At 34.3% G+C, this 62,882-nt stretch overlaps 1 protein-coding gene, 1 non-coding gene and 1 pseudogene across 2 annotated transcripts; 2 read left to right on the forward strand and 1 right to left on the reverse strand.

Moving 5' to 3' along the window:
• Positions 1 to 2,186: 2,186 nt before the first annotated feature.
• On the reverse strand, positions 2,187 to 2,293 carry LOC131172257 (small nucleolar RNA R71). The gene has a single exon (XR_009142740.1). It is a non-coding gene; the product is annotated as a small nucleolar RNA R71 (small nucleolar RNA).
• Positions 2,294 to 10,935: 8,642 nt separating this feature from the next.
• Positions 10,936 to 39,655, forward strand: LOC110650635 (C-type lectin receptor-like tyrosine-protein kinase At1g52310; annotated as a pseudogene).
• Positions 39,656 to 47,609: 7,954 nt separating this feature from the next.
• Positions 47,610 to 50,127, forward strand: LOC131171853 (subtilisin-like protease SBT1.8). Its single transcript, XM_058131900.1, has 2 exons — positions 47,610 to 49,242; positions 49,347 to 50,127. Exons 1-2 carry the CDS (start codon positions 47,646 to 47,648, stop codon positions 50,003 to 50,005), a joined length of 2,256 nt encoding a protein of 751 aa, XP_057987883.1. The 5' UTR covers positions 47,610 to 47,645; the 3' UTR covers positions 50,006 to 50,127.
• Positions 50,128 to 62,882: the final 12,755 nt, after the last annotated feature.

Below are 62,882 nucleotides of genomic sequence, written 5' to 3' on the forward strand. Positions count from 1 at the left end.
AATGAAGCAAGGCTAAGCCCAATTGAACCTTAAGAGCCACCTCTACAACTTCAATGGAGGGCTGGATGCGAGATGAGGCCATTTTAATTGTCAAAAATGGCAATAAAGTCGTCACAATGGGCTAGACCATCTGACTGAATCAGTCCCAGTTTTTCGGCCATAACTTGGGCTGTAGACCTCGAATTTGGGTCCATGAGTACCCGTTGGAAAGCTAAGAAATAGGGCTACAACTTTCCTAAAGAGGGTAGAGACAGATTTGGAAAGAAAGTTGCTGAAAATCTACCTTGATTCCAAAAACTTGAATACAGGCTGAAAATCTGCATCTTGAATTTCAAAACATTTCCTAGTTTGGTTTGGTTCCTATCTTTGGGATTAGGTTTTTTTAGTATAAATACGTCGTTGGGCAGCAACTAAGAGCATCCCAATTTAGACATTCATTGTCCATTTGAAGGCTTTCATTCTCCATTCTCTTTTTAGATTTCTTCTTTATTTTTCTTTATTTTTCTGTAAGCCATGAACATGAGTGGCTAACTTTTTAATTTAGTTCAAGGGATTCAAGTTCTTATGTATGATTTATGAGATCAGGTTCTTAATTTAATTTATATCTTTTTGAATATCTATTGTTTTCTGATTTAATCATTTTTGATCTGTTGAATGATTTGCTAAAAAGGTCTATTAGTTAATTGTTTGATTTGATCAATTGCTAGTTCATCTTCATAATCCGTAATTGTTGTGTAAGATTGAACACGAATGGCAATTAGTTTTTATTGATTATGATCAAAGTTTTCGATAATAACCTAAGGAAACAATAGAGTGGATTAAATGATTTATGCTTCATAAATTGTTGTTCAGCTTAACTACTTCCTTTTCTTAAAGCAGTTATTAATTTGATGAGGATTGCTTAATACCAACTCAATTAATAATTAGAGTCAATAAGAGTGCTGGGCTCGAATTGAAGAGTATAGGGAAGTCAAGGGTTTACCTCGCTGTTTGGTAAATCTAAGTTAAATATTCAATAAGATATAATTATATTTCTCTTGTCTATGATCGAATCAATGCATTAGAATGAGAATTACCTTGGACTGAAGTTTGTTTAATTTGAGAATTTCTTATTTAATTTTAGATCTTCATTTCTTATTTCTTCTTTGGATTGCGAATTACACCCCCCCCCCCAACCTTTGTTTCTTTTTCTATTACACAAGTGCACGAAATTTAATAATTCAGTCTCTAGGGTTCAACCTGGACTTACCGCTTATTGTAGAAAATATTTCACAACTGATAATTTCAGTTAATTTAATTTCTGGTGGATTCGACACCCATCAAGAATTTTGGCGCCATTGCCGGGGACTGCAGTTTATTTGATTTCGTGTTTTTAGTGTTAAGAGTATTTTGTTATTAATTTTGTTTGTGAAGTGTTGTTATTTTTATGTTTTTGGAAAAAAAAATTATGGTATTACTATTCATCGATAGATTTTTGGTTGAATTTGGAGGATGGCCTATACCTATTTTGAAGGAAACGACGCTCTGATCAAGACCAATGAATCTATAAAATTTTTTGGCCCTATCCTCTTGAGACCAAATTCGATTGTTTTCTAGGGTTTTGAGGCATTTTTCTGTTTTTAATTTGATTTCTTTTTGTTTATGACAAGAATTTCTCAATCTAGTGAGTTGATCTTTGATCCAGAAGTAGAAAAAATAGCTAAACAGTTGAGAAAATTAGCTAAGCAAGCTAGGCAGATTCCAAGTACATCTGAAGGAGTCCAATCTCCAAAGGAACTAAGTTCGGATTCGGATTCAGAGTTAAGTTCCGAAAATGAAACCATGGCTGCTGTTAGGACTTTGAAAGAGTTGGCTGCTCCTGATCTAATCCAACAGCCTTTGTGTATCCAATACCCTGCTTTAAATGTTGCTTTTGAGTTGAAATCTGGACTAATCCATTTGTTGCCTAAATTTCATGGTTTTGCAGGTGAGGATCCACATAAGCATCTAAAAGAATTTCATGTTGTGTGTTCCAGCATGAAACCTCAAGGAGTTTCAGAGGATTAAATCAAGCTTCGAGCTTTCCCTTTCTCACTGGAGGGCAAAGCTAAGGATTTGTTGTATTACCTTCCTTCTGGATCTGTCAACTCATGGAATGGAATGAAACATATATTTTTGGAGAAGTATTTTCCTGCTCCCGTGCTACCAATATAAGAAAAGAAATTTGTGGCATCCGACAGTACAATGGAGAGAGCTTGTATGAGTATTGGGAGAGATTTAAGAAGCTGTGTGCAAGCTGTCCCCATCATCAAATAAGTGAGCAGCTTTTGATTCAGTATTTCTATGAGGGACTTCTACCAATGGATTGCAGTATGATAGATGCTGCCAGTGGAGGAGCTTTGGTTGACAAGACATCAGATGAAGCAAGGAGGTTGACTGCTAACATGGCAGCAAACTCTCAGCAGTTTGGAATGAGAATGGATCACGCGCCTAAGAAGGTTAATGAGGTAAATACATCTAACCTTGAGAAACAAATTTTTGATTTAACTTCTTTGGTGAGGCAATTGGCTGTAGGAAAAATGCAAACTATTAAGGTATGTGAAATTTGTTCGGGTTCGGGTCATGCTACTGATATGTGTCCTGCGTTACAAGAGGATGAATCAATGCAACATGTTAATGCAGTAGGAAATTATGGACAGCCAAAACACAGGTATGATCCCTTTTCCAATACTTGTAATCCAGGATGGCGAGATCATCCCAATCTGAGTTATGGGAATCAACCGGTGCAAAACTGATATCAGCAGCAGAGACAAGTGAATCAACCACCTCCGCCTCCCTCAAATCAAGGTATGTCACTTGATGAAATTTTTAAGGCTTTGGCTAACCATACCCAACAGTTTCAATAGGAGACCAGAAATAACATTCAAAACAAAGAGAGGTAGATTGGTTAGTTAGCCTCATCTGCGAGCAAGCTTGAAGCTCAAGGTTCTAGAAAGTTTCCATCACAAACAGTCATGAACCCCAGAGAAAATGCAAGTGCGATACTATTGCGAAGTGGGAAAGAAGTTGATAATCAGACTCCACATGAGCCAATAAAAAAGAAAAATAAAGGAGCAAAAGAGTCTGAAGTTCCTGAAGTTGAGGTAAATACTGAACCTAACTTGAATAAGGTTGATAATTCTGTTCTTCCTCTATTCCCATGCAGGTTGGCTAAAAATAAGAAAGAAGAACAAGAGAAAAAATTTTTTGGAGACTTTTAAAAAGGTGGAAGTGAATATACATTTACTTGATGCAATCAAACAAATCCCCAGGTATACTAAATTCCGTAAAGAATTATATACTACAAAGCGCAAGTTGAGGAATAATGAGAAGATCAGTGTGGGGGAAAATGTGTCAGCATTAATTCAGCAAAAATTACCCCCTAAGTGTAAGAATCCAGGTTCATTTTCTATTCCCTGCAGAATAGGTGATTCTAAATTTGAAAGTGCAATGGCAGATTTAGAAGCATCTATTAATGTTATGTCAAATTCAGTTTTCCAAACTTTGAATTTGGGTCCTTTGAAAGAAACCAGTGTCATTATTCAGTTAGTTGATCATTCTAATGCTTACCCATTGAGAGTAGTTGAGGATGTGTTAGTGCAGGTTGGAGGATTGATTTTTCCTGTAGATTTTTACATTCTGGATATGGAGCATAATAGTGCTCTCTCATCAAATTTAGCTTTGATTTTGTTTGGAAGACCTTTCTTAAAAACTGCCAAGACAAAAATTGATGTGGATGAGGGTACCTTAACTATGAAATTTGATGGAGAAACTGTCAAATTTAATATCTTTGATGCTATGAAATATCCTGCTGATAATCATTCTATCTTTTCTATTGATATTGTTGATACATTTGTGTAGAATAATTTTGAGTTAAGCATGTAGGATGAGTTAGAAAGAAAATCAGATTTGCATGAATTAGAGGAAATTCGCCTTAAGGCTTATGAGAATTCTAGGATCTATATAAAAAAAAAAAAACAAAGGCATTCCATGATAAACTAAGGAAGCAGTTTATGATTGGGCAAAAAGTTTTATTGTATAATTCTAGATTGAAGTTGATGATTGGTAAGTTGTGTTCTCGTTGGATTGGACCCTTTGTCGTTACTAATGTGTTTTCTTATGGTGCAGTTGAAATTCAAAGTTTAGGAACTAACAAAGTGTTTAAGGTCAACGATCATGAACTCAAGCCATTTTATGAGGGGTTTCAGGAGAATTCAGTGGATGAAGGTGCTTTGCCATGTCGAGCTAACGATGATAAACAAAGACGCTTCTTGGGAGGCAACCCATGGGTGGCTTGTTAGCCACAATCAGATTTATTTTCTTTTCCTTATTTTATATTATTTTTCCATTCTTTTCTTTTGCATTTGGGCTTTACATTGGGGACAATATAAGTTTTAAGTGTGGGGGAGGAGAAATTTGTTGCTGCAATTTTTTTTTATTAAAAAAATAAAAAAAATAATAAAAAAATATGTATAAAAAATAAAAATAAAAATAAAAATAAAATAAAATTTATTCTCATAAGCTTGATTCATGATTCTTTATTAACTCTAGGAGAGAAGTGCTTTGTCCTTGAAATGACTTTTCTATTTTAGATTGAATTGTTAAGATTTTAGGCAAGGTAATAGTAACTTTAATAATGGATTTTCCCTCTTCTCCATACCATAGAATAATTTTTTCCTTCTTAAATCATTTAGGCTTGATTTAATAGTGAAATGATTAGTTATATGTGCTTTAAACTAGTGTCATGCATATTTCAGAACTTTTTTTAATCTATCAGGATACTTTATAATATGTATATGCATAAATTGGGAGAAATAAAAGGTTGAACTTGAAAATTGCTCCACTATTTTAGTTAAGCAAACTAACCAGGGGTCTTCATGAACCCCATGTCGATTCTCAGGCCAAAAGCTAGTTAGGATATGAGCAAGGTACTTTTCTGAAGGTGACGGTTGAAATAAAAAAAAAAGAGTAACTGTGACAAGAGAGAAGTACCAATTTCAAATATATATGAATAAAAAAAAAGGCATTTTTATCTCCCCTAAGATTTGCAAAGAGCTATAATGGTTGTGCCTTGATAAATTAGCCTTGTGTTTTAGTGTGTATTGACTTAAAATTTTATGGAACTTTAATTGTGTGAGCTTAATTGATTTCAAGCCTTTTATTTTATGTTGGAAAAATTGTTGATATATTGGTATGGTGTTGATGGAAGTTGTTGTGATGGTTATTACTTTAATTGCCTCTTCTTTCAAACTTTTAATATTTTGTTAGAGAATGTTGTGATAGGGTGAAGTTAAGGAACTTCTAAGTGGAGTTGATTGAGAGTTTAAGTCATGCTTGAGGATAAGCATGGAATAAGTGTGGGGGAATTTGATAAGTGCATAATTTATTAATTTTACTCCTATCACATTTAGTGTTTTTAGTGTGTTTTTATGTTTAATTCAGTTGGTTAAAATATATTTATCATTTAGACATATTTTTAGATAGTTGTGGAATAATTGTGTTAAATGGAGAAATTTTCAGTGTTTGACCTTTGCTATATTTTTCAGGTGTTTCTAAAGTTGTGGGTCTCCAAATTAATTGCTGTTTAATCTATTGAAAAGCTAAGATAGAGCACTTCAAATGATAAAGAGGGACCAAAGCCCACATCAGTCTCCAAGGTTGACAAAATGAGCTATGGATCTATTGCAAAAACCTAGACTCGATGGGTCACGATCAGTTTCAGTATTTATTTTGTATCTGAAGTTTCAGATGTCCAAATGAAGCAAGGACAAGCCCAATTGAACCTTAAGAGCCATCTCTACAACTTCTATGAAGGGCTGGATGCGAGATGAAGCCATTTTAATTGTCAAAAATGGCAATGAAGTCGTCACAATGGGCTGGACCATCTGACTGAACCAGTCCCAGTTTTTGGACCATAACTTGGGCTGTAGACCTTGGATTTGGGTCCATGAGTACCCGTTGGAAAGCTAAGAAATAGGGCTACAACTTTCCTGAAGAGGGCAGAGGCAGATTCGGAAAGAAAGTTGCTGAAAATCTGCCTTGATTCTAGAAACGTGAATGCAGGCTGAAAATCTGCATCTTGAATTTCAAAACTTTTCCTAGTTTGGTTTGGTTACTATCTTTGGGATTAGTTTTTTTTCGTATAAATATGTCTTTGGGCAGCAGCTAAGAGCATCCCAATTCAGACCTTTGTTCTCCATTTGAAGGCTTTCATTCTCCATTCTCTTTTTATATTTCTTCTTTATTTTTCCTTATTTTTCTGTAAGCCATGAACATGAGTGGCTAAGTTTTTAATTCAGTTCAAGGGATTCAAGTTCTTATGTATGATTTGTGAGACCAGATTCTTAATTTAATTTATGTTTTTTTAAATATCTATTGTTTTCCGATTTAATTATTTTTGATCTGTTGAATGATTTGCTAAAAAGGCCTATTAATTAATTGTTTGATTTGATCAATTGCTAGTTCATCTTTATAATCCGTAATTGTTGTGTAAGATTGAACATGAGTAGCAATTATGTTTTATTGATTATGATCCAAGTTTTCGATAATAATCTAAGGAAACAATAGGGTGGATTAAATGATTTATGCTTCATAAATTGTTGTTCAGCTTAACTACCTTTTCTTAAAGCAGTTATTAATTTGATGAGGATTGCTTAATACCAACTCAGTTAAGAATTAGAGTCAATAAGAGTGCTAGCTCGAATTGATGAGTATAGGGAAGTCAGGGGTTTACCTTGCTGTATGGTAAATCTACATTAAGTATTTAATAAGATATAATTGTATTTCTCTTGTCTATAATCGAATCAATGCATTAGAATGAGAATTACCTTAGACTGAAATTTGTTTAATTTGAGAATTTCTTATTTAATTTTAGATTTTCATTTTTTATTTCTTCTTTGGATTGCGAATTACACCCCCCAACCTTTGTTTCTTTTTCCATTACACAAGTGCACGAAATTTAATAATTCAGTCTTTAGGGTTCGACCTGGACTTACCGCTTATTGCAGAAAATATTTTATAACTGGTAATTTCAGTTAATTTAATTTCTGGTAGATTCGACACCCATCAACATGAAAGATACAACAAAGACAGAAAATGAACAAAAGTTAATACAATTTTTATTGAATTTCAATTTTTTCCACAACTTTTTTTCCTGGTTTGATTTATCAGCTTCTTTTGCCTTCTTCTATTTCTAACGTGGTATGCTCATTGGATTACCTATATATATATATATATATATATATATATATATTTTTTTTTTTTTTTAAGCAAGATAATTTTTTTATAAGAAAAATCTATGAAAAACTTAGTATGAACATGCACAAATAATATATGCTCACTGAATTATGTATATGTACACTTTTTTTCTTTTTTTATTCATTAGACTCCGACTGATAATTTAACAATTAGTATTATAGTGAATCAGATTCGTTCAAAGCCTTTGAGTTTTAAAAGCAGCACTTTGAATCATAACTAAAAGAAATTATGCAAAAGGAATTCAGGGCAATTACCTGTCCTGTAAAACAAATCCTCCAATGTCTGCAACTTCTCTAAGAGCTGCTCGCCATCCCTCCACCCTATATTTCATCTCCTGTATGAAGAACTGTTCATGTGCAGCAAATGCTTCACCAAATCTTCCATTCTGTTGAGAGACTTCTGTTGGATCCACATCGTCGAAAACTGGCACCACAGTGTGCTCAACAGTTCTGCTACGTTCCATGATCATCACAAGTTCATCTAGGCACCATCTGGAAGAGGCATAGCCATTGGAGAAAACAATTATTGATAATCTTGATTCTTGTATAGCTTTCTTGGTACCTATCTCAATGTTTTCACCCTTCTTAAGTTCATCATCATCTCTGAACGTGTGAATTCCTGCTTGAATCAAAGCTGTGTAGAGGTGATCAGTAAATTTCTTACGAGTATCCTCGCCTCTAAAACTCAAGAACACATCATAATTGCATTTGCATCTAGATGTGCAGGATGAAGCTTGCTGTGCCTTTGATTTAGCCATTGAATAAGGAAATTAGAACTCTCAAGCTATGCAGACAAGTTGAATGCATGAAACATTTCTACAGTATATATGTGCCTTTCCTTTATTTGTTTCACTTTCCGAACTTTCCCTTTGGTTGAGAAAGTTTAATTGACTTTCAGTAATAATGCATTCAAATAAGCCCCATTTAAACTTTTCGTGCAAATAAATCATATGACTTTCAAATTAAGAACAATTAAATCAAATATCTGAAAAAAGAAGTTCATTGTCCCGATTAATTTGGATTCGTGTCGGACATACTCACAAAGGGGAGCAAAGCACTCCCTCCCAATAGTGATAATAAATTAAAAATATTATAGCATTACAAAATTATATATATATATATATATATATATATATATATATATATATATATATATTTTAAACCATTTATATGTGAAAAATGAAAATAATTAAATAGTTTTATGATAAATTATAAATAATAATTTTTATTTAATATATATACATATAAATTTTATTTATTAATAATATTATAAAAATTTTAATAATAAAATAAATTATATCCACAGCATCGTGCGGGTATTACTTCCGGTGCTTCAAAGCAACTGCCCGAAGCTTCCATTAACCAAGTCTAACTGTAGACTAGCTTCAGCTATTGCCTTCAGCAAAGGTAGTATTGTTCCTCCACCTGGCGTAATGTGTCTGAATAGATGCAAATATCTTTTAAAGAATAATTAAAATTATAAATAAATATATTATTATTATTATTATTATTATTATTATATGCTAAACCAGAATCAACACCCGCCCTTCTTTCTAAATGCCAATTATTTTTCAATTTATAAATTATTTTTTAGCCAAAAAATGTTAACTATAAAAATTATTTATAAATGCAATAGCATTTCAATCTTATAATTATAAAAATTAAATTTAAATTTTAATAATTAATCTTAGACTTTATAAAGAATTAAAAAAAATAAAAATGAGATGGATATATATATATTGATTACACCAAAATAATTAATTAATTTATTAATTATTTTTAGACTTAAAAATTGATTAAATTAATTTTTCATAAAATTTATTTAATAATCTAAGATAATTATTATATAAATATCTAAAAAGTTATCTAGTGATTAATTAAGATAAATGAGATTATAAGTAGTTTTAAAGAGTTATAAGAAAGTGAGTTGCTAACAAACGCAAAATATGACAGTGGATATTCCAGAATTTTTGAGATACTTGCAAAAAGAACTGTAAATGTCATTAATAATAACATAAAAAACTTCAACAACTCAATCAAACAGTATAAATCAGACTCTAATAGTCTGTTTATCTTTTATTTTTCTCATTCAGGTAATATATTCAGTATCTAGCACGCTCGTAAACTGTAAACTGTGAGATAGCCGAAATTGTTTTCCAAAGAAAACACACACATATATATTTCGCATGCAATTATTTAATTTATCATTAAATTTTAATGTCACCAATTGGTTTTAATTTATTATGAAAAAATTATCTAATTTTTTTATGTGAGTTATTGTCTTTTTTAATGGAAAATGGTAAGATTAATATATGTGGAAGATAAATATGAGATTTTATTAAGTGGTGAGAAGGTAGTTCCAGTGTAGTGTTGCAAACACATTAATGAATGCGGTGTCTGATTAGGTGTCTAAAGTTAAATGATGTTGTTAAAGAATTAGTAAATTTCAGTGTTAGTGAAAGCACCTTTCGCTTATAGAAGATGAGGATATGAATGAAGAGATAGAAAAGTAGATGAAGATAATGAAGATGAGGGATATGAAATTGAAGGTGAATAACTTTCTGATATGATGATGATGATGATTTAGAATTGTAAAACCAAGAGAAAACATAAGAAAGTTAAAACTAGGAACTAGTCGAGTAAAGGATTCTGTTGTTGATGGTGGCAAAAAGAGTCTAAGGGTAAAGGGAAAGATACTTTTAATTAAAAAAAAAAAAAAAGGCAAGAAAATGGTAAGGGTAAGAGACAAGCATAAGTGGATAAAATTTAATATATAATGTATTCCCCAAACCATTTGTGAACTATGACAATAAGCAATTGGCCACCGCTCACCCATATCAACAAGTGGACTTCTTCAATATTTTACTTAATATTATAATCTGAAATTCTTAGTTGCTTTGGCCAACTATAAAGAACCTTCATATCATAAAATCAATATAGCTATACTGCCCAATATCACCCACCAAAATGAAAGCATATGAACGAATAATGTGAAATGACCCTCGACAAATGGAAGAAAGAATTTAATTCAATTTGAATTTTAATTGATCCTTAACTGAGTTACACTTACCCAAATAACACATTATAGGTTTTCACCATCGAAATATGGAAATTGCAGGATTTAGAGCTACTCACTACTATTCATGCACGTACAAATTTCACTTTTGGCGTGTGAGTCACCCTCGCTGGTGATGGATCGGCCAGTTAGAGCATGCAACATGGAGTCGAGGTCTCGATGGTCACCGTGGCAGCCACCACATTAAAAAATGGTGATTGGGCTGGTGAATTAGCTAGAAATCGCAAATTCTAGAAGTTCAAAACCTCGGTTCCTTTCCTTCATCCATTGTCAGCTGGGAAAAGGTGTTGGGGTAAGAACTAATGTGGATGGAGGATGTGAGGAAGATCACATTGAGCTTAAACAGTAATAGAATTGCCGGAAATGGCATTTGGAACCAAGGTAGCAGCAAGTCCTTCATTTCTCCTCTTAAATAACAACCTAGGGTGAAAGGAACCGTGAATGCAAGGCTTGATTCAATGAAATGTATGGGTTGAGGGGATTTTGTGGTGTGGTTTGATTCTGTTGTTGATGGTGGGCAAAGATTATAAAAAATATTAGGGAATATATGAGAATGAGGTGCAAAAGACTTAATTGTCCATGTATATGTCGGATTCTCTTGACAGTAAAAGCAAAGCACGTCAAGTGATAAGGTTGGTTGATGAGCACAAGTCCAATGTGGCACTCAAGAATAGTAAGCTACTTACAAGTGGATTGCTAAATTTATAATGGAAAAATTTTCACTTTTAGAACTTAATTATAAAATCATGTATGCTTTTAGGACTCATAATATTGTTATCGTATTTAAATTTAAGAAAATTTTTATTTAAAAATTTTAAGATAAATTATTATTTAGTCTTTAAGATTAAATAAAATTTATAATTTAATTTATTAAATTTTAGATACTAAATTATAATTTTTTTAAAATTTATATATAAAATACGTAAAATTTACATTATATATCTATCTATAATAAATCATATTTAAATAAATTATTTTCGTACATTTATACTAACTAGTATTTTTGAAGCACGTGCATCAAATGCCCATAACTTGATATTTATTTATATATTATATAACTATATGATAAATAATTATTTTATTCATTAAAATACACTTAAAATATAAATAAAATAAAAATACAATTTTTAATAAATTTTAAATTTATGTGAATTACCGCTGTTTATTTTTTTTAAAATATTAATTAATTATAATTTTCTAAAAAATAATTAATTCTAATTAATGAATTTCACTTTTTTTTATTGATTGATCTTCGTAAATATAACCATATCTTTTTCATTTATATATATATATAATATTGAAATATTAGATAAACACAGTTACATTCACAGCTTTTTTAAAAATGTTAATTATTATTTAATATATACTCCAAATACAATGTATTGCCACGAAATCTAGCATCAATATAAATTTAATGAACATAATTAATTTATTAATATTGAAGAAAAAATTATGAAGACCCCAACTGCGACGATCAGAACTCGCGGGCCGAATCGGCACTAGGACTTTGGCCAGCATAAGGCCCCCGAAGCTCGTAGTAAGCCCAATTATCTTTCAACCCAAACTTAAACCCATATTTGGCCCAATTTCAAGTAAACAACCGGATAGAGTCCGGCCATAATATGGACTATCCAACATAGAGTTTTTTGCTCACCCGACTTGTAAACACAAAAATCCAATCCGTTGGGGAGCTCAACTCACCCTCACAATGATCCACAAATCACAATAAGATCAAATGGAAGCTCAGCTCCCTCAAACCAAGCCATATACCCAGTCCATTCAACATCACATGCATCATAAGAAGTTCATAAATTTTCAAAAGAAAAGAGACATAATCTTTTATAGCCCAAATCAAATTAAATAACCCTTACACATGCGGAGTTCTAAAACTTCCCTTGATTACATAAATTATACAAAATGAACATAAGTGGACCTGTGAGGAAGGGAACAAGTCATTTACTGTAACACCCCTATTTGCATAGCCAGGTAAATTATACTGTTCCGGTGACTGGTGTCGATCCGGACAATTAAGAGGACTAGAACTATATTTTAAGACATATAGAAAAGTCCTGATCGAAAATAAATAGTGATTATGTCACACCTACCCCTCTGTAAGGCATAACATGATCCCGTAGTATACCTAATGAATTACTAAACTTCATCTACTGATAACCCATTAAATACACTACAAGGGATTTTAAACATTTTCTTATTTCTTTTTACAGTGGTGAGCACTTTTGACAAGTGTTAAAATTTTTTTTTACTGAAGTGAAACCAAATAACACATATGAAGTATCAGTAATTTCTGTAAAAATTTTGGCAGAATGTCATCTATATTTTGAATAAAACAGTTTTTCAAAAACCTGTAAAAAGCACTTCCAATATATCTCTTCAATCCCAAACTCCCATAATAGTTTAACACAATAAATTTCTCAACATTTGTCAACTCAATTCAACATAATTTTCAGTGGTTCCAAAAGCTGAGAATAAAGAAACATATCATAATATTTTTACAGGTTAAAATAATTTACAATTTTAGTTTACAACTGCTCAAAACAAGTACAATATATATATATACAGTACACATACATTACAACAAAAATTACAAAAATATGGTATACTCAATATACCCGGCGAAATCTCAAAATGTAGCACAAGTAGCCTACTCTGCTGCTCTGCCCATCTGTCTACCTGCGACAGCAATGAAAAAACTATCGCTGAGCCTATGTCTCAGTGGTGCACAATATTAAGAAAATGCAATTTAAAACCATAAACCATAAATCATATAAACTGTGGATACTTAAATTCATAGTTAAATTCAAAAGACAGAGAATGTCATAAAGAATTAAACTCCATTTCATAATATCACAATAAATATCAATAAATCACACATACAGTTTAATCATGTTTCCAAAGTTCAATTCGTTCCAAAAGCTGATGGCTAGTGAGGAATAACATAGCTAGCTAACAATAATATGAGTACTCATCCTATTTATCCTCAACAGGCACACACCTCAACACTTCAGCTAGAGAGGGAATTCAAAGTCAATTCGTCCTACTAGATAAGCTAGCGAGAAATTCAATCAATATACATGATAGCTGTGGTTTCAAACCATTTGCAATATTTTTCAAGCAATAAGTATCTATCAAATTTCCATTCAAACAATTTTCCACAATTTAAAACAATAACATATAAATTGTCATAATTTATTTCAATTGAAAAATTCAAAAGAAATACTGTTGTGCACAAACCTCTGAAGTGTAACCTCTTGGCCCTGACTCAGTGTTTCTTTCCCCTTCCCTGAGTCTTTGCTAACTGAAACACACAATTTAAAGTGTTTCAGTACTCATTTAAACTGTCTCTAATAATAAGGTTCAATAATTAATTTATTTAATACTATTGCTTTCCTTAGTCAACCTATAATGTTGACCTTTGATGCACTCTAGGTGAATTAATTTTAATGTTACCAATATGTCACATTTTATGATCCTGTAGTGTTGGTATAAGTTACTAATTCCATTTTTAAGTATATTGCATTTTATTGCAATTTATCGGATTTCAGTATGCTGTTTTGACCTAGCCGGACGACCTAGTTCCCTCGGTTTTCGGTTTTTGGTCCGACTTACAAACTTGTAGGTCTATGTCATAGTGAACTTTTGCCACAAATTTTAGGTCATTTGGAGTTTACTAGACCAAGTTATGGTCATTTTACTATTACTGGTCAGATTGCACTAAAATGGCAAACTTAGGTCATTTTTAGGTCATTTCAGGTTTTGGTAGTTTTTATACCCGAAATTGTGCAAGCATTTTGACTTACTTATGGTCATTTCTGAGTTTTGGTATCTTCATAAGAGTTGTAGCTCTATGTCTAATCTATCCATGGTAAAAATTTCAGGTCATTTGGACCTGTTTTGAGTGAGTTATGGCCAAAAAACTAACTGCTGTCCAAATGGTCAATTTTCAGGTTTTCAAGTCACTAATCCAGATTTGGTCAATTCTCAAGTCACTTTCTGGACAGAATTTAGGTAAGCTTTCTTCATGAAAGTTGGCACATTTTGTGCCTAGTTTCACCTCTAATTGGCCTCATACCAATTGGAGTCACACACTTAGGGTTATAGGCTCATTTGCACACTGCCCTCTACATGCCTTTCAAACACCAAACCAAACACATATTTACCAACTACATCCTCACTTCTCCAAACCATTCTGCATTTGGCACTAACTATAATCATTCATTACTTTATATTATAGGTCAACTTGGACAGAATATAATAATTTCACAATGCACCAAATGCAATCATAATTCACAAGGTCCAAACCCTACAATGTATACACATAAACACTCCTAATTATTACACATTTATTCTCTACTCAACCATACACATAAGCTGCCACTTTTGGTACCATAATTCAACAACATTTTCATGAATTTAAACACTTTAATCTTCATCATGAGGCTGCCAAAAAAAATACACATACATATCAAACTTTCATTTTCACTTTTCAAGCTTACCATTCAAACTTTATAAATGGAAATGAACTTCAATACATTTAAACACTTAAATCAATATCCCAAATCATCCAATACATGAAGAAAACAAGTCAACATATTGGACTTCCATGGCTGCCGAAATGGAGCTCAACCTAACTCATCAAAACTTCAACTTTTCTTCCATAAATCAACTCCCCACAACCTTAGTTACAATTTTAATGAAACAAGAAATGAAAACAACCACTTACCTCTTTTGAAGCTTCTTAAAAACTTACCAAAACCTATCTTTCTTGCTCCCTAATTTCTGCCCAAGTTGTATAGAACAACTTTAGCGAAGAAACTTAGAAGAATTGATGGATTGATGATGGTGGATTGCCCATTGCATGGTGGACTGCCATGGGAGACTTTGGAGAAAGCTTGGTTCGGCAATGGAGAAGAAAGAATGAAGAAGAAGGTTGTTTAGTGGAGGTGGCTGTCCAAAGCTTGGATATGTGTCAAACATCACAAGTTAGTGGAGCACTAATGAAAATTATAATAGTTGTTTATTCAAAGTTTCCAAATTTTGCAAGTTTGCCTCATTACTTCCACTATTTACATTATGTACTATATTTTTATTTTTCATGATATTTTCAAAGTTTAATATCATTTATTTTTAATGGATATTTAGGTCAAAAGGCAACTCGGGGTGTCAAATGATCACAATGCCCCTATTCGGGTTGTATTCCTGATTTTTCGGTAACACCGAGTTTTGTCAGTTTCTCGATTTCTCATTTTTCTTTGTACTAATTACTTAATTTTTCTTTGACATTTCTAATGTCATTTATACTTCAATAGATGTTTATTTAAGTCTTAAAAATATTTTCCAGGGTTCCTCGTCGTCCAGGGTTAGTCAAAGGTCCACGTCACAACTTCCCAGTGCGGTCACCCATCGCTACGGTTTTTGACTCGTTTAATTTGATTACATTTCATTGCTATTATTTTTCCTTTGTTTTTTTCTTGTATTTCCCTCTATTTTATTTCATTATTTTATGTCTTCTCACTAACATCTAAGTGTAGTTCCAGGTATTCTAGTTGTCCGGACAGACACTGGTCACCAGAATAGTAGAACGCACTACCGAACATAGGGGTGTTACAGATTACCAGATGGAAAAGTAAAAATAAGAAAAACAAAGCATAAAAAGTTAAATGAGCCGAGGGTCACAGCGATAGGTGACCTTACCGGGAAGTGACTACGAAGTCAGTCCTAACCCAAATTTTGAACTGGAAAATGTGACGCCACGGTCCTTAGGACTATTGCGAATACAGTAGAAAAGAGAAAATCACATAAAAGAATTTTTAAGCATGTCAAATAATTAGGTCAGGGATCCATAAGAAATATCGAATAACTTATAAACCGAATTAGACCGACGAGGGGCAATTTGGTTAATTTACCCCTAGAGGTGATTCCTGACCTAACTGTCCAATAAAATCGGAGAAATAAAAATTTCAAAATTGAGAATTAAATTAAAGAACAAATAAAAAATTAAGAAAAATTGAAAAAGAAATGAAAGCCTTTAATTACATCGTGCCTACCTCATATTATGACATCATAAGTCCAATATAATTTTCCTACAAATTTTGACCAAGTCAAAATCTATTATTAAAGACTTAAAATAACCAAAAATTAAAAAAGAAAACTTCATCTTCCTCTCCAAATTTTCGGTAGCCCATATTCTCTCTTCTCTCCACCATTGATCACCTTCTTTAAAGCTTATGTTAAGCTTTAAAACTCCCACTTAACCCTACTTTGTCCCCAAATTAATCCATAAAAACTTGTTAACTTCACTTGAGCAAGCATTTGAAGAAGAAAAGAAAAGGAAAAAGGGAGTGAAATTGAAGAATTGGAATTCAAGTGAAGGTAAGCAATTTAATTTGAAATTTTAATTTTGATGCACATGTATTAAGTTAATTTAACTTAGATTTTAACCTAAAAATCAAAGAAAACAATTGTTGGGAGACTTTTAGGGAATTCTGCCAGCATTAGAGGGAGATGGAATTAAATGAATTTAATGCGTTTGAATGGTTGTTTAGGTTGCATAGGCATGTAGATCATGGATATATACTTTGATTTAGATATTAAATTTATGTAATTAGGGTTTTTGAGCATGTGAAAAATTGAGAAAAATTTGGAGAATTGGTCAATTGGTGCCATTGACCTTAGTTGAGTTGAGAAATGGTGAATTGTGACTATTTGTGGTGTGTGTGAATTGGTAGAACCAAGTTGTAATTTGGATTGGGTAGTGTACAGATTCTGGCAGCTTGACCTAGGTCCCTTTCAGGGAGTAAAATTGAAATTTTACCAACTCAATTGGTGTGAGACCAATTGGGAATGAAATTAGACACATAAAGACACAATTTTCATTTAGAAATCATGCCTAGAAAATAACCATAGCCTAGTGAACAATTAGGTCAAACTCGGGTGTAGTGCACTACCACTATACCAAAATGATTAAATAAACAGTGTTTGTTCAGTTGGTCATAACTGGAGCTATACAGGTCCAAATGGCTTGATTTTTGTGGCATTGGAAATGTATGACATAGCAATACAACTTTCATGAAGAATAACAACCCAAATTCTGCCCATAACCCAGTCATTTTGCCACCTAAATTTAGTGATTCAAATTTGCCAGAATCAAATTAGGTGCCTAGAAATTCATGGTAGACCAATCCGACCAGTCATGTTCAAATGGCCATAACTTGGGCTACAAAACTCCAAATGAGTGATTCAAAAGGGGAATTAAAATTAAAAAAATAAGGAACAAGTTTTATGAAGAACACTTTGCCAAATTCTAATAGCAACATGACCAATGGAACAGTATAAAATAGGACACCAAATTTGGAAAATTATGAAATTGTACCTAAGAGACCTAGAATTAAAGAAACAATCAAAACCAATAAATTAGGTAATGAAAATGTTGTAACACCCCCATTTGTATAGCCTGGTATATTTTACTATTTCGGTGACCGGAGTCAGACCAGACAATTAAGGAGATTAGAACCACACTTAAGACAACTAGATAAGCTATAAACACAAATAATTAGTAATTGCCAATTGGTTAAGTATAAATAAGAAGAATAGAACATAAGAAGTTAAACGAGCCGAGAGTCACAGCAATGGGTGACCTTCTCGGGAACGACTGCGAAGTCGATTTAAACTCAAATTTCGAACCGTAAAATGTGACGCTATGGTCCTTAGGACTATTATGAACACAGTGGAAAAGAGAAAATCACGAAAAAAGGTTGTTAAGCCAGTCAAATAATTAGGTCAGGAAGCCAGAAGAAATATTGAATTATTTACAAACCGGGTTGAACCGGCGAGGGGCAATTTGGTCAATTGACCCCGAGAGCTGACTCCTGATCTAACTGTCAAATAAAATCGATGAAAAAAAAATTTTGGAATAGCAAATTAAATTAAAGAACCATTGAAAAATAAAGGAAAAAGAAAAAAGAAAAGAAAATTGCCTTATGACATCATGTGTGTGACATCACACATGACCTCATAATTAAATTCTAATTACTTGAAATTTTGACTAAATCAAAAAGAAGGATAATTATACATAAAAACAAAATTAAAAAGCTATTTTTCTATCATCTTCTCCATGTTTGCCGTGAACACTCACTTCTCTCATTTCTCTCCCTAAGTTCCTCCATGAGAGCTTAAATTTAAGCTTTCAAAACTCTAAATTTCACCATAAATTTCCTAGTTCCTCAAGTTAAACCTTGATTTTGAGTATTGAAAAGAAGTGTAGAAGAAAGAAATTAGAGAAAAATTGAGGAATTAAGAAGATTGGAAAGCTCAAGTGAGGTAAGAATTTAAATTGAAATTTTTAGTTTAAAACATATGTTTTGAGTTAATTTAACTTAGATTTTAACTTAAATTCAAAAGAAAATAATTGTGAAGGACAAAGTTGAATTTTGGCCAACTAAGGTTTTGATGTATGTATGCATGAATTTGGTGGATTTGAAAGTGTATGTGAGCTTAATTGTGTTCAACAATTATGATTAAATGCTTAAATGTGGTTAAATGCAACAAGTTAGTAAGTTAGGGTTTTGGGACACTTAGGGTTAGAGACAAAAATGTGAGAAATGTGTAAATAATGTCTTTGACCCAATGTGAAGTGAGAAATGGTCATTTGTGACCTAATTAAGTGTGTTAGAAGTGTTTGAATCAAAGCCAAATTCGGATTGAGTATGGTCATGCTGCTGGCAGCATGACCAAGATACCTTTGAGGGACCAAAAATGAAATTTTACAAGTCCAATTGGTATGAGACTAATTGGGAATGAAAATAGACACTAAATGACACAATTTTCATTTAGGAAGCATGCCCAAAAAGTGACCAAAACCTAGTGAACAAATTGACCAAACTTAGAAAATTGCAGGCTGCCCTGTACAAACTGACCAAATGAATAGTATTTGTTCATTTGGTCATAACTTGAGCTAGGCAGGTCAAAATGATCTGAAATTTTACCAGTCGTTAGATGAGATATAGACCTAAAACTTTCATGAAGAACACAAACCTAAATTATGCCATTAACCAAGTCATTTGGCCACCCCAAATTGGTGACCCAAAACTGCCAGCACCAAAAATTGCCCAGAATTCTGGGTTGAATCCAATCCGGCAGCCATGGTTCAAATGGCCATAACTTGAGCTAAAAAACTCCAATTGTGGTGATTCAAAAAGGAGAATAAACTTAAGACATTAGGGAACATTTTCTATGAAGAAAGTTTTGTCAAATTCCAACAGTAAAATGACCAATGGAACAGTGCAACTTAGGACTCCAAAACTGAAAATTGGCAATTTTGCCTAAAAGACCTAAGTTTTGAGAAAACAACCAAAACCAACAAGTTTGGTGACCAAAATGTGGTATGTGGGTGAAGTTGGAATTCCCATAACTACTAAGCCTTAGAAAGTCAACAAATTGACTTGAATAGTGTAGTGAATAGTAACCCCAAAACACAAAATTTAAAGAACGTCGAGTTTAACAGATATAAACTAGATAAAAGTGAATTTGAATTTATTTTGGATTTATGCTAAGTTATGGTACTGAAACACTGTGAAACTGTGTGTTTCAGCTGAAAAAGACTTAGAAGGTCTGAGAGACTGAGTCAAGGACTAGAGGCGACTCACGTCAGGTTTGTGCACAATAAACCTTAATTGGGCATTTTGTCATTGAAAAATTGATTTAGTATAATTTATGAAAAATTGATATTAATCATGAATTGTGTTGCCACCTTGTGAATGAAATTATGACTTTGGAAATTTATCGGATTTCTCATGAATTATTTGAATAAAATATTTGAAATGGATTTTTGATTCACACTTAGCATGACAGTGCCTTGTTACTCCTCCTCCATTCATGGGGTGAAATCGATTATTTTTCCTCCCTCTCTGGTTTACCAATTGAGGTTGTAGATCGGATGAGTACTCATTAGCTAGCTAGCCACCTCCCTCATTGATTTTGATTAGTGGGGTTGTAGATTGCTTTGTCGTGGTGTACAACACGGCATTGATCAGAAATTTTGTGTCATTGCTTAAGTTGTGTATGATTTGGCAACACTATGTTTATTAAATTATTTGATCAAATTGTGTTATTATGAGTTTTGATAATTTGTGAAATGTAATTGAGAAATATTTAAATTGTGTTTTGTCAATAAATGATTTATGTATTGTATTTTAAATTTTTATTGTGCACCACTGAGTATTTTTATACTCAGCGATAGCTTATTTTGCTGTCTCAGATAAGAGCAAGGAGAAGGCAGCAGAGTAAGCTGCTACTGATATTGAGGACTACACTGATATTTTTGTATGGGTATTATTTTATACCCTTGTAGTTATTTTGATGTAAATATTGTAATGTTTTATGTATCAATGTAAAGTTGAGCAGTTATATAATAAATTGTAATAATATTATTTTTGGAACTTCTTTTCGTAAATTAAGATTTGTATTTGTGAATTTCATACTTTATGCATTATGAATGAAGTTATGAAAAATTTTGAGATGATAAACTTTGATTGGATTGTGGAATTATTTTGAAGTGGATTGAATTGAGTTGACTTGAGATTATTTGGAGGTTGGGAGTTGTGGAAAATTTATTGGAAGTGTTTTTCTCAGGTATTTGAAGAACTGTTTTCTCAAAATACAGACGAAACTCTGTCAAAACTTTTATAAAATTTACGGAAAAATAAAAATGGACAAAAATTTTTACTAGTTTTTAAGCTTTGAATAAATAATTTTAATTTATACCAAAATGCTCACCACTTCCAAAATGTAAGAAAATAGTTTTAAAATCCCTTGTAGTGTACTTAATGAATTATCGGTAGGTGAAGTTCGGTAGTTCATTAGTTATTCTACGGGATCATGTTATGCCTTACAGAGGGGTAAGGTGTGACATATTTTAGTGGTATCAGAGCATGGTTTTCCAATAAATTTTGACTATGTGTGTGAATATTTCTTTGACAAGTACAATTGCTCAAGTGTCTTTAATTGATACATATAACATATTTACATCATGAATATGCACTAACGGAGGTCAACCTCCTTGTGTTTGATCTCAGGAAGTAGAAAATTTGGGAAAACGGAATGGAAGAAGGAGATCATTCCGTAGAACAATCTGTTGAGGCTAAGGTTCACGGGGAAGCCCCAGCACTCTAGAACGTGAGTGGGTCAGCCACTCCAGCTCCTAGTCCAGCACCGCAGTTTCCTACTCAGTTTGCACAGCAGATGGCTACGTTTTTCTAGCAAATGGAGGGAAATGTGCCACTCCAAGCTCAGATGCAAGCACCTATAGCACACCCACAGCCCTCAGTTCGGCAATATGAAAAATTGATGAAATTTGGGGCCACCGAGTTTAAAGGCACTGTGGATCCACTGGAGGCAGAACAGTGGTTAGAGCGAATAGAGCGGGTTTTCAGGAAGCTGCAGTGTGCACAAGAGGTAAAGTTCGAGTATTATGTTTCCTTGTTGCAAGGGGATGCATATGAATGGTGGAAGACCATTCCCCACAGCCTGGTAGAACCTCCAGTCCTTACTTGGTCAGACTTTTTGTGGGAGTTTCGACAGAAGTGGGTCCCCGATGCATATGTGGATATGAAGTTACAAGAATTTTTGAGTTTGAAACAAGGGGACAGAACCATAGCAGAATATGAGAGAGACTTCTCTCGACTGAGCCACTACGCTGGAAGTTTAGTCTCCACCCCAAGAGACAGATGTAAGAGGTTTGAGTCTGGGTTAAGGCCGAATCTGAGGATGCAAGTTGTAGGATTCAGACACCAGAATTTTTCTGAGTTGATCTCACAGGCCCTGGAATTGGAAAGGATAGAATCAGAAGGGGCAGTGAAGAAGGGTACACAAGAGAAAGAGAAGACTGAAAAGACTACTGGTCAAGCACCTGAAAGTAGTTCTGGGAAGAGGAAGCGATGCGGGGATCTAGCTCGTAGATCCGCAGAGGCGATTCTCCGGCCAAAGACCACCCGATGCAGTCAGCAGACCCAGCAAGCACCCTGAGGAGCTCTATCAGTACGACAGTGTGAAACTTGTGGTAGAACACACGGTGGGATTTGTTTTAAGGCCACCGGTGCATGTTTTAACTATGGAGGGAGCAGACATTTTGCTAAGGATTGCACTAGTCTGCGCCGGTCTGGACCTTCTGCTATATCTGAAGGATCAGCATAAGTCTCTGCACCTAGAGGGTCACAGTCAGCTAGTAGAGGTAGAGGCAGAGATAGGGGTCCTGGTAACACTCCTGGAAGTCAAAGCAATCATTAACGGCCAAGATCGATGGCGCACTATCGGAGTGTATACCATGCGTCAGAGGGAGGAGGCTGAAATATCAGACGTAGTAGCTGGTATTTTCTCCATCCTTGACCAAGATGTACATGTGTTATTTGATCTTGGCTCCACACATTCGTATGTTAGTGCTAGTGTGATGTGTTCTATTGCTATTCAGTGTGTACCAATGGACTATGATATGCTAGTAACTAGTCCATTAGGCCAGGAGGTCAGGGTAAATAGACTATATAGGGACTATCCTTTGGTGATCCAAGGATGCACTTTTCTGTCTGATTTGATTGAAATGCCCTTCAGAGATTATGACATTATCTTGGGCATGGATTGGTTAGCCAGGCATCATGCGATGATTGACTGTAGACTGAAGACAGTCACTTTTGGTCTCCCTCAGTATGGTGATGTAGTAATACATGGGGAGAGGCAGTTATTGCCTTCAAACATCATTTTAGCTACACTGGCCAGAAGGATGATCAGAAAGGGGTGTGAAGCATATTTGGCACATGTGATAGACACCCAAGTAGGGAGTCCAACACTAAGAGACATTCCTACTGTATGTGACTTTCCAGATGTGTTTCCTGATGAATTGCCAGGCTTACCTCCAGAAAGAGAGGTGCAGTTTGAGATTGATGTTATGCCTGGTGTGGACCCAATCTCCATAACGCCATACAGAATGGCACCAGCAGAACTAAAAGAATTGAAAGTGCAATTACAAGAGTTGCTTGACAAGGGCTTTATCCTCCCTAGTGTGTCACCTTGGGGAGCGCCAGTGCTGTTTGTTAAGAAGAAAGATGGCACTCTCCGCTTGTGTATTGATTATCGGCAGTTAAATAAGGTGACAATAAAGAATAGATATCCATTGCCCCGCATTGATGACTTGTTTGATCAGTTGAGGGGTGCAGCTGTGCTCTCCAAAATTGACCTGAGATCAGGTTATTATCAGCTGAAAGTACAAGAGCAGAGCATTGCTAAAACTGCCTTCAGAACCTGCAATGGCCATTATGAGTTCTTAGTCATGCCATTCGGGTTAACTAATGCTCCGGCTGCTTTTATGGATCTGATGAACACTATCTTCAGACCATACCTTGATCAGTTTGTTGTAGTATTCATTGATGATATATTGGTCTATTCCAGGAGTGCAGAAGAGCATGATAGACATCTGCGCATTGTACTGCAAACTTTGAGAGAGAAACAGCTATATGCCAAATTATCGAAATGTGAATTTTGGCTGAAGGAAATATCTTTCTTGGGGCATGTAGTATCAAAAGAGGGCATCGAGGTAGATCCAAGTAAGATTGAAGCTGTCCTTAATTGGAGGCCACCCAGAAATGTCACAGAGATTCTCAGTTTTCTGGGTTTAGCTGGATACTACCATCGGTTTGTGAAGGAAATCTCCATGTTGGCATCTCCATTAACCAAGCTGCTTAGAAAAGATGTGAAATTTTAGTGGACGGATAAATGCCAACAGAGTTTTGATGAATTGAAGAAATGTTTGACTGAAGCTCCAGTCCTGACTTTATCTACCCCGGGTAAAGAATACACGATTCTGATGATGCTTCTCACAATGGGTTAGGCTGTGTATTGATGCAAGATCGAAATGTCATTGCCTATGCATCGCGCCAGCTAAAACCGCATGAGAGGAATTATCCGACACATGACTTGGAGCTTGTAGCCATTGTGTTCGCTCTTAAGATCTGGAGACACTATTTGTATGGGGAAAAGTGTTACATTTACACAGATCATAAGAGTTTGACGTATTTGGGCACCCAGAAAGAGTTGAATTTGAGACAGAGGAGGTGGTTAGAGTTGATAAAAGACTATGACTGTCTGATAGACTATCAGCTAGGGAAAGCTAATGTTGTGGCTGATGCCTTAAGTCGCAAGACTATGGCAAGTCTACGGGTTACTCCTTTGTCTTTGGTGCATGAGTTAAGATCATTGCATGCCAGCTTAGAGATTAATGATGATGGGCAGACAGCAGTTGCATGGTATGTACAGCCAGTATTGATTGATTAGATCAGAATGGCTGCTCAGAATGATGAAAGGTATCAGAAGTTATTAGAAGAAGTTCGGCAGGGTAAGAAACCAGAATTCTTAATTAGAGATGACGGTCTATTGCTACACCAGGGCAGAATGTGTGTTCCGAATGATGTTGATTTGAGGCAGATCATTTTGAAGGAAGCACATGAGTCTCCTTTTGCCATGCACCCTAGTGGTACAAAAATGTATAGAGAGCTAAAGGAGCATTACTGGTGGATGGGTATGAAAAGAGATGTGGCAGAGATTGTTTCTAAATGCCTAACTTGTCAGCAAGTGAAGGCAGAACACCAAGTACCAACTGGGTTATTACATCCACTACCAGTGCCAGAACGGAAATGGGAGAGAATAATGATGGATTTTGTGATGGGACTTCCGAGGACACAGAAGAGTCATGATGCAGTATGGGTCATTGTTGACAGACTGACCAAGTCTGCTCATTTTCTGTCAGTTCGGATGGACTACAGTTTAGAAAGATTGGCTAGGTTGTACATTTATGAGATTGTGAGACTACATGGAGTGCCAGTATCCATTGTATCAGACAGATATCCTAGGTTCACTTCTAGATTATGGGGTAGTCTTCAGAGAGCCCTAGGAACTAGATTGAACTTCAGTATTGGATTCCACCCATTGACAGATGGCCAGTCTGAAAGGATAATTCAGATCTTGGAGGACATGCTACGGGCTTGTGTGATTGAGTTTGAGGGCAGTTGGGACACACACTTGCCTTTGATTGAGTTTGCTTATAACAACAGCTATCAATCAAGCATTGGGATGCCTCCATATGAAGCTTTGTATGGCAGAAAATGTAGAACCCCGTTGTGTTGGGATGACGTGGGGTGAAAGAAAGATGATTGGACCCGAAATTATTCAGCAGACTGAAGAGAAAATCAGGGTGATCAGAGATCGACTTAAGACTGCATCAAACCGTCAGAAGTCCTACATTGATTTGAAGAGAAGGGTTATTGAGTATGCAGTGGGTGAGAAAGTTTTTCTCAAAGTTTCTCCTTGGAAGAGAATTATGAGATTGGCAAGAAAGGGGAAACTAAGTCCTCGTTTCATTTGGCCATATGAGGTTCTGGAAAGAGTGGGTCCTTTGGCATATCGGTTGGCACTACCTCCAGAGTTAGAGAAGATACATAATGTCTTCCATGTGTCTATGTTGAGAAGGTATCGATCAGACCCATCTCATGTACTACCAGTGGAAGAAATTGAAGTGAATCCAGACCTCACATATGAGGAAGAACCCATAGTGATTCTGGCTTATAAGGTTAAGCAGCTACGGAACAAGCAGATACCCTTGGTAAAAGTGTTGTGGAGCCATCATTCGGGCCAGGAGGCTACTTGGGAACGAGAGGAGGACATGAGGAGATAGCACCCACAGCTGTTTAGAGATTGATACTAGGTAAAATTTTGAGACAAAATTTATTTTAAGGGGAGGGAAGAATTGTAACACCCCCATTTGTAGAGCCTGGTATATTTCACTATTCCGGTGACCGGAGTCGGACCGGACAATTAAGGGGATTAGAATCACACTTAAGACAACTAGATAAGCTATAAACACAAATAATTAGTAATTGCCAATTGGTTAAGTATAAATAAGAAGAACAGAACATAAGAAGTTAAACGAGCCGAGAGTCACAGCGATGGGTGACCTTCTCGGGAATGATTGCGAAGTCAATTTAAACTCAAATTTCGAACTGTAAAATGTGACGCTGCTGTCCTTAGGACTATTACGAACACAGTGGAAAAGAGAAAATCATGAAAAAAGGTTGTTAAGCCAGTCAAATAATTAGGTCAGAGAGTCGGAAGAAATATTGAATTATTTACAAACCGGGTTGAACCAGCGAGGGGCAATTTGGTCAATTGACCCCGAGAGCTGACTCCTGACCTAACTGTCAAATAAAATTGGAGAAAAAAAATTTTGGAATAACAAATTAAATTAAAGAACCATTGAAAAATAAAGGAAAAAGAAAAAAGAAAAGAAAATTGCCTTATGACATCATGTGTGTCACATCACACATGACCTCATAATTAAATTCTAATTACTTGAAATTTTGACTAAGTCAAAAAGAAGGATAATTATACATAAAAAAAAAATTAAAAAGCTATTTTTCTATCATCTTCTCCATGTTTGCCGTGAACACTCACATCTCTCATTTCTCTCCCTAAGTTCCTCCATGAGAGCTTAAATTTAAGCTTTCAAAACTCTAAATTTCACCATAAATTTCCTAGTTCCTCAAGTTAAACCTTGATTTTGAGTATTGAAAAGAAGTGTAGAAGAAAGAAATTAGAGAAAAATTGGGGAATTAAGAAGATTGGAAAGCTCAAGTGAGGTAAGAATTTAAATTGAAATTTTTAGTTTAAAATATATGTTTTAAGTTAATTTAACTTAGATTTTAACTTAAATTCAAAAGAAAATAATTGTGAAGGACAAAGTTGAATTTTGGCCAACTAGGGTTTTGATATATGTATGCATGAATTTGGTGGATTTGAAAGTGTATGTGAGCTTAATTGTGTTCAATAATTATGATTAAATGCTTAAATGTGGTTAAATGCAACAAGTTAGTAAGTTAGGGTTTTGGGACACTTAGGGTTAGAGACAAAAATGTGAGAAATGTGTAAATAATGTCTTTGACCCAATGTGAAGTGAGAAATGGTCATTTGTGACCTAATTAAGTGTGTTAGAAGTGTTTGAATCAAAGCCAAATTCGGATTGAGTATGGTCATGCTGCTGGCAGCATGACCAAGATACCTTTGAGGGACCAAAAATGAAATTTTACAAGTCCAATTGGTATGAGACCAATTGAGAATGAAAATAGACACTAAATGACACAATTTTCATTTAGGAAGCATGCCCAAAAAGTGACCAAAACCTAGTGAACAAATTGACCAAACTTAGAAAATTGCAGGCTACCCTGTACAAACTGACCAAATGAATAGTATTTGTTCATTTGGTCATAACTTGAGCTAGACAAGTCTAAATGACCTGAAATTTTACCAGTCGTTAGATGAGATATAGACCTAAAACTTTCATGAAGAATATAAACCCAAATTATGCCATTAACCAAGTCATTTGGCCACCCCAAGTTGGTGACCCAAAACTGCCAGCACCAAAAATTGCCCAGAATTCTGGGTTGAATCCAATCTGGCAGCCATGGTTCAAATGGCCATAACTTGAGCTACAAAACTCCAATTGGGGTGATTCAAAAAGGAGAATAAACTTAAGACATTAGGGAACATTTTCTATGAAGAAAGTTTTGTCAAATTCCAACAGTAAAATGACCAATGGAACAGTGCAACTTAAGACTCCAAAACTGAAAATTGGCAATTTTGCCTAAAAGACCTAAGTTTTGAGAAAACAACCAAAACCAACAAGTTTGGTGACCAAAATGTGGTATGTGGGTGAAGTTGAAATTCCCATACCTATTAAGCCTTAGAAAGTCAATAAATTGACTTGAATAGTGTAGTGAATAGTAACCCCGAAACACAAAATTTAAAGAACGTCGAGTTTAACAGATATAAACTAGATAAAAGTGAATTTGAATTTATTTTGGATTTATGCTAAGTTATAGTACTGAAACACTGTGAAACTGTGTGTTTCAGCTGAAAAAGACTTGGAAGGTCTGAGAGACTGAGTCAAGGCCTAGAGGCGACTCACGTCAAGTTTGTGCACAATAAACCTTAATTGAGCATTTTGTCATTGAAAAATTGATTTAGTATAATTTATGAAAAATTGATGTTAATCATGAATTGTGTTGCCACCTTGTGAATGAAATTATGACTTTGGAAATTTATCGGATTTCTCATGAATTATTTGAATAAAATGTTTGAAATGGATTTTTGATTCACACTTAGTATGACAGTGCCTTATTACTCCTCCTCCATTCATGGGGTGAGATCGATTATTTTTCCTCCCTCTCTGGTTTACCAGTTGAGGTTGTAGATCAGATGAGTACTCATTAGCTAGCTAGCCACCTCCCTCATTGATTTCGATTAGTGGGGTTGTAGATTGCTTTGTCGTGGTGTATAACACGGCATTGATCAGAAATTTTGTGTCATTACTTAAGTTGTGTATGATTTGGCAATACTGTGTTTATTAAATTATTTGATCAAATTGTGTTATTATGAGTTTTGATAATTTGTGAAATGTGATTGAGAAATATTTAAATTATGTTTTGGCAATGAATGATTTATGTATTGTATTTTAAATTTTTATTGTGCACCACTGAGTATTTTTATACTCAGCGATAGCTTATTTTGCTGTCGCAGATAAGAGCAAGGAGAAGGCAGCAGAGTAAGCTGCTACTGATATTGAGGACTACATTGATATTTTTGTACGGGTATTATTTTATACCCTTGTAGTTATTTTGATGTAAATATTACAATGTTTTATGTATCAATGCAAAGTTGAACAGTTGTCTAATAAATTATAATAATATTATTTTTGAAACTTCTTTTTGTAAATTAAGATTTGTATTTGTGAATTTCATACTTTATGCATTGTGAATGAAGTTATGAAAAATTTTGAGATGATAAACTTTGATTGGATTGTGGAATTATTTTGAAGTGGATTGAATTGAGTTGACTGGAGATTATTTGGAGGTTGGGAGTTGTGAAAAATTTATTGGAAGTGTTTTTCTCAGGTTTTTGAAGAACTGTTTTCTCAAAATACAGACGGAACTCTGTCAAAATTTTTATAAAATTTACGGAAAAATAAAAATGAACAAAAATTTTTACTAGTTTTTAAGCTTTGAATAAATGATTTTAATTCATACCAAAATGCTCACCACTTCCAAAATGTAAGAAAATAGTTTTAAAATCCCTTGTAGTGTACTTAATGAATTATCGGTAGGTGAAGTTTGGTAGTTCATTAGGTATTCTACGGGATCATGTTATGCCTTACAGAGGGGTAAGGTGTGACAAATGTGGTATGTGGGTGAAAGTGAAATTTCCATACCTATTAAGCATAAGAAAGTTAACAATTTGACGTGAATAGTATCGTGAATAGTAACCTCAAAAGGTAAAATTTTAAGAACATTAATTTAAGCATTTTAGGACTCGAAATAAGTAATTGTGAAATTCTTTAATGGATTTATAATAAATTGTGATACTGAAACACTGTAAAATTGTGTGTTTCAGTTGAAAAGAATATCGAGAAAGAACCTAGACATCGAGTCAAGGCTAAGAGGCAACTCGCATAAGGTTTGTACTCAACATAAAATGTTTTTTAAATTTCTTTTGTAAAGTGCATGAAATTATTTATGATTTATTTATATTGCAAAATGATGATTGAAATGTATATTATGCTATTGACCTAAATTGTTGAAAATTTAATTACATTTGTTTTAATTATCAATAAATGTTTGGAAATTTATTGAGATAGTTTTGAAACCACAATGTCATAACCATATATTTGAATGCCTCACTAGCATGACTTGTGGGAGGAATTAGTTTTGAATTTTGATTCCCTCTCTGGCTGAAGTGTTGAGGTGTGTGCCAGTAGAGGAAAAAATTAAATGGGTACCCATAGATTGAGCTAGCTGGCCTTGAGATTCCTCATAAGCCTCCGGCTATTGAGATGAACATTGTTCTGATGGCATGATATAACTGTGTGTTTTTATAAAATCTGTTTTGAGACTTCCTAAATGAGATTGTTTGGATTAAATATTTATAAATTATGTTTTGTATCTGTTTTTCATTTTCAGTACCAAATTTGAATAAATGTGATTTGATATATGTATTAAATATTATTTTAGTATGTAGTGCACCACTAAGACATGGTACTCAGCGATGGCTGTTCATTGCTGTCGCAGGTAGAGAGACTGATAGAGCAGCTGAGTGAGCTGCTAAGGAGTACTGAGCTACTTTTGGATATTTTATTGGGTATAATTTTATACCCTTATTGTATATATTTATTTTGATATAAATAACTGTATGTACCTTTGTAAATGGGTCTTGAGCAGATTGTACAGATTTTGTAATAATATTATTTTGGACTCCCTGATGTAACTTTTGGACTGATGAATGTAAATTAAATTTTCCTTAATACAATGAGTATGACATTAATTAGTACTAATGTCACACCCCGGCTTAGGCCAAGCTCCTCCCCCCCCTGGGTGAATTGAGGATTGCGACTAATTGCGAGTGAGTGATAAGGGTTCGAATCCTAGCTCCAGGTGAAGGGATTTAATTCCACAAAGCGGACAAGACTGTGAGTCGCAGTCGGTACGGGCAAGAAGGCCACCCATAGAGGGGCTTGAGTCGGGCCCTGCCTGGTGTGACAATATAAAGGCGCTTTGTGGAATTAAATCCCTTCACCTGCAGCTAGGGGAACCCTTATCACTCACGGATTTGCTTCGCCTCTCACCAATTGAGCTGCAGCTCAATTGGTGAGAGGCGAAGCAAATCCGTGAGTGATAAGGGTTCGAATCCTAGCTCTGCAGGGTGAAGGGATTTAATTCCACAAAGCGGACAGTACCTTGTGAGTCGCAGGTCCGGCCTCTAGAAGGGTACGCTGGCAAGAAGGCTCACTAGAGGGGCTTGAGCTGGGGCCCCCTAAGCCGGGGTGTGACAATTAAAAAAGCTCAATTGGTAAGAGGCGAGTAAAACCGTGAGGTGATATGGGTTCGAATCCTAGCTCTGCAGGGCCAAGGGATTAACTCCACCAAAGCGGACAGTACTGATTTGAGTTGCAGGCCCGGCCTCTAGAAGGGTACGCTGGCAAGAAGGCCACCCATAGAGGGGCTTGAGCTGGGGCCCCCTAAGCCGGGGTGTGACAACTAATTTTGAAAATAATTGAATTGAAATTTTGAGTTGTGAACTATTTATTTGAAATGTGGAGTTTGGGGAAAATTTGTGTTGATTGAGTTGAAATAGTGGTTGATTTTGGTTGAAGTGTTATATTAGAAGTGTTTCAACAGGTAAAATTTTTCGGTTTTCTCAAATACAGCCGGCACTCTGCCGAAATTTTCCTAAATTTGTGAAAAAATGGAAATGGACAAAAATTTTACATGACTTTTAAACCTTAATTAAATACTTTAAATTCCTACCAAAAACGTACACCACTTTCAAAAAGTAAGAAAATGGTTTTAAAATCTCTTGTAGTGTATTTATGGGTTATCGGTAGGTGAAGTTCAATAATTCATTAGATATACTACGGGATTATGTTATGCCTTACAGAAGGGTAAGGTGTGATATTTACAGCAAGACTTTCCTATATCCTAGAAAAATAGTGAACAAGAGTGAGCGTTTAACTCAGAGAGTAAATATTTATTTTATCTACAATTTCTATAAGTATCTAATTCTAATACATCCTTAGAAATGAAATACATTATCTTCATACAAGTTATGCAAACAAGTCAGGTCACATCAAAGATAATCTGGAGCACTCACGCACCCAAGTCATATTCATTCTCACGCATACATATATGGAGAGCTGATCCCCCTACCCAGCTCTCTTAATCTAAGACTTGCCAGCAAGATTAACTCGAGTCGGATTTTCGCTTAATAATTCATATGTAGAGGCTAGCGAGATCAACTCAAAGCCGTGCCTACCCTGACTTATAATAAGGATTGAGTCCCAGCGAGTCAACCTCCAGCCGAGTCTACCTGTCCTACCCATATCCATATACTCCACATACACACCAACTCACACACACAGCTTCAAATTATCAAAACACAGCAACCAAAGTAATATCATTAAGTATAAATGCAAAGCAGGGCATGCCTAATATGTAACTACATAAATATAAGTAATAGTGATGCATGAGCATGCCATAAATATAATAATATCGAAATTGTAAATAAAATCAATATCTACTCACGGATTAGTCAACTGGACTGCAGCTGGTCTCTTGAAAGGAGAAGACGGCGGGTACCGATCACTTAAATATACACACTGACTTCTATCAAAAGACTGACAAAACTAAATAATTGATTTAAACCATAAAATTAAAATAGTTTCTAAGATCTTGTCGAAATTTTGGCAAAGTTTCTCCTGCACTTAGGACCTACTCAACTTGCACAATAGTTCAAATAATACTTCTAGAATCACACATCTCAACCCATATCTCATCAATATCATATGGCCCCTCTTGGGGCCTCCAAACCAGGCAATAGTCACAAAATTGAAAAAGTACATTTTAGCACCTAAAACTGATATTCTGCAAAAATCACTCAAATAATCTCTAAAAATTCTAAAAACTTTGCCTTACGGTCCTCAACAATATTATAAAGCTATTGTAAAAAGAATTATAATTTTCTAATAACCCTTGAATATTTTATGGATTTTTATTCTAAATCTGACACTAAATAACTGAAGAAACTTTAGGTTTGGGTTTACCTATGCCAATTCTAACGCTTGAAACGCGTCCAGGGCATCTGCAAATGGTGGGATAACCTACAACCTCGACCCGGTTCTGAAGTTTTTCTAGCAGCCTGTATGTCCGGCCTGGAATTTATAGACCCGAGCAACTGTCGAATTTTCACAAAACAAGAGAACCTACGTGAAGCTCACAATACTAGGGGTTAGAATAAAATTGTTACAAAATTAAATAAGCTCATTTGAAGCTCAAAAAATACTACAAAGTTCGTGGGACCTATCGAAATTTTGGTGTTGGAAAAATTTCAAATTGCTATCGTCGTGAAGCCCTCGATGAGTGGAGTATGCTGGTGGTCTCAGATTTTTGATAGAATTTACGGTTTGAAAGAGATCTAGCCCAGAAATTAAAATGGGCTAAAACTTTTGAAGCTTGATTCATACAAACCAGGAAACGATACTGCACAAACTTAGTATCTATACAATGCCCATGAAGAAAGGAACATTTTGATACCAAGAACGCTAAAAACGGTGATAGGAGGATACAAACCAGGAAACGATACTGCACAAACTTAGTATCTATACAATGCCCATGAAGAAAGGAACATTTTGATACCAAGAACGCTAAAAACGGTGATAGGAGGAAGAAGTTATGGCTAGAAAATGAAAAGGGAAAAAATGAAAAGAGAGAAAGAGAGAGAGAGAGAGGGGGGACCGCACAGTAACAGCTTTTTAAAGCTGTTTTTTTTTATTATTGTTATTATTATTATTATTATTATTATTATTATTATTATTATTAAACTTTCAAAATATTTAACATTAAAATACTATAACCCACAATATAATATAATTCAACTATCTTTATATATATATATATATATATATATATATATATATATATACAGCTTTTTAAAGCTGTTTGTTTTTATTATTGTTATTATTATTATTATTAAACTTTCAAAATATTTAACATTAAAATACTATAACCCACAATATAATATAATTCAACTATCTTTATATATATATATATATATATTTTATATTTCATTTTTATTTTTATTTATTTATTTATTATTTTTTTATTATCTTCCTTTATTTTAAAATCAATTCAAATAAATTTCATAATATTAATAATATAATATTTTCTTTTTATTTTATTTATAATTTAAAAATTCGAGTTGTTACATTCTTCCTTCCTTAAGAAAAATCCGTTTTCGAATTTTCAAATAAACAAGGGAAAAAGAAAGAGGTTATTAGGATAGATGCGAGCATTTACTCCTCCAACTAAGCAAAGATGGTTAAAACGCTTTATTCTCCAAACTCTTTGTATACTATAGATCGCATTTCTCTGCTCTTTGATTTTACTGTAGTGTCCTAACTGTCATCATCTCTTACTAGAGATGCTCTTATCTCTTAACTATTCATTGATCATTTTTTGTTATCTCAAGTATTCACTATACCTCTTTGTACTTGACTTGGTGTCTCATAACTTCAATCAACCTTGGCGCTTACCCCTCTTTCAACGCGCCCCAACATGTCTCTTAGTAACTTTAGTCCTCATTCCTTTATTTCAACAATTTCTGCTTCCCAAGGACATGACTTATGTTCCTTATCCTATAATGTTCTATAAGATGTTTCTTGTAGCACCTATCATAGGCATCTTATTCTAAATCTTTACTTGTCCTATAGCCCCATTCCTATGTATCTTTTCATTCTGATGATACTTCGAATTCTCAATTTACTTGTGTCATTACTAAGGTCCTCAAATCAACCCCCGTCCATTTTATGTAACTAGTTATGTAGAGCTCTATCCAAGTATTAAGAGTTCATATTCTATTTATTAATAGTAGAAAGTGGACTGGGTCTCTTCTCTAACCTAACAAAAGTCTATGTATTCCTAAGCCATCCAGTCAAAACAACTTATCATATCCTAATCCTTTTCTGAAAAGAGAGTTACTTGCCTTCTGCTTGAAATTTCTTACTATCTGATGTGCTTCCTAACACATTGGTACTTAAATCGAGGCTCCATTATTTCTTTATCTTACTATTTCATCATAATTTGTTTTAAACATCCCTTAGTGTGTCCCTAGCGTACTTATTCCTTCTTACCCTCATCATTGTAACCAACTCTACTAAGTTTTTCACCTATCCTTTGGATCTTATCCACTTTTTTTTTTTTTTTTCTGCTAGTGTTGATATCTTTCTAACTTATTGTACTTATTCTTTAACCTTTGTCCTCTCTCACCCTTATGCCTTTCCTTTAAGGATATCCATCCCAACATCTACTTTGACTTTCATTTTATCTCTTAGTCCTATCTTGATTACTAGTTTCATTACTTCTGGAATTCTAACCTTACGATTGGCTCTTATCAACACATCTTTCACATTATATAACACTTGTAATTGACCCTAGAAAATTCTTTTTGTGTCTCCTTTCCTAACTTAACCATTAGAAAGTTATCATTCCCTACTACCCTTTGTAGGAAATTGCTCATCATAGTTAGAGAGGAGCCCTTGAAACTATAAGTTCCACCTGAACTAACATGATCGTGGGAAATGTGTGCTATGCCATAATTTCAGACAAGATACTTCACATGTCTATTCTCCTTAATATAACCACATATACTGCCTACAACTCTCCAAAATTCAGCCTCAAATTTTCCCATCAACAACAATTTCATTCATCGTAACTCATTAGCAAAAAGTACTTCCTCTAGCTTAAAGTTTAGAAGGGTTGTAATCCCTGGTAACTAGCTCGATTTAACTCCTGTCACCTTTCTGATCATCCTTTCATACTTAACATTAGGTACACACTTATCGTCATTTCCTTTTTAAAGAGAATGCTTACGGACTAGTGCCTACCAACTTCTTAAATATCGAGTTACCTCAACATAATTTCCCTTGCTTATGTAGTCTTCTTGAGCCAAAAGTATGAGCTAAACTTGAAGAGAAGGAGAAATCTCCTCCTACAATCATCAGCACACTATTGTCTGTAGAATAATATTCAACCCATGTCTCTTGGTCTTTTTCTTGAAATTTTATCATCTCTTCCTATAAGATATCAGCTGCAACAATCCTTCTGTTGTACCACCAATTTGCCTGACATATCATCTTGAGATTTACTATCTTTACTTATACTCCATTTTTACCTTTTATGCTTACCCTCGTTCTTTTACATCCTTACATCTTACTGTATTTTAGAAGATACCTCTCACTAACAAACTCTTCCAGAATTGATTCCAATCATATTTACTGCCATAACTCTTATTCTAGTACTTCTCAGTAACTTGTGACTATTACTCATACATATTTCTTCCGACTCTATCTCCTACTATCGTTCTGTCACTTATTTTCATTCATGTTTTCTTATAAGGTGACCCTATTGGTCATACTGAAAATGCTTACCTAACCCTTGATCACAGACCCAATAAATGCTATCTCACCATCTCTTCTCATAACCTAAGCCTATGTGCCATTTTTCACCATCCTTTTTGTTCGTCATGCCATTTTTCACCATACTTTTATTTGAACTATCAGTCCAAACAAGAATAAGTGCCTGAAATATTTAGAAAATTCCCTATCATGGGTTGAGTCAGAGAACCTCTGCAAAAGCTATGGTGGACATTTGGTAGCATTAACATCTTCTCAAGAACTAAGCTTTGCAAAACAGCTGCGTGGGCAAATTGCTAATTGCTGCTGGGTTGGAGGAAGAGATATTGACTCCACTGTTGGTTTTGATTGGAAGTGGTCTGATAATTCATCATATTGGAATAAGTAAATATTTGCTGGGCCATATTCTAATTCAAATTGCACCAGTTTACCATGCCGCAACAATACTGGAGCTGATTTCTGTACATTGTTGAATAATGGTACCACTTATCTCATGGAAGAGAGATGCAACATGTCTCATGCTTTTATTTGCATGCTTGATGTTGGTAAGCCTCCACAACATGTTACAGATAAATTGCTATTCATCCCTGATCTATATTTGTATGTATTTCCTTTTGAGGAAATATGTACTTGCTCACATGCCCATATTGTAGTTTTGAGTGTTTGGAAGTGTATAATGTTTTTCTGTCACTTGTGTGAAGAGAAGTGCTTGACATGCTTTTCCTTTTTGTTTTCCTCTTCTCTCTCTCTCTCTCTCTTTCTCTCTCTCTCTCTCTCCTGGTTAGCAGAAAACAAATGCTACCACATGCACTGTCACAGGGAATATCTTATTATCCTTGCAGTTGTTAGTGGGATGATCCTCTGCATGATGTTTCCTGTGGTGATTTGGCTTCTTGCTTGCAGACAGAGCAGGAAGCGCAGAAAGTCCCACAAATTATATAATCTTGCAGCTTCTGCATTAATTCCGCCCTCATGGAAAGTCTTCACTGATGAGGAACTGAGGTCAATTACAAAGAATTTTAGTGAAGGAAATCGTCTTCTTGGTGATGCAAAAACGGGTGGCACATATAGTGGTCTTCTTCCTGATGGATCAAGGGTTGCTGTTAAGAGATTGAAGAGATCCGATTTCCAAAGGAAGAAGGATTTTTATTCTGAGATTGGAAGGGTTGCAAGGCTTCATCATCCAAATTTGGTGGCTATTAAAGGATGTTGCCATGATCATGGTGATCGCTATATTGTTTATGAGTTTATAGTTAATGGGCCCTTAGATAGATGGCTACACCACATACTAGGGGAGAGCAGTTTTCGGTTTAAATCAAAAAATCAAACCGAACCGGTTGAATTCGGTTCAATCGGTTCAGTTTTAAAATTCAATCGGTTCGGTTTAGTTTATAATTTTGATAATTTCGGTTAATAGGTTCGGTTCGGTTATTTTCATAAAAAAATCAAAAAAATCAAACCGAACCGAAATTATTAATATATATAGGAAATCAAAAAAATCGAACCGAATTGAATCGAACCGAATCGAAATCAAAGAAAACCGAACTGAGCCTTAAGATTTTTGAGTTTTGATTTCTAATTTTTTTTGTTTTTATGTTTTTATTATTTAGATTTAATGTTAAAAATATGAAATTTTATAAATTTCGGTTTGATCAGTTTAAAACCGAATCAAACCGATATTTATCGGTTCGATTCGGTTCGATTTTCTCTTATCAATCGGTTTGGTTCGATTTTTAAAATTTTTTATTTTTGATTTTCGATTTTATCGGTTCGGTTCGGTTCGAAACCGAACCGACCGTTTGCACACCCCTACCACATACCAAGGGGAGGGAGGAGCTTGGATTGGGCTATGAGAATGAAAACAGCTACTACCGTTGTTCAAGGGATTGTGTGAGTATCCATGGCCTGTGTTTACTTATTTGCAAACTGCATATTGTTACTAGTAATAGAAGCATGAGCAGTATTATTGTTAATCTTTGTTTTTGGAGACATCATAAAACATAAATGCCTGCTAACTTCGTTTTTGAAACATCATAAAACATGAATTTCTGCTAACTTTGTCTCTGAAATTTTGTTTTCTCTTTGCCTTGCTTTCTTCCTAAACTTTGCATCATCTTTGATTGCTGAATAACTGCCTGTTTGGTGGATTGGTTTGTGCGGCTTTTCCTAACTGCTCTTGCCCTTTTTCTTTACCAACTGCAGCCCGTGGACCATAGTTTTTGGGCCAAAACCATGGTTGGGAGGCCCTATGGAGCTGCACAAAATGCAGCCCATCCAAAGCCTCAAATAGGGTTTAATAAGGAAAGAAAAGTGTTACTACTGAAAAATTTTACGCTAAGGGATGATAAGATGTAGATTATTATTGGACTTTTCATAGATGTGTAGCCTATACCTAACCAATTAATCTCTGTGATGGTTTATTTTCTACTGACATAATGTCTTTTGCTTGGTTTCTCCTCGTGAATAGGTTCTTGCATGACAAGTTTAAGCCACACGTTGTGCATCGGGATATTCGTGCCAGCAATGTGCTTCTTGATGAAGAGTTTGGAGCACACATGATGGGAGTTGGTCTCTCCAAGTTTGTGCCATGGGAAGTGATGCACGAGAGAACAGTGATGGCAGGTGGGACATATGGGTACCTTGCACCAGAATTTGTTTATAGAAATGATCTTACAACGAAAAGTGATGTTTACAGCTTTGGAGTTCTGCTGTTAGAAATAGTCACTGGTCGCAGGCCTGCACAAGCAGTTGATTCAGTGGGTTGGCAAAGTATATTTGAGTGGGCCACACCGTTGGTTCAGGCACATCGCTATCCTGATCTCTTGGATGCTCTCATATCTTCATCTTCTTCCGAAATTTCGGAAGCTGGTGTGATTCAAAAGGTAGTGGACCTCGTATATACTTGCACACAACATGTGCCGTCAATGCGCCCGAGAATGTCTCATGTTGTCCATCAGCTACAGCAATTGGCCCAGTCATCCATTGTAAAATGAGGCAACCCGGCTGGATGCCCGGGGATTTTCTAACTTCAAGATAACTGCAACGGCATTCTTTGTCCCGACCATTGAGGGCTTGAGAAATTGCAGAATACTGAGAAGCAAGAGTTGGACTAACATAGATTCTAGTTTCTTAAATTTTGTTGTAGAATTTCCATTTCCTTATAAGCCAAGAATGCATTCCATCGCACTATAGATTATGCTGATCATTCTGTTTTGGACAGTGAATTTTGTGGGAAAAGGTCAAGCATTAGGGAAGTTTAGTTTTAGGGAAAATTAATATTTAGGCAATGTATTTTAACGGAACTAATTACTTAATCTTTGTTTTTTGAAAAATATATTATTTAGTATATGTATTTTACTTCTATTAACTGTTTAGTATTTAGTCTCTTAGTCAAATTTTTTGTTATTCATGTTGAAAATATGGTTCGAGTCACTTATGTGGGTCAATCTAGATCTATTAGACTTAAAATGTATAAGTCATGTATATTGTTAAAAGGTAATAAAATTCAAAAATTGTGTACATTAATTAAAAGATATAATTCTTCTTAATAGTTATACGCATGAAGTTATGAAACTAGTGGCTAAAAGGCGTTACGATATATAAATAGCTAAGTTAAGTTTTGTCTTTGTCTGACTTTGGTTCTTGGCATCCTTAAAAGACTTTCTGTTGATTCAATCCTGGAGCAATGGTTATTCTAAAATAATAAGGTGCATATATAGACTGTGGTTAATTTATATAATTTATGTTTTTCATGTGATCATATGGTTGATTGGTGAAATAAATATGGTAGAAATCTTAAAGTTGTATAAATATGAGTTAGAACCCATAAATTGTAATCTATGTGTTGAATATATTAATTTTTCTTCAATTCATATTATTCAAATTACTATTTAGTATCTATTTTAAGAAGATTAATTAGTTGATCAACGTATTTTAAAAAATACTATTATTTAATTTTTTTATTTTAGTGAAATTAATTAGTTGATCAATATATTTTGAAAAATACAGTTATGGATAAAAATAAAAATTTTGCTATTTAGAGACTAAATTTGAATTTACATTTTTTTTTAATTTTCTAATTCTTTGTATATTATTTTTACATTTTCTCACTGGGAGATAATTTTCCTTAATTACTTAGAAATTTAAGAAAAACAAATTAACTTTTTTATATAGATAGTTTGTACCATTTTTATCAACAGAAAAAAAATAAAAAGAGGATGAGGGGAGAAAAGGATGTGAGTATAGAGGAGAATAAATATATATATATATATATATAGAGAGAGAGAGAGAGAGAGAGAGAGAGAGAGAGAGAGAGAGAGAGAGAGAGAGAGAGAGAGAGAAATAAGAGAGGGAGAATTATGGTATTTTAGATATAAAAGATAATTATGAGACTAAATAATTAACATAGTCAAATTATAAAGATTAATTAATATGCTTTTTTTTAATATAGAAATTAAATAATTTTGTTAAAATAAAAAGATTAAATAGTAGTTTGATCAGTATTAACAAATCGAAAAATTAACGAGAGACTAAACAATTTAATGAAAGTGAAATATTAAAATTAAATAATATATTTTTTAAAAAATAAAAATAAAATAATTAATTTTATTAAAATATAAAGAGTAAATAGTAATTTACCTTTCAACTGTGGTTATCAAAATTTTATTATTCAACCAGTGCAGTTTCATAACATAAAAGGTTACCTTCCAAATTTCATTTAACACCTTGATTAAATAATCTTAAATTTTTTTTAAGATTATTTATTATTTAAGAGTGATTATTTATGAAATTAATTTTTATTTACCTTGTGAAAAATAAAGTAATATTTTAGCTTTATTTTAGTTGTTTAAAATAGAAATGTGTCAGAAGTGGGATTTGAACCTACGCTCTCTCACGAGGACCAGAACTCATAATTATTTTAATACACTCACTTGTATTTTTTAAAATAATGACAAAAATTCAAAAAATGATAAATTATTATATATTCATTAAAATTATATCAGAGTTTCATATTTTTGACAATCGAGTTAAATTGATTACAATTGAAGGAAAGCGGCTAATTGATTTTTTTTTTTAAGAGAGGGTTAACTGATTATTTATATTATATATAAAGAATATTGGCTTTGTCAAAATTATTTTTTATTTTTAAAATTAATTATAATTATATTTTATTATTTAAATTAATTTTAAAAATTTATATAAATTTAAAGTTCTTAATTTTGCAATTTATATAAATTTAAAATTTTTAATCCTAAATTTTATAAAAAGTAATTAATTAAAATAAAAAAATTAATAAATAAAAAATATTATTAATTTATTTATTATTTACCAAATATAAAAAAATGTAGTTATAGATTCATATAAATTCATCGTCGCTAATACTATTTAACGATAAAAATTTAGCGATAAAAATATACATTGTTGATAATTTTAATAATTAATAACTTTCGTATATTATCGTCACTAATTTTTTAGTGATAGATAATTATAATGTTAATCCTACAATATACTATATTATTACTAATAATTTTTAACAATAAAATATTTATCACTAAATGCCTAATAATTTTATTTTTCATTCTTACAATAATTAATATAAATTCAGAATTTGTATTATTTTAATAATAATTCTACTCATCCTTTAAAACTTATAGGATTATAATTATGGTATCATTAATTCATTTAAAATAATTTAATGTATTTTAATATATATATATATATATATATATATATATATATATATATATATATATATAACTGGAATAGAGGAGAATAATTGGAGGAACAAAAATATCCTCATATTATTATAAAATTATTATTAAAAAAATTAATTGTTTAATTAACATAATTATAAAAATGTTATTAAAAAGATAAAATATTTTAAAAGTAACACTAATTTTACAATTTTAATAAAATCAACTAAAATTTTAAATAAAATTAAAAAGTGCTTAGAATTTGTTTATTAATTAGTCATTTTTTCAAATTAATTGTATTCTTTACATCAATAAAATATTATAATTTATAAATATATAATTTTTTTTAAAAGATACTATTCATAAAAATTATTTAGACTTATTTGCATAACTAATTGTTTAAAATAAAAATAAATTTTAATTTTATATTAAAATATAATAAAAAATCCTAATATCAAATTTAAATGTTTATTATTTTAAAATTTTATCTATTTATATAAATTTTATATTATTATTTAATGGCTAAATGACTGAAAAAATAAAAACCTTTATAAATTTCTTCAATTTTAGTTAAATCTTTTAATTTTATCAATTTAATCTCAAAATATTAGTTTCAATTTTAGCAACTAGCCTAATTAAATTATTTAATTGATAAAAGCAGTTAAAATATTTACATATATTATTAATATTAGTTAGTCTTATTAATTTTTATATTAATTTTAGCAATTATTCTCATATTGATAAAAAAAATATTATTTTAATTAATTTATCTATCATTTTAAAAATTATAATTACATTTATTTTGGTTTTATTATTTTTTTTCTTAAATTTGAAATAAAATGATAGGAAAGATATAAATTAAAAGTATAAGTAGAAAGAAATAGAGGTAAAAAAAAATTAAAAACTTAGATAATAATATTAGATATATTATTCATTTATTATTTTTTTATCAATATGAAGTTTGTTAAAATTGATAAAAATACTAAAATTATTGAATATATTAAGAAAAATAAAAGAAGCAGCTAAAATTGATAATAAATGAAAAAATTTAAATTATTTTATCAATTGATGAGTTAATTATTTTTAATTAAATTTATAATTAAAATTAAAAACGTTGGAAAGATTTATGATTAAATTGATATAATTAAAAGTTTTAACTAAAATTGATAATTGACATAAAAGTTTTGATTTTTCTTTGTTTTTTAACCTTATTTAATTATGTAAATATATGAATATTTAGACTTCTATTAAAGAATAAAATTAATATATGATATATAATTATAATAATATATTTTTAAAGTATATAATTTAACTTTTCATCAATATAATTTATCATATATACTTTTTGGTTTTAAATACTTAGGTGAGTGATTGAATGAATTTATTAATTCACTCACCTAACTTTTTCACCTATAGTGTTGTTTTGTTTTCTAATAATTAACTAATAAATATAAAAATATAAAAATATGAATGTAAAAATTTTAAAAATGATCAAATTATTTTATAATTTTTAATTTATAATAAATAATAATCAAAATATTAAAATCTTAGTCTTATTATAAATCTTATTTTAAAAAATACTTATATAAATAAAAATCCTAACTCATAAATAATTTATTAATAGTAAATGATAATATGTATTTTAAAGGCTTAATACTGAAAAATATGTTTTTAAAATTTTTTATAATTATAGCTATTTTTTTAACAATTTTAGCATAGTTTTGTCTTTTGCCACATGGGATGCCAAGTGACTTAACAAGTTATAATTTTAATATTTTTTTTTAGTTGATTCATCTCTCTCTTCTAAGCAATCAAGCTCAGAAGATATAAATCAAATGAAATAACTTGGCAGATTGGAGGTTGCTCTTTCTTTTCCATGAGAATCAACAATAACTATATTGTGATTATTAGTTAGTAGCAATGCTAATGTGGCTTATGTATTCAAGTTTGTTACTGAGTTGGTTCAAGTAACTTGATGGTATGTTGTTTGAAATAGATATCTTTCTTTGGTTCCTTTTTGTGATTTTTTTTTAAGAAATCTAATTAATTATGTTTATTGTGAATTATTATGCCATTCATCATGCAAGAAATGGAAGCCAAATCACTAGTTTTTGTTTCAGTAATGAATCATAACATAATCCAATAAATAATTTGTATCTTGTGAGCTTGATTGCTTAGAACTAAGAGAGAGAGATAGAGATGAATCAAATAAAAAAAAATTAAAAATTGTGACTTGTCAAGTCACTTTAACATCTCATATGGCAAAAGTCAAAATCCCTAAATTAGATTTAGAGTTTTGGATAAAAATTTTTTAACTTTGAAAGTTATGATTAAATTATTTAAAATTAAAAGTTTTGGATATAATTAACAACTAACTTAACAGTTTAGATTTATTTGGCCAATAAACTTTTATTTTATATTATATACAGCTGAGATTTTCATAGGACTATTTAATATTAACTAGTCTTAACAATTTATTGTTTTATTATATTAGTTACACTTTTGTAAATATAACTACCAACAATGTATTTATTCAGTAATCAGTTCTAATCCCCAACCTCTTTAAACTAGGAATAGCAACATATCTAATATTTTTGAGCATTTAATTTGACTGAACCTTAATTATAGTAATATCTCTGGTAATATAAAATTGAGTTTGAGGTAAATTTAAATTTAAAAAATAATATTTATATGGAGTTCAGATTGAATTTGAGTTTTATATATTAAATATTTATAACTAAATTTTATTTACATAAATTCTTATTTAAATGTAAAATATATATTTTTTATAATAATATTTATCAATTTTTATATATTACATTTAAATAAATAAAATTAAAATATTTTATAATTTTATAAAATTATTCTATTTTTCTTATAAAATTTTTGATCTATACCATTAACTTTAATTAAAATCAAACTCGAAATCAAACTCGAAATCTCACGATTTTAAAGACGATTCCTATTAAACTTAAAAACATCTACAGTAGTAGCCAATTTGTGGGTAGTAATAATAATAAAAATCATATCCCACATCAAATCCAATTTAATATACATATTAAAGATGGGTGGAGCTGTCTCTTTGTAAGTGGGTCAATTATACTGATTTTTTTTAAAATTACATATATTGATAGTAAAGATAAATAATATAAACATATGTCAATGGGTCAATTACTCAATTTTTTTTTAAAGAGTCCTAAGATGAGTAGATAAAAGATAAAATTAGAAAACTTAGCAAATACTTGCTATAAATACCTATTTGGTATTGAGTTGTAAAGTCAAAACTGCTTTCTAAGAAAAAAAAAAAACATTTTACATGTTGTTTTATTAAAAAAATAAATTAAAAAAAAATTATTTTATTATTTTAATATTTTTATCTCTAAAATTTATTAAATTTAATTTTAAATTATTTTTTAATACTATCTAATTAATATATTTATAAAAATAATTTTTTTAATAATGCCTAGTATCAATGCCAAATAAGCCCTAAGGATTCAAATCTATGATAGATAATAAATAATGAAGCAATCATGCAATATTTTCAAAAAATAAACTCAATTAAGATAATTATAAAATTATTTTATTTTTCTTGCTCCATTATTGTTATATATTGAAAATTTTTACGTGTTATAATAATTTTTTTCTCAATAAATAATTTATTATTGTATATAAAATTTTTCCTTTTAAAATTGAGTAAAATAATTTTTTTTGGACCTCACTGACTTCATCTCGGCTCCACCCCTAGTCAAATATTTTAAATTTGAATTTTCTTCAATATGAAATAAATATTTAATAGATACCTTTCTACAAGATATATTAAATGTAGTGCTTATTAAAATTTCTCTTTTTTCATTCACTGATTTAAGTAATTTAATTATTTTTTACATAATTATATTTTTAATTATTTATTATTATTATTTTTTTAAAATTTTTATTATTTATATATATATTATGCTTCGAGTAATAGATATTTTTATAAAAAATTTAAAATTTAAAATTATTTAATATATAGAAAGAATGAGAATTACCATTAATTCTATTCACTATTTAAAAAATATATATTAATTAATTAATTTATGAGTAAAATAAAATTAAAAATTTTAATATTAATAAAATTTTATAATATAATTATAAAAATATATATAAATTTATATTATTAAAATAAAATAATAAATAATTTGTACAACGAATGAATAAAATTGGTAATGTCGATTTCCGATTCGTTCTACATATAATAACAAGTATGTGCATTTTTATTATTATTCTCGTGATAGAAGTGTTTATAATTTTCAACTCATATACGTCTAAGTCTACTGCTGTGACAACTGACAAGACTATAGTGCCCCACGTTGAAAGGTGATAAATCACAAATGTGTCGTATTGCATAGGTGCTAAATCATGGTTGAGATTGATTTGATTTGCTCATTAGATTGACATATAAAAATATCAGATTTTAATCAATTTGTAGGAACAAACAATGGGTTCCATTTTCTAAAAAATAAAAAAAATTACATTCTAAGCTTTTGATTATCAGTAGAGAATGAGCCGAGTTTTCATAAGTATTCCATCCAATAAAATTTTAATGAAATGGATTTATGTTTTAATATATTAAAATTTATTTTTTACTATTATAAATAAATTTATTGTTAAGAAAATTTTATTCTAAATATGATTGTAAAATATTGTTATTTAAAATCTAAACCTTAGATAAAATTTTAAATCATATTTTAAATTAAATTTTAAATTAAATTACATATTTAAATCTAACTAAATTTATTTTAATAATTATTTATAAAATATATTAAATAATAATGTATTATTATTATTATTAACCGAGCCGAATTTGAAAGTTTTACCCATGCTACTCACCATGACTGGCATCAATCTCTCTCTTCCACCTCCGATTCCCTTATGTGTACCTACACACAGGTTCTAGTCCAAACTTATACCGGTGAATTGAATTAATATTATCCTTGCCTTATACTGGAATTGTGGCTCTAATTAAATTCTCTCACACCATGCCTTGCCTTCAACGACAATTCAATTTTTCTCTTTATCGGATTTGGACACTTTTAGGTGCTAAATTACTACCTTAATTCATAATATCTACATGTCCTCAAAGAGACGATGCATAAATTGACGACTCAAATTAATATGAATTGATAAAGAATTTATTTACAAACACAAAATATATGATAAGACCCACTTATTATATGTAGATCTCATTTATTTGTAAGACTCTGAGGTTTGAAGTTCAAGTCCCTCTTAAATCAAATGGGCAGCACCACTTACTTGTAATAATAGAGGTGACTCTTGTCATCTTGTATGTATTATTTTTATAGGATAAGATTTTTCTCTTACAATAAAGTTGTTCTTCTTTATAATATAAATAATGAGTTTTTAATGAATCTCATATGATCATGAGAGATGATATATATACACTGAGTGTACCTAATAATCTCTCACCCGTATCATGGAGAAGCCTTTTTAATAGATATGGGTTCACATTTATCCAAGCATAAACAAGCAGGAACTATATGGGTTCCATGGCAAACACTTGGTTCCTCTTTCTTCCCCTCTTAACAACCCTTTCACTGCTCCTAGCTACTGCCAAGAAAACTTATATTTTCCACATGAATCATAACTCCAAGCCCCACTCATACTCTACTCACAGTGACTGGTACCAATCCCTCACTTCCACCTCTGATTCCCTTCTCTATACCTACACCACTGCATTTCATGGCTTCGCTGCCTATCTCGACCCTGAAGAAGCCGAATCTCTCAGGAATATGGATTCTGTCCTTAATGTCTTTGAGGATACTCTCTACTCTGTCCAAACCACCCGCACCCCACAATTCCTTGGTCTCAATTCCAACTTCGCATTGAATGATGGACGTAAATTTCAAGAAATTGAACAAGCTACTCATGACGTTATCGTCGGAGTTCTTGACACTGGCGTGTGGCCAGAGTCAAAAAGTTTCGATGACACGGGTATGCCTGAGATCCCAAAACGTTGGAAGGGAAAATGTAACTCCACAAGCGATTTCGATCACAAACTCTGCAATAAGAAGCTAATTGGAGCTAATTATTTCTTGGAAGGACACAAGAAAATAGCACCTAGGTCCAAGGATATTGCCTCGCCCCGAGACTATGATGGGCATGGCACGCACACTTCTACTACAATTGCAGGTTCGCCCGTGACAAATGCAAGTCTGTTTGGTTTTGCAAGAGGCACCGCCCGTGGAATGGCAGTTCATGCCCGACTCTCAAGCTACAAGGTCTGCTGGAGTAGCGGTTGTTCTGGAGTTGATATTATGGCAGGGATGGATAGGGCTATTTTAGATGGTGTAGATATACTCTCTCTGTCGATTGGCAGCACGAATCCCGAACCTCTTCCATATTTTATTGACCCAATCGCTTTTGCTGGATTCACTGCAACGCACAATGGCATTTTCGTCTCTTGTTCAGCTGGTAACCATGGACCTGCAAAATCAACTGTAGCAAACGTGGCCCCATGGCTTTTGACAGTCGGTGCCGGAAGTATAGACCGGAACTTTCCAGCTTATGCCTTGCTTGGTAACAAACAGCGGTTCACCGGTGTCTCGCTCTACAAAGGACCAGGAATGGGAAGCAAGCCAGCCAGGTTGGTGTATCGTAAGGGAAGTGATAGTTTCAGCAATTTATGTTTGCCTGGTACGCTTGAACCAGCTTTGGTGAGTGGCCATGTGGTGGTCTGCGAAGGCTATGGCGAGGAGAAAAGTCTGGTGGTGCGTAAGGCCGGAGGGGTTGGAATGATACTAATTGACAGTATAGCTGTGAAGGCGTTGGATACTAACAGTTTCTTGGTGCCCGCCTTAACGGTGGGGAAGAAAGTAGGTGATTTGATTAAGAAGTATGTGAAGACTGAACCTAATCCAACAGTTCTTCTAAGCTTTGGCAAGACAGTGGTAAATGTAAGACCGTCGCCAATTGTGGGATCTTTTAGTTCTCGAGGGCCGAATCCGGTGACACCACAGATCTTGAAGCCGGATATTATAGCTCCTGGAGTTAACATCCTAGCTGCATGGTCTGAGGCCACAAGTCCATCAGGCTTGAAGGAGGATTACAGGAGGACAAAGTTCAACATTATTTCAGGTATTTATGTTGCCTAGCTTCTCTAGCATTCATCTACTTACATAAAAAGGATCCACTCTAATCGTTGATGATGGTAGATAAAATATAAGTCCATGGTATTTCAGGGACATCCATGGCATGCCCACATGCAAGTGGAATAGTTGCGTTGCTCAAAGCTGCACATCCAAGTTGGAGTTTAAGTGCTATTAAATCAGCTCTCATGACCACAGCCTACACCGTCGACAACACCAACTCTCTTATACCGGATGCCGCAACTGGTATATCTTCAAATCCATGGGCATATGGTTCTGGTCATGTGGATCCAAAGAAAGCTCTTTCTCCAGGCCTGGTTTATGATATCTCCACAGAAGATTATATAAAATTTTTGTGTTCATTGAATTATCCTCTCAAAATTATCCAGGCAATTTCCAATGAAAACTCTAATCCCTGTTCTAAAGCATTTAGTGATCCTGGTGAACTTAATTACCCATCATTCTCAGTCTTGTTTGGAAACAAGACAGTTGTTCAGTACACTCGGGAATTGACAAATGTGGAGGCTGCCAAGTCTACTTACAAAGTGAAAGTGATTAGACCATCGAATGTGGCAGTAACAGTGAAACCAACTGAGCTAGTTTTCAATAATATTGGAGAGAAGAAAAAATACACAGTGAGATTTGTGGCAAAGAATAATTCAAAGCCAGTAGGTGGAGTTGCATTTGGTTCAATTGTCTGGGAAAATGTTAAAAACCAAGTTAGCAGCCCAGTTGCAGTTACATGGCCATAATTTATAAGCTCTCCTTGTCTGTTCTTGCTCCATTACCAGTAGGGTATTGGTGATCAGTCCCTTATTGGGTTGTTCTGTTCCTGGTTTTTCATTATTAATAATACGTTGCTGCTTTGAGAAAATGGAATTTCATTTCCCTAATCCTCCAAAGTGAGGGATTCATTATTATTCCATTGAAGAATTTTTGGGGTAAGTAAATATTGCTCAGCTGCAAGATAAAAAAACTGAGAGAAGTAGCAAATAGCTGAGCTGAAAATACTCACTAGAGAATTTAAATACTCAAATCCGTGTATTAGAGTTTAGTCTGATTTTTAAAAATATAGACCTTTTACTTTCATCAGAATTGATAAGGATATGCATGGAGTCATGTACGCAGAAATTTAATTTAAGAGGTTAAATTAAAATATATGATTTATTAATTACTTATTTAAATATTGATTGATCAAGTTAATTTATTATTATTAATAATGATAATTTTGTGATAATTAATTGATATTATTATTTCATAACTATTAAAACAAAAACATTTAATGAATATATATAGTGATAAAAATAAATACTTTAATTTTTTTTAATAAAATTGACTTACTAAATATTATATGAAATTGCTATTAATTCAAAAATACATTAAATATTTAATGTTATGAATTGGTAAACTTAAAATATTTGGTGACCTATAATTAAAAAGCTTGTTAAATTTATTATTTCAAATCTTTTCTTTTTTCAAAACAATTCATGAAACCACAAAATTAATTAAAATTATAAATAAAATAAAATAAATTGCATGGTTCTAATGAAAAAAAAACTTTTTTATAACTTTAGTATGAAGAAATTTCAATAATGGAGAGATTTCAATAACAACAATGAAATTATGAGAAGAAAATACTATATTAAAATTTTAAACCGATAAAAAAATGATAAGAGAACTATATGCTAGATAGACTTCTCTTTGATGATGTAACACCCCAAAATTTTTAATTTTATGAGCATTTTTAGTATTTTAATTTTATTAAATTTTTGGAATTTTTTTGAGATTTTTCGGATTTTAAAAATCGGGTTCGATTTTTCCGAAAATAGAAACTTTGATGATTTTTAAAAATTAATTTAAAGACCACGTGGCAAAACTAAAAATATATTTGGAGTCTACGTATTTTTCTGAGTTTTCTGGAATTTTTTTCGGAATTTTTGGACCTCGTTTTCGGTCCCGAGGCAGAGTAAAAATTCAAAATTTTGTATTCTGAATCGAACCGGCCGAATCGAACCGGATTGGATCGGACCGTTCGAATCGGACCGGCCTTTTCCTTCTTCCCTTTTTCTTCCCCGCGCGCGTCGTCCCTCTCCCTTTTCTCTCTCTTTTCTCTCTCCTCCCCACCCCCACCACGGCCACCACCGCCTACCGGCCGGCGCCTAAACGGCTGAAAAACGCTACGAACGCCCAATCATGCGGCGCGTCGATTCAGCTTCCCCGGCCAAATCCGGCCGATCCGGCCACCAATTGGATCGGGTCTTGTGTCTAAAATCATCTACTCGGCGAGAGCTTTCCATAGACACCAAGAATGCCGAAATCCATCGAGCGGTTTGTCCGATTTTTGCTCGGGAAGATTTTAGCCCATTTCGACTTTTGGGCTAGATTTCTCGAAAACCGTGAATTCCACGAGAAAACCGAGGCCACCAGCACGCTCCATTCGTCGAGAGCTTTGCAACGACATAAATTTCGAATTTTTCCGACACCGTTTTTCGGTGGGTCCCACGGAACTTCGCAGTGTTTTTCCGAGCATTTAATGAGCTTAGAAAATTCTGAAAAATTTATGTACTAACCCCCGTGTTATGGGCTTCGTGTAGGTAACCTCGATTCAAGGAAATTCGACAGTTGACCGGGTTTGCAAATTTCGGGCCAGACAGACCCGTTACCGGAAAAGTCTCCGAATTGGACCGAGATTTTGGCTAGCCCCCCATTGTCAGACGTCCCGAGCGCGTTCCCGAAGTCGGAATCGGCAAAGGTAAACCCGAACCTTGCTTTTTCGTAATTTTCTAGTGCTTAAATAGGATTAAAAATCCATAAAATATTCGTGGTAGCTTAGAAAATTACGATTCTTTTTGCAATAGCTTAGTAATATTGCTAAGGACCGCGAGGCAAAGTTTTATAATTTTTAGAGCTTGTTGGGCAGTTTTTGCAAAAATGATAAATAATAAGGACTAAATTGAAATTTTGCGTATTGTGATGGATAACTGATTTGATGGGCCTGTGAGGGGCCGTGTGTGATATGATTGAACTGTGGATATATGGATTGTGAGTATAGAAGTGTGTTTTGAACCCTTTTGCAGGTTGGGTAGGTCCTAGGTATAGGGGAGACTCTGCCGGATTTTCGGCACGACTTAGGACGTAATTGGTCTTTTTCTTTGTTTGTATTGAGTCAGATTGTATTAAATAATTGTAATATAATTGTCAGGTGAGCGGGATGCCTTCTTCTTCCTCCGCCACCTCGGTGACCATCACAAGTCTGTGAGTAAAATATTAATTTTAATTGTAATTTCGGTATTATTATATGTTCAGCATGCCCATGCATCACTTATATGCATATATTTATGTAGTTAAACTCTAGGCACGATTTATGTTGCATTGATAACTGTTAAAGTGCCATGAGTGTTGTTGTGGTAATTTGGAGCAGTGTGCGTGCGTTGGCGTGCGTGTGATGTGGTGTGGACTATGGATAGGACGGGTAGTCACGGCTTGAGTTCTTCGCTGGGACCCGATCCTTCGGGGGGTAGTCACGGCTTGAGTTCTTCGCTGGGACCCCCGATTTGGTTATTAAGTGGAAGTCCGAGCTGAGTTCTTCACGCACCAAAGTTGGATTTAAGAGAGCTGTATAGGGGATCAGCTCCCATATATTATGATTGATGTTACAGGGTGCGTGAGTGCTCCAAATTACCTTTTTGATGTTATGATGTGAAAATGTTGTTGATGTTGCATTTCACTCTACAGGGTGCATTAGTTCTAGATAGTTATAGAGATTATGGTTAAAATTGATATTTTACTCTCTGAGTCGAACGCTCACTCCTGTTCAATATTTTTTCAGGCTACAGGAGGATTTTATTTTGGTTAACCTGCTTTCTCCCTCGCAGGTCAATTATTACTGTTTGTATAAACTTGTTAAATCTTAGAATTTCCGCATGTATTAGAAACGTTTATTTGATTTGGGTCTGTAAACTAAATTATTATTTTGGGACCTGTAAACTTAATATGCTATGCATGTTTGATGGATTGGATGAGGGAGCTGAGCTCCCATTTATTATTATGTTGATGAGTATGTGGAGGGTGAGCTGAGCTCCCCAAATGACTATATATTGTGTTTACAGGTCGGGTGAGTCAAAAACTCCCCGTTGGAAAGTCCATTTTTATGGCCGGACTCTGTCCGTTTGTTTTCTTGAAATTGGGCCCAAATGGGCCTTAGAATTGGGTAAATGAACAGTTAAGGCTTACTACGGGTCTCGGGGGCTTTAGGCTGGCCCAAGTCCTAGTGCCGGTCCGGCCCATAGGTTGGGTCGTGATAGATGATCTTATCCAATAATTTAAATTTTAAATAATAAAAATTGCTGATTATGATTTTATTGATAGAAGAAAAGGATAAAATAAAATTGATGGAGAGGAAGAGGTTAAGAAGCTTAGGCTCCAGATTGGGTCGTGACAAATGTGGTATCAGAGCTTAGGCTCCAGATTCTTAGGGAATGTTTGTCTAAAGTGTTGGGAAGAGTCTACTAGGAGTCACATGCGGAAAAATAGGGTCCACATTCGTCTTGCATTGTCGTCTTTGCTTCTAGTTTCTGCTTCATATATTGTGTGTAAATATGAGTCTATAGAGCTGTGTAATGTGCAGTTTTGAATTTTGTGGGCTAATGCTGCTGAATTTCAGGAAAATGCGTAGAAGCAGGAGAGCTGCCACTGCACCAGAACCAGATGTGCTTGACGAGGTGTCGGCACAGGATGAGGCGCCTGCCCCGAGGAGGCGGGGTGGGAGGCCTAGAGCTGCTCAAGTAGAAGAGCACGCCTCAAGATCTGAGATCGCTTTTTATGGCACAGGGTCCCATGGACCCAATGGCAGCTACTCTAGCTGGGTTACAGAGAACCATCGACATGATGGCGCAGTACATGGTCCACCCTCCACAGCAGCAGCAGTCCACCGCACCAAGAGGGGAACCTTATAAACAGATAATTAATTTCAAGAAGTTGGTGCCTGGAACTTATGATGTGTCAGACGATGCATATCGGTTTTTAGATTCCTGCAGACAGGCAGAATGTAATTACGCTTGATAGAGAAGACTGATAGAGTGTGTGCAGCATGTTATGGGGCCTATGCCTAGACAATGGATGAATGACTACGTGTTACCCCGGATGGAGGGATTGACATGGGCTCAGTTTGTGGAACTTTTTATTAATCGGTTTGTGCCATAAAGCTTCAGAGATCAGAAGCAGTGGGCCTTTGAGGCCTTAAGACAGAATGGCAGGTCTGTGGATGAATATGCTACAGAATTTCTGGAATTAAGCAGATATGCCCCTACAGCAGTATCTACAGAGACTATGAAGGTGAAAAGATTCCTAAAGGGGCTTGACAGGAGGTATGCGAACCTGGCCATTATGTCTGATCAGTCTTTTGATGTGGTGGTTGATCGAGCCAGACAGATTGAGATTAGCTATGCTGTGGATGACAGCGGTAGAGCAAAGAAAAACAGAGCGGAGGGTTCTTCAGGTGTTCCCCACATGGGTACTACGGATAGTGGTGGCCAAACTACTTACAGAGAAAGAAGCAGGAATAAGAGGAGTGGTTTTAGACACAAATCCCGAGGGTTCGCACTGTGCAAGATCCAGCAATGGTACGATGCAGCGATCTGCTCTGGTTCAGGATCCTCTTTGGCACCTTGTGCACAGTGTGGAAGAGGACATTCAGGACCTTGTTTGATGGGTTCAGGAGTATGCTTCAGGTGTAGCCAACTAGGTCACTTTGCTAGGGAATGCCCCGTGTTCAGCGAGCCACAGATGTGGTCACAGGGTTTTGTTGCAAATGTTCCTCGCCAGTTGTATCCGGGTACTTCCAACATGGCAGTGGCCGATGGCCAACAGGCCGAGGACAAGGGGACATGGATTTGGAGGCGATCAGAGGTAGAAGTCGATCGTGGTTACGCCACTCAGGGTAGGGTCAAGCTCGAGTTTTCACCCTGACCCACCAGGATGCTCAAGCTTCAAATGCGCCAGGCGTGTATTCTTCTGGTCTGTTCTTATGAGGCTCGTGTTTTGATAGATCCGGGTGCTACGCACTCATTTGTCTCCTCTGTGTTTGCCATGAGGTTGGGTAGAAACCCTACAACCTTAGAATGCCCTTTGTCAGTAGCTACCCCACTTAGTGACAACATAGATGTAGATATGATTTTTCCGGGTAGCCCAGTAGTAGTGGATGGAAAGATCCTCCCAGCAGACTTGGTTCCTCTACCAGTAATGGACTTCGATGTAATTTTGGGGATGGATTGGTTGGCAACTCACTATGCCACTTTAGACTGCAGGAACAAAAAGGTGTATTTCCACATACCTGGTGTGGAAGAGTTTAGCTTTGATGGTGACAGGAGCGTAGCTCCATATAACTTGGTGTCAGCAATTAGTGCTAGAAAAATGTTGAGGCGTGGATGCCAAGGGTATTTGGCATTGGTGAGAGATACATCTGTAGAAGGTGTCAGCATGGGAAATGTTCCTGTTGTCAGAGAATTTATGGATGTTTTCCCAGAGGAGCTTCCAGGGTTGCCACCAGAAAGGGGAATAGAGTTTTGCATTGATGTTGTTCCGGGTACAAATCCCATATCCATGCCACCTTACAGGATGGCACCAGCAGAATTGAAAGAGCTGAAGGAGCAACTACAGGAGCTTTTGGACAAGGGTTTTATACGTCCGAGCACTTCACCTTGGGGCGCTCCTGTTCTATTTGTGAGAAAGAAGGATGGGTCATTGAGGTTGTGTATCGACTACGCATTGAACAAGTTATTTGTGAAGAACAAGTATCCACTTCCTCGGATCGATGATTTGTTTGATCACCCAAGGAGCTAGATTCTTTTCCAAGATAGACCTGCGATCAGGCTACCATCAGTTGAGAATCAGGAATGAGGACGTGTCCAAAACGGCGTTCAGGACAAGATATGGTCATTATGAGTTCTTGGTGATGTCTTTTGGACTCACTAATGCACCAGCAGCCTTCATGGACTTGATGAACAGGGTGTTCAAGTCATTTTTGGACCGTTTTGTCATCGTATTCATAGATGACATTCTGGTATACTCTCGGACCGAGGAAGAACACGTGTGGCACTTGAGAATGGTGTTGCAGACTTTGAGGGAGCACCAGCTATATGCCAAATTTTCAAAATGTGAATTTTGGCTAGAAAGCATCTCATTCTTGGGACCCTTGGTTTCTAGTGACGGCATTCAAGTGGATCCCAAGAAAATTGAAGTCAGAATCGATTGGCTTAGGCCTACAATACCACCGAGGTGCGAAGTTTTACGGGTTTAGTGGCTACTATAGGCGTTTTGTACAAGATTTCTCCAGATAGCGGCTCCCTAACTAAGTTAACCAGAAGAATGTTCCATTCATTTGGACAGATGATCGTGAGGTGAGTTTCCGAAGCTTAAAGAGTGTCTAACCACCGCCTGTGTTGACACTACCGTGAGTGGTGAAGGATACACTGTATTGTGACGCCTCGAGTTGGCCTAGGGTGTGTCTTGATGCAGAATGGAAAGGTAGTGGCTTATGCTTCAAGGCAAAGAAGAGGCATGAGCGTAACTACCCCACCCATGATTTGGAAATGGCGGCTATAATCTTTGCACTAAAGATCTGGAGACACTATCTGTATGGTGAAGTGTGCGAGATATACACCGACCACAAGAGCTTGAAGTACATCTGCCAACAGAGGGATTTAAACTTGAGACAGAGGAGATGGATGGAGCTTCTGAAAGACTATGATTGCACCATCCAGTACCACCCTGGAAAAGCCATTGTTGTGGCAGATGCCTTGAGCAGAAAATCTTCCGCGGTTTGGCGCACATTTCAAAAGAGAGAAGAGACCATTGATTCAGGAGGTACATGAGTTGATGGATCAAGGTTTAATCCTAGATCTGTCAGGAGAGGGGGTATTGTTGGCTCATTTTTCAATGAGGCCAGACTTGAGGGACAGAGTTAGAGTTTCCCAGCACAGAGACCAACAATTGATGAAGATCATAGAAAGAGTACAGCAAGGTGAAGGTCGTGAGTTTGGATTTGCCAATGATGGCGCCCTAGTGCAAGGTTCTAGGATATGTGTGCCCGATGTGGACAACCTCAGAAATGAAATCATGCGAGAGGCACACTACACACTGTACAGTGTCCACCCAGGTTCCACCAAGATGTACCATGATGTGAAAGATAGCTACTGGTGGAATGGTATGAAGAGAGACATAGCAGACTTTGTGTCCAAGTGCTTGACTTGTCAGAAGGTGAAGTTTGAACACCAGAGACCGTCAGGGAAGTTGCAAGAGCTCCCTATCCAGAATGGAAGTGGGAAATGATCACTATGGATTTTGTGACTGGGTTGCCTCGTACCACGCGGGGATATGATTCGATATGGGTAATTATAGACCGCTTGACCAAATCAGCTCACTTCTTGCCTGTAAAAGACTACATACTCTGTGGCACAGTATGCCCGGCTCTACATTCGAGAAATAGTCGATTGCATGGAGTTCCGGCTTCCATAATATCTGACAGAGGGCCCCAGTTCACTTCTCGGTTTTGGAGAAAGTTGCAGGAGGCACTTGGCACACAGTTGAACTTCAGTACGGCTTTCCACCCTCAGACAGATGGACAGTCCGAAAGGACAAATCCAAACACTGGAAGACATGCTTCGCATGAGTGTCTTGGATTTTGGAGGTCAATGGGATGAGCAGCTAGCTTTGGTGGAGTTTGCCTACAACAACAGTTACCACTCCAGCATAGGGATGGCACCCTATGAGACATTATATGGAAGAAAGTGTAGGTCTCCTCTGTGTTGGACAGAAATGGGGGAAGCGAAGGTGCATGATGTAGACCTCGTGCAGTACACTTCAGAGGTAGTTCCTTTAATCAGGGAACGATCAAACAACTTTCGAGGCAGAAGAGTTATGCAGACCCCAGACGGAGGGATGTGGAGTTTGCAGTGGGCGACTATGTATTCCTGAAGGTTTCTCCAATGAAGGGAGTCATGAGATTTGGAAAGAAGGGCAAGTTGGCACCTCGGTATATCGGACCTTTTGAGGTTACTGATAGAGTTGGAGCAGTTGCCTACCGGTTGGAGCTACCACCCAACCTTTCTCACGTTCATCCCGTGTTTCACATCTCCATGCTCAGGAAATACATTCCAGATCCTTCTCATGTACTACAGCCGGATGTGATAGAGCTAAAAGAGAACTTGACATTTGAGGAGCAGCCTGTAGCCATAGTGGACTACCAAGTGAGACAGCTGAGATCCAAACAGATCCCTATGGTTAAGGTTTTGTGGAGGAGTCAGTCAGTGGAAGAGTGCACCTGGGAGTCAGAACGGGACATGCGTAGCAAGTACCCTTATCTGTTCAATGTGTAATCCTGTACTTTATTCTGCCTTGTGTAAAATTCGAGGACGAATTTTCTGTAAGGGGGGAAGAATGTAACACCCCAAAATTTTTAATTTTATGAGCATTTTTAGTATTTTAATTTTATTAAATTTTTGGAATTTTTTTGAGATTTTTCGGATTTTAAAAATCGAGTTCGATTTTTCCCAAAATATAAACTTTGATGATTTTTAAAAATTAATTTAGAGACCACGTGGCAAAACTAAAAATATATTTGGAGTCTACGTATTTTTCTGAGTTTTCTGGAATTTTTTTCAGAATTTTTGGACCTCGTTTTCGGTCCCGAGGCAGAGTAAAAATTCAAAATTTTGTATTTTGAATCGAACCGGCCGAATCGAACCGGACCGGTCGAATCGGACCGCCCTTTTCCTTCTTCCCTTTTTCTTCCCCGCGCGCGTCGTCCCTCTCCCTTTTCTCTCTCTTTTCTCTCTCCTCCCCACCCCGGCCGGCCACCACTGCAGCCCCACCGACGGTGCCGCCGCCCACCCTCCCAGGCCGGCCGCCTAAATCGGAAAAAGCGGCGCAACGCCTCCTGCACGCGTCGATTCAGCTTCCCCGGCCAAATTCGGCCGATCCGGCCACCAATTGGACCGGGTCTTGTGTCTAAAATCATCTACTCGGCGAGAGCTTTCCATAGACACTAAGAACGCAGAAATCCATCTAGCGGTTTGTCCGATTTTTGCTCGGGAAGATTTTAGCCCATTTCGACTTTTGGGCTAGATTTCTCAAAAACCGTGAATCCCACGAGAAAACCGAGGCCACCAGCACGCTCCATTCGTCGAGAGCTTCGCAACGACATAAATTTCGAATTTTTTCGACACCGTTTTTCGGTGGGTCCCACGGAACTTCGCAGTGTTTTTTCGAGCATTTAATGAGCTTAGAAAATTCTGAAAAATTTATGTACTAACCCCCGTGTTATGGGCTTCGTGTAGGTATCCTCGATTCGCGGAAATTCGGCGATGACTGGTTCGCAAATTTCGCCGCATGCACTGCACGGAAAAGTCTCCGAATTGGACCGAGGTTTTGGCTAGCCCCATTGTCGACGCCCCGAGCGTTCTCGAAGTCGGAATCGGCAAAGGTAAACCCGAACCTTGCTTTTTCGTAATTTTCTAGTGCTTAAATAGGATTAAAAATCCATAAAATATTCGTGGTAGCTTAGAAAATTACGATTCTTTTTGCAATAGCTTAGTAATATTGCTAAGGACCGCGGGGCAAAGTTTTATAATTTTTAGAGCTTGTTGGGCAGTTTTTGCAAAAATGATAAATAATAAGGACTAAATTGAAATTTTGCGTATTGTGATGGATAACTAATTTGATGGGCCCAGGAGGGGCTGTGTGATATGATTGAACTGTTGATATATGGATTGTGAGTATAGAAGTGTGTTTTGAACCCTTTTGCAGGTTGGGTAGGTCCTAAGTATAAGGGAGACTGCCGGATTTTCGGCACGACTTAGGACGTAATTGGTCTTTTTCTTTGTTTGTATTGAGTCAAATTGTATTAAATAATTGTAATATAATTGTCAGGTGAGCCGGGACAGCCTTCTTCCTCACCACCTCAGTGACCATCGTCAAGTCTGTGAGTAAAATATTAATTTTAATTGTAATTTCGGTATTATTATATGTTCAGCATGCCCATGCATCACTTATATGCATATATTTATGTAGTTAAACTCTAGGCACGATTTATGTTGCATTGATAATCATAAAGTGCCATGAGTGTTGTTGTGGTAATTTGGAGCGGCAGCGTGCGTTGGCGTGCGTGTGATGTGGTGTGGACTATGGATAGGACTGTAGTCACGGCTTGAGTTCTTCGGGACCCGATCCTTCGGGGTAGTCACGGCTTAAGTTCTTCATTTGGGACCCCGATTTGGTTATTAAGTGGAAGTCCGAAATGAGTTCTTCACGCACCAGTTGGATTTAAGAGAGTCAGATAGGATCGGCTCCCATATATTATGATTGATGTTACAGGGTGCGTGAGTGCTCCAAATTACCTTTTTGATGTTATGATGTGAAAATATTGTTGATGTTGCATTTCACTCTACAGGGTGCATTAGTTCTAGATAGTTATAGAGATTATGGTTAAAATTGATATTTTACTCTCTGAGTCGAACGCTCACTCCTGTTCAATATTTTTTCAGGCTACAGGAGGATTTTATTTTGGTTAACCTGCTTTCTCCCTCGCAGGTCAATTATTACTGTTTGTATAAACTTGTTAAATCTTAGAATTTCCGCATGTGTTAGAAACGTTTATTTGATTTGGGTCTGTAAACTAAATTATTATTTTGGGACCTGTAAACTTAATATGCTATGCATGTTTGATGGATTGGATGAGGGAGCTGAGCTCCCATTTATTATTATGTTGATGAGTATGTGGAGGGTGAGCTGAGCTCCCCAAATGACTATATATTGTGTTTACAGGTCGGGTGAGTCAAAAACTCCCCGTTGGAAAGTCCATTTTTATGGCCGGACTCTGTCCGTTTGTTTTCTTGAAATTGGGCCCAAATGGGCCTTAGAATTGGGTAAATGAACAGTTAATGCTTACTACGGGTCTCGGGGGCTTTAGGCTGGCCCAAGTCCTAGTGCCGGTCCGGCCCATAGGTTGGGTCGTGATAGATGATCTTATCCAATAATTTAAATTTTAAATAATAAAAATTGCTGATTATGATTTTATTGATAGAAGAAAAGGATAAAATAAAATTGATGGAGAGGAAGAGGTTAAGAAGCAATATAAATTTATTTGTTATTTTTTTATTCAAGAGAGTTAATGTAAAGCTTAGATGAAAGGACTATTTTCTTAATAAATTAAAACTTCAAAGAATTAATTATTTTATATTAAAATAGAGTTAAAGATATTTAGATTTTTTTATTATAATTAATGGTAAATTAGATGAAGGGATCATTAATTATATATATATATAAAGTTAAGACTAAAATGTTGATTTTAGCAAATTTTAGGGATTATATTATAATTTATCTTAAAAATACTTATTTTTTTTTAAACTACTATTATACTCATAAAAAATTTTAAAATTTTAAGGGGCCTAGGTCTGTCACTGACTGCATATAGCATGATATAGAATATGAGGACGATGAAATAGAAGAAGTAGCTAGATGAAGATAATGAGGATGAGGAAAGGGAAAGAGACTTTAAAGGAAAAAAAAAAAAAATTAAGAAAATGATAAGTGTAAGAGACAAGCGTAAGTTATCACGTTTCACATCGAGTAGGAATGGATTGAAAAAAAAGATTTATTCAGCCCTAGTTTCAGGGCAGAACTAGAAATTAGTCTTTGAGAAGGTTAAAAATAAATATTAAAAAGAAATTAAATAAAATTTTGATAAAAATATAGGGATTAAAATAAAATATATAATTTTAAGAGATAAAAAAATTAAATAATATAAAAATATGAACAAAATTTACATAGAAGTACAAAGGCCACTACAGAAATAAAAATATTAGAGGGGTAAATAATTTTTTAAAAAAAATAAAATTTAAAAATTTTAGAGGGACAAATAATAATTTTTTTTGAAAAAAAATTAAAGTTTATAGGTAAAATTATAATTTTGAAAATTTTTGAAAGGTAAACAATAATTTCTTTGAAAAAATTATTAAAATTTATACGTATAATTATAATTTTGAAAACTTTTAAGGGCTATATTTAAATTAAATTTATACGTGAAGCTTCATTCACTAAAATAATTTAAATTAACTTTTTTCAACTCTTTTCACAGGAATAAAAAGGGACATTGGAGTATTGGACCACTTGTAGCCTTTAGCTCTGCGCCTTTTTTTTTTTTTTTTTAATTGCAACAATGCATTACAAACCTATATAGGCATTAGATAGAGTGTAAACGAGTCGAGTCTTGTAAGCTGCTTGAGATTTGATTCAATAAAAATTCAGTTCAATTTTATTTATTTAAAAATAAGTCAAGTTTAAATTTGAGTTCAATTTTTATATTTGTTTAATAAACGAGTTAATATCAAATTTTATAGAGCTGGCTTATTTATAGGCTAGCGAGTCAATTCGATAGTAAACTCATTAAATAGTCTTGTGAATATATTTTGTAATGGTCGGGCTTTAACAATTAGAGAAATTATTCAATTTGGCCGTAAGCCTCACGATTTTGTCCCATAGGTGGAATGGAGAACTTCACCCATCCTAGGATGTCTCTCAAGTGAGCACGCTTAATCCTGGAGTTCTTCCAACTCTCTAGACCATTCCACAAAA

The sequence above is a fragment of the Hevea brasiliensis genome, chromosome 13 (assembly GCF_030052815.1).
Source record: "Hevea brasiliensis isolate MT/VB/25A 57/8 chromosome 13, ASM3005281v1, whole genome shotgun sequence".
Lineage (NCBI taxonomy): Eukaryota > Viridiplantae > Streptophyta > Magnoliopsida > Malpighiales > Euphorbiaceae > Hevea > Hevea brasiliensis.

Bases quoted from the DNA above. Each gene is read 5' to 3' on its own strand.
- LOC131171853 (XM_058131900.1), top strand. From the start codon at position 47,646: ATGGGTTCCATGGCAAACACTTGGTTCCTCTTTCTTCCCCTCTTAACA. The intron at 49,243-49,346 runs GTATTTATGTTG...ATGGTATTTCAG, and splicing joins AAAGTTCAACATTATTTCAG to GGACATCCATGGCATGCCCA.